Source organism: Brachyistius frenatus, unplaced genomic scaffold (genome assembly GCF_029030835.1).
Source record: "Brachyistius frenatus isolate BFR_SWC_R1_liver_20210118 unplaced genomic scaffold, ASM2903083v1 Contig_225, whole genome shotgun sequence".
Lineage (NCBI taxonomy): Eukaryota > Metazoa > Chordata > Actinopteri > Embiotocidae > Brachyistius > Brachyistius frenatus.
This window is the reverse complement of record NW_027210824.1, coordinates 185,883-257,971: the sequence shown is the minus strand read 5'-3', so window position 1 is coordinate 257,971 and position 72,089 is coordinate 185,883. Positions and strand designations below refer to the sequence as shown.

The 72,089-nt window shown below is 40.9% G+C and overlaps 1 protein-coding gene across 1 annotated transcript; it reads left to right on the top strand.

The window, feature by feature from the left end:
• The first annotated feature begins 18,258 nt into the window (after positions 1–18,258).
• Positions 18,259–66,008, top strand: trpc7b (transient receptor potential cation channel, subfamily C, member 7b). Its single transcript, XM_069719817.1, has 12 exons — positions 18,259–18,869; positions 24,123–24,885; positions 32,028–32,210; positions 36,091–36,255; positions 41,324–41,540; positions 43,525–43,758; positions 45,558–45,822; positions 60,604–60,799; positions 61,565–61,786; positions 64,544–64,624; positions 65,472–65,547; positions 65,862–66,008. The coding sequence occupies exons 1-12, from the start codon at positions 18,382–18,384 to the stop codon at positions 65,999–66,001; spliced, it is 3,030 nt and encodes a 1,009-aa protein (XP_069575918.1). The 5' UTR covers positions 18,259–18,381; the 3' UTR covers positions 66,002–66,008.
• Positions 66,009–72,089: the final 6,081 nt, after the last annotated feature.

Here is a 72,089-nt window from a genome sequence, read left to right as displayed (position 1 = left end):
AGTGTATCGATATAGAAATGGCTGGTGTGTTTTTGTACAAGACGCATTCTGTTGTTCTTGTGAAGAACTGGTTTTCAGAGACAATTTTTCTTAGAGAAAAAAAAGTAGAATGTCACACTCATTGGATTATAGTCGCATCTTGTACTGATTGTTGACCATTTTCATTTGCCCTGTTGATCCGTTTGTTTTCAGTGGCCGTGTTTATTAACGCATGTTGTTACAGGAAACTGAGTGAGTGACAGTTTAATTCAAGAAGTGTCTGAAGTGGAATCATGAGACGAGTTTTTAATGAGAACATGTTAGGGTTCAACAGCGACAGATATGCTGACTGCCGAGCTGAAAGTTGTATAACTCTATAACTGCGCTCATACCGTATATAGTGCCATTAATCACCATGGGAAGCAGTGGTTGGGGTCGGATTCTTTGCTCCTCGTGTGTTTCCAGTCATGCTTGTTTAGATGGTTTCCCAAGTACTTCTCTTCAGAGTGATGATGCTATATATACATTGCAGCCATTTGTCTGTTGTCCATCCTCACCTAATATGTTTCCTGAGTGTTGGGGCTCCCACACAAACTATAAACTGACACGTCTCTTTCTGAAGAGGCTGTTTGTGTTTAGTCTCCCATGAGAGAGACACTTTTCTACTTGTTAATTAAGACAGAGGGAATGTGTGCATGTGTGTGTGTGTGTGTGTGTGTGTGTGTGTGTGTGTGTGTGTGTGTGTGTGTGTGTGTGTGTGTGTGTGTGTGTGTGTGTGTGTGTGTGTGTGTGTGTGTTTTGGGGGGGGATGATGAAACAAAAGAGTGAATTGGAGAGGTAAAGAGGAAAGGACAGGTTGTGAGCAGCTGCGAATCGTAAGTCAGTGATGAGGGCTAATGAAATACAAGCTCAGCCAAAAATAAAATTAGACAGGAGACAAGACACTGCAAGTGCCTGTCTTATCCTCTGCCTCTTTTGCTATTCCTCTCTTGTTCTCTTCTCCTCTCACTTCCTTCCTCCCATTATCATAAATTCTTTCCATTTCTGTCTCTGGTTCTCTCTCATTTTCTCTTTGAAGGCCAGAAGTAGATAATGGGAAAAGTAGAGGCAAGCAAGAACTGAGGGTTTCTTAATACCCCGGAATGTGTTATTATATTTATCAGGCCTGGAGACCAAGCTTGACAAATTTAATTAGCTGCAAGGAAAGACCCTTTCACTACTTAGTATAAATACTTTGAATATTAGTTTTCTCTGTCAGCAGAGAGGAGCTGCACTCCACTACCTCCTCTGATGTGTTTTAAAATCCCCTCATTGTTTCTCAAAGAAACATCTACATTGTAACACAAGATGACACTGATAATTAAGAATGAAAAAAGTACTGCACACTAATGACCACCCCCATTGTAGGTCTGGAGTGGTGAGTGGTAGAACTAAATGAAACACCCTACAGTATACGTCTTGGCAGCCCGGTATCGCGCCAAGTACACCCATCAGTGCACTAGAGGATATTGTGTCATGTTTTGCCTCGCCTAGGCGTGATAAGCACACACATGTACGATTGTCGCAGAAGAAAATAGTCTGGGAGGCTGGGAAAAGAGAAAAGCAAAAGGCAACATGGACTTCTTTTAAGTAACTTATGTACTGTACATAGCGTAACATATCTAACTTCCATCCATCTATACCCGTTGTACCCTGAACAGGGTCACGGGGGGCTGGAGCCTATCGCAGCTGACTTTTGGGCGAAGGCACGGTACACCCTGGACAGGTCGCCAGTCCATCAAAATAAACAGACGGAAACAAAGACCATTCACGCTCTCATTCACACCTAAGGGCAATTTTTTTTTGTAGAATCAGCAGTTAACCTGACATGCATGTCTTTGGAAGGTGGGAGGAAGCCGGAGTACCCGGAGAGAACCCTCGCAGACACAGGGAGAACATGCGAACTCCACACAGAAAGGCCAAAGGCCGAGGATCGAAACCCAGAACCCTCTCGCTGTGGGGGGACAGTGCTAACCACTGCACCACTGTGCCGCCCATATCTAACTTATGTAAGTCATTTACTTGACGAATGTAACGTTACGTAAAATCTTTTATTTCAGCCACAAACCATGATCTTCTCTTAAACCTAATTACAATGTTTTTTTGTGTCTAAACCTAAGATACTTTACTTTTCATGTCTTGGCGAGGCAAAACGTAGCACTGACATGATATCCTCTTGTAGATTGACAGGTGTATTACACACTTTGGCTTGATAGTGTATTGGTCTGGCAGTGCTTGGGTATATTTCCCTAAGCAGTCTTACATTAGACTGACAGCCTTAGTCATATGTCATTTTGATTTAAGCTTCTCACCACTTCAGCCGTATTTGTACTACCTACCATTACTCAACTCGGATGTCTGCAGGAAGCATCGGGCAATTGATCTATCAGAGACATGACTGATTTTGTTGTCAGTACTGACAGCAAGTAAGCACAATGATCAATTGGCTTTATATGCAACATTTTTCTGTCTTTCTTAAACTAATGTTGCAATCCTGTGATAATTGATTGTGCTTTGACTGCATGTCAGAAAGCTTAATTTCTTGTGTGCACTTTATGTCCCTGCAGACTGGAATCTTTTTAAAACACATCTTTATCAGTCATCATCAGCAGATGGAATTTGCTTGGCTTGAATCATTAATCATGCAACTATCGGTGGTCATTTATTCATCGTATCATGATCATGAGGCCTATGAGTGGACCTACTACGAATTTAAGGTCAAGAGTCAAGTTGACTCTCGAATCATTTATTCAACAGATTTCGTTTTTCCCAAGTCGGCTTGTTTGCCTTTTTAAGATAATACAGAATTATCAAAAAAAACATGAAGATGAGTTGTGTGGTGCATTATTACATGTACTCTCAACAATATTAGTGTACATCAGCTCACAGAGCAAACTGCACTCCCTGCACTCAATCCTTGCACAAATAATTAGACACACAATGACGCACGTTGCTGTTCTGGGTATTTATGGAGAAACTAAATTGGGCAGTCAGGTAGATCGCAGAGCACAAATAATTAGATTTAAGAGGCAATTCATTATTCATTATGTACTCTTCTCATTCTGGATTACCTGGCGCACTCGTTTACATCCTGCATCGCAATCAACACAGGGCCAATAAACAAAGTGTAATTTTCACATGTGCTTTCTTGCGCTGACACCATAAAGATAACGGACATCTGTCGGTCCTCCTGACAAAATTCAGGGCTTTTCATTTGCCATAGTGTTCTTTATGTAAATTTGAACTATATTAAATGAATTTCTGTGAGAGTAAGAAACGAGATGTACAGGATAAGCTCCAATACTCTCTTTATCACGTTGAGCTGGAACATTAAGAAATATAATGCATGAGCTTAACTCAGAGAAGACAAACGATGAAGTGGTTAAAAAGTTTAATTTCCCATCTCGGCAGGGGCAAACCAAGTTAATTCAACTTTGTGGCTTGCGCAACACTGTTTAAATAATTTATTATGTCTGTTACAGAAAGAAAGAGAAGGAGAGGGACGAGAGAGAAAAATCATCCCTCAGTCTGTTATCCTGAGAGTCATTTGTTATCTGTTTTACTGCCTCCAATCAAGAGCAAATTCTCCAATTTTAATAATGAACAAGCAGACAATCCTCTGAACTCGCAGCCAAACCAAACAAGGCTTTAAGATGGGGACCTGTCATCTATTTAAGGTTACCTTTTAACTCAATATGAGCTGTTACATTCTGAGTTGCATGTACTTGAATATGTAAATTAAAATTGGTACGTTGATATCATTGTTTCATGGAAGTGTAATTGAAATAAGTTGTTGACCTTTTAATCATGACCTCAAATGTTCAAAGTGTCCACCTAATAATTTGGCGATCTTTTACCAATAAAACTTAATTGTTACTTTAAATTACTGATTACTAAGTTTATGTATTCTCAGAAACTATAAATAGTAAATCTATCTGTAATGTTGCCTGGTTTGTTTTGGATCAGATGTTCTCTAAATGCTCAAAGAGAAAACACCTGCATGCCTGACTGCCTGTGTTTTTGTTCGGACTCTGTGCATCTTGTAACCAGTGTAAGCTTTTCGCTCTTAAAATGTCAGAAGTTTGATGTCCTACGGTGTCAAACTGTAGAGACACTATTGCTTGGCTACTGCCTTCTCTGTCAATCAATACAGCATTTGAAAATATGACATTTTGTGTGTATATATGACCCTCAGTCACGTAGTTTTCTCTCCATCCTGCCTTCTTTCACCTTTTCCTTCTCTTTGAGAGGGTGTCATTTGTGCTGAGAGTCTAACGAGCGATGAAAAATGAGGGGGAGTGTAAGGTCAGTTTGAAGTCAAAATGTGTGATTTGTCACATCTCCAGGGGAATTATAGAGCATATTCATGTCAAATTAAACAATAAGTCTTTGTTTAGGACCAATTAGTTTTCCTTGTGTGTAGTAAAATAATTCCAAGCTTCTAAATGATGTGTTTTGAGCCCTTGCAGATTGTTTATTGTGTGTGTGTGTGTGTGTGTGTGTGTGTGTGTGTGTGTGTGTGTGTGTGTGTGTGTGTGTGTGTGTGTGTGTGTGTGTGTGTGTGTGTGTGTGTGTGTGTGTACATGTTTGTGTGTTTATAACCCGATGACAGCTCCAGGTAGAATGGCAGCCATGTCTCCTGAAAATATACCTTCTCCCTGGTAATGTTGACAATCACTGTGAAAATGATTAGTTTTGGTAACTGTGCAGAACCACGCAAACAATATATTCTCACAAAACACACTTGCCTTTCTCCCCTCTCAGTTGTTCAGTTTACAAATTCGGTGAAGTGTCACTGAAAGACTGTGATAAGAGACGGTTGGACTCATAAAGGATAGGGCAGAGAGAGACAATGTGAGACACAGATAAGTGGCTGCACTGCAGCGTGATAGATAAGCCAGGCAATTCTTGGGCAGGTCCTCATATCTTATGTTTGATTGTGAGAACAGAATAACCTTTCAGGAACAACCCCTCTTTATTTTCAGTCTCCAATTTAGACTTGAATACTGAATCCTTTAACATACTGGAGAGGTATCTGGATTTATTTCCTCATGCCTTGGTCCTGCTCTTTGATGGTGTTCCCAATCAGCTTTTTGTTTTCTTGTATTAAACTGACTATAAAGAAGTTTAAGTGAATCACTAACAGTGTGTAAAGCGATATCATTGTGAGGAACCTTGGGGAGAAGTAATGCGGGAGTTGGATCGAGGTGGTGGGGCTTCAGAGAGAGACAACAGAAAGGAGAAGATGAGTAATCTGCTCCCATCAGTAAATTGGCACAGTTTACTCTTGCCCTGTTGCTGTAGAAGGGAAATAAGATTGAATGGAGAAAGCAGATGAACTGAGAAGTCAAGTGAATGATTTCATTTGGGAGAACACCTCCCTGCTTCAATTACCTTTGAATGAAATGTTTAGATACGATGTTTCAGGAGGTTGGTTATCGATGTAATCTTAGTTTTAGTTCTGTTCATTCTTTTGTCTTTCTCTTCAAAAAGGGGACTTTAGCTCCTCTTAAGGTAGCCGGAGAATCTTTAGCTTCTTTTCCTCGTTTCCTTTCTTTTCCGTCTTCCACTCCTTTCTGTAGCCCTGCTTTCACTGCCCAGCCAGAAGCCTCACGTTGTGTGTTGTCTGTTGCAAGAAGTAAGTCTCACACTCTTAAGTTGTTATTGCTTTCTTTCTCCCCCCTCGCAGCCCCCTCCGTCCCCCCGGTGTTATGTCGGAGCTCAAATAGGCTAAACCTTCCCAGCGCAATCTCATCCATATTTTACAAAAAACCCTGCCTTTGTTCACCACTGTCTCTTCTTTCGGTCCGAGGGCACACTGAGGTGAATGAGGAATATGAGGCGAAACACTGACTGATAGACAGAGAAGACTACAGAGGAAGCGTAGTCGTGGCTGGAGGAAGAGGCAAGAGGGAGGAAGTGTTGAAAGGAATGGAAGCTAAAATGCAAAGCTTGTGTGTTTCTCTTTGCTCAGTGTGAATATATGTGTGGAGAGAAAAGTGCTGCCCCAGTGTATGGATGAACACCTGAGCCAGATTAGTTGCACAAGCCACCATTTCCTGTATGCCTGTGAGGGGTAAAAGACACACACACACACACACACACACACACACACACACACACACACACACACACACACACACACACACACACACACACACACACACACACACACACACACACACACACACACACACACACACACACACACACACACACTTTGAGTCTCTGCAAGCAGGTAAAGATTTGCTAGGAATAACCATAAAATGTTTAAAAAAAAATTTTCACTCTGTTCACAAGCCAATTTACATTTTGTTAAACATGAGCGAACAAGAAAAACTGAATTAGACCCAGTTAGGGATGCACTGATCCAGCTGTTTCTCTCCTAACACTGATTCCTATGCCTTTACTCAAGATATCTGTTGAGAACCAAGCACCAATCCAAGACCAGCTCTCTTTTTTCCCCTCAAAGGAATGACATGAGGCCACAGATTGACGTGACTGAAAACTGAGTCGGCAGGCAGCCGTGTTTGAAATGGATGTGGATCAGTCACGTCATAGGTAATACCTGAACTGTACTGATCCTTACTTTGTCTTCATGTTTTCAAAGTCTGGCTTGATCAGTCTCCCCTCACTTTGCACAAGTCTTTTTTGTTTTGTTTATTAAGTGTCAGGAGATTTGTCATTTTTGCAATACAGGCTTTTCATCTAACAGCAACAATTGGCCAGAGGGAGTCAGCTCATGTCTTTTGCTTCACTTCTACACCCACTCAACCAAGCAGCAAGTCAGCAGGATGAACAATGCCGGTGTTTTATGGGGAGATGTTTACTTTGGTATAACGTAATAGACACCGTGTTTGTGCTGCATCAGTCAAAGGAGTCTTTATCATGAACTCTTACACTGTACTCATATAATAAGACAAGTGCACACAGTACAAGCTGCCATACACCTCTTCAGGTATATAGACTGAATTTCCCCTCTTTCTGCTTTCTGTCTTTGCCTGTCATTCATACTACAGTAGTGCATTGCATTCACCTACAGCCCAATAACCTAAACTCTTTGCAGTCAAAGGAATAGAGTTGCTTCTGAAATATTTATGTCCCCTCCATACACCCTTTTTTCATCTGACTACCATTATATTTTTCATTCATTTTTCTACCTATATGTTTCATCTTCTTTACCAAACATGTATTTATTAGATATTCATTTGTGTAGAAATGTAAAAAGACTGAGTTCTCAAAATATTGTCCAGGATAACATTGTTGTCAAGTAAAAATGTTGCATCCTTAAACTGTCAGCATTTCATGTAAGAACCTACAACTGCAACTATATGTTTCTCTAAAGGGGGACGCATAGTACTCCTCATGTTTTTTTTTGTTTTTTTTTTACAAGGAGGAGGATGTCAACCTTTAATATAAGTTTAAATCATTAAAAACCTAAAAATCTGAGCCTATTAAGTCCTGCTCGCATGAGTGACTTAAGCAGAAATTCTTGCATTCTTGAACAAGGGTGTGCATTTGAATGTGTGCACTGTGCAGATGTTGAGTTATGTTTGACAGTAAGATCTCGACAAATCCTGGGGAAACTCAGAAGAGTCCAATAAGTATGTTCAGAGGGATTCAGGGTGAAAATTTAGATCCATCAAATCATAACACAAGTCCCTAAAGTGCAGAAATGTTTGAAAAAAAATACCAGAAGAAGAATTTTATGATGAGGAAGCTATTGTTTATGGGAGGATTTCAGGAGTTAAGCTTGTTCACACAGATGCTGCTGAAGTGAAAATGTAAAGGCTGCCTTTGACATATGAGTGCAATTGTTTCTCGTCAGCTAATAGCATTTGCTGATGTTGCACATAATCAACTCATGCCTACAAGCTAAAGCAGCACCAATACGACAATGAGGCAGTGAGCTCATGTGTGCAAAACATCAGTGTTGTGTTGTAAGAGGTGTTAGGGGTGGTCATCAAAATGGTGACCTATTGTTTATGAGATGTCCCATTGAAGAATTAATTCTTGATCATGTTAGCCAGGCATGGAGCTAAACCTGTAGCACACAGAAACATGTTCGTAATATAATCAGCCAGTGTGCTCTACGGTATCAGTGTTTGCTTGTATCATTTCATTATTAAGCATAGCCCTTCACTCTCTTTCATTAAATCCCTGGGGCTACGGGTATGATCATTAGCTGCACTGATATTTCATCTCATTTAAATGCCTGGGAAAAAACAGACATCTCATTTGAATTTCAGCAGTCACTACAAGCTAGATTCTCTCTGTGCCAGGTAGTCAGAGGAGCATTGGCTCATGCAGCTAGGCCAGCAGGTCTGAGTAAGTGAAATCATTATTGAGGCCTGACATAATAATGGAGTCTTCTCTTGAGAATCTCAGCCCTGGAGGCTTTTGTCGCAGTATAGATGTATTTAAATGTGTGTGCCTGTGTGCAGTAATGGCTTCAAATGTGGTACATGATGGAATTTGAATCTGTATACATTTAATATTCAAACCTCATTGAGGAAAGAAATTATTTACAATGATTTGATTGTGTATCCATGTATGAACGATTGAAAATTTGGTTCCAGTTCCCAAACCTAATTTAGAAACCGTCTGAGCATTTCTGCCAAAAATGAATACATTCGGAACCGAAAAAAAAAAGTTGCTGTTCGAAACCAGAAAATACCAGGACCTGAAGTCCAAACAGGATGTAATCAATTGGCAAGCCTTAATTTAAAGCAGCCAAAAACATAAATATTGCTTTATCAAAGTGTTATCAAAGTAAATATTAGTTATAGTATGGCAAAAGCATGCAGATAAACAGTACATGTTGCTTCTTCACGGGAAAATGAAAAAAACTGTTTTTATGGTGACGTAACAGTTTGGGTTAGTTTGCCAGGTGGGCCGCTGGGTGCACAGTACCAGAATGGAAGCAGTTCTGGAACTAGAACTGTTCATTTTGAAAAGACACAAGAGAACCTCAATGAATTGGGACGCCAGAGGTCTTGTAGAGTCCGTGCCTCGGTGGCTCGGAGAACAGCCAACCTCGAGTCGGGACAGTTTTTTACTGTTGCCATAAAGATGATGGTTGAATAACGTAGCAATTTTAATACAAAACATGGTTTAAGTCACCATTTTAACCCAAACCTGTCTTTCCTAACAAAGTGCAATTTTTGTGCTTAAATCTAACTCTTTGTACTAATTTAAGAAATACTGCCATTAGTCGTATTTAAAATAAATAAATAAAGGAAATGTGGTTGCATGGGTTGGAGGACTTATTGAATGTTTTGGCTCATCATTGTACATTAAACCATGCAGCATGATGGTCGTGGGGAAAATAAATCTATTCACTGTGCCAATAACAATATTTCACTGACTACTGAAATGAAAAAACTGTCAGAAGATCAACTTTTTTCGTTTCAGAACGATCTTATTTGGTTGAATGATAGATTTTCATAAACTCCCAAGTTTGCTGAAGATGTTATCCATCTCAACAAGTTAGGCAGCTGGAAACCATTACAAGTGATGCTCTGTGGAGTTTTTCTGACAGGTGTAAGTGCGATCTGTTTGCAGTTCAAGCTGAGTCCTTTGCAGGGGTGGTCCAGACTACAGTAAATAGCAGCAAGCAAAGCCTGAAGATTGATTGTTTCTGCTTGCTTGGAACACATACCAGTTTCTTTTTCCTTTACCTTGGGGAAAGTTGAGTATGACCTTTCATTTATTGTGAAAAACATCTACAAAACCTTTCATACAAATCTAGCCCAGTGTCAGGTGTCGTGGTGCCTTGCAGTGGTTAAGATCCAAGTTTTGCAGGAAATGTAATGCCAACTGATCTTGCGAAGACTATATCAGCTCAGTGACTCCAGCATTATTGAACTTTTATGTACATTTTCAGGCAGTGTCAGCAAGTCTGCAGTCATTTTTAATAACATTTGTTGTTTTTATAATATATACTTTTCATGTTCCTTATTTATTAACCAATTTCATTTAGTGGGTCGTTGTCTCTTTTTTTAATCCCACTCGCTGTCATGGAGAAACTCACTCTCATCACAGCCTTGTGTCACTTTCACGTCTTTGTGCAGCAGTGTGAAGAGGGAAATCTAGCTTGCCACTTCATTCTCTGAAGACCTTTTTCAATTTACAGCTTGGATTTCCCATGACTGTCAAACCTGGGTGAGACTGAGGTGAAGGATTTTGGCAAAGAAACCTGATGTGTTTAGCAAACCACAGAAACTTATTCTGGCCCATTAAAGTTATTCTCCACCCAAATCTAGCCTTTGAACGTCAGTAACTCCCCCCCCCCCGGGTGCCTGGATGATGGCTGTAAAAAGTTGGTAGTTTGTTCTTTTAATAAAAGCAGCAACTGGGGTTTAATTATTGTTGATCATAAAGGATTGAAGTTGTTGCAAGTTTTCACAGTGTAGCAATCGAAAGGATTGGGGACTGATGAAGGGGCTGGGTGTTGTTTGTTTTCTGTTGAGTCAGTGGCATTAAAGTGTAGAAAGACTGTGTGCTTTCACGCACGTGTTTATAAGTGAGTTTATATATGTGTAGGCATACATTTGAGTCTTCGGTGGGATTTGAATACTACCCGAGTTGTTTATTCCTGTGCTCTCCACTAGCATTCAGGGGAACAGGCAGGCCCTGGAACTATTTTTCCCAGAAATTACAGCAAACGTCTTTTTATATGTGGTAAGGATATATAGGTGGAAATGTAACGTTTTTCTTTATCAGACTAATGTCCAAATGTTGTGAAAAATCTGTACATGTTTGCTACCAATGCTCTCTATTTGTTTGATTAAAAACAAGAGCATAGTCAATCTCCGTTTTCATGTCCTGTCATCAGTGTACATGGTTTATGAAGAACATGTCTTAGGCTTTTGATGGCGATGTCAGTCAGCCAGTTGGTCTGTAACTCTAGTTTTTACAATATGTTTTAGTTTTTACTTTTTCATATTTTCATTTGACAATGAAGGTTTTCAGTTATTTTATTCTGGAAATGCTGAGTTTAAGTTTTACTTTGTGTTAGTTTTAATTGTCACAAACATTTAGAAATTAAAGAGGAGTTGAGCTATCTTATCGACTATTCAAGTCTTGCACACACACTTTTTACCTGTCTTGCTGTGTAATCAAGAGTGATTTAGAAATTGGATTATCATTCAAGGAGACATCAGCACATATTCATTTACGCTCAGCCCAGGTGGTTTGTCTGCTTAGTAGGAGGCCTCTCACTCAAGAGTACACAGTGGGGACATGCAGTGCTCCAGCTGTTTAGTTGAAGAAGCAGCCTCAGTGCCAGAGACGGTGTTGATCCTCCCAGCATAGGTCACTGGTGGGAATAATTGATGGCAGACTCCGTTGATCTGTTCTGCATGAGGCAATACAACCACATTCCCCACTTTACATGGGCTACTAAGTGGAGTTTGTTGCAACTTCTAACCCCAAAGTGCAGAAATCAGAAACCACTGCACCATTACAATGTTGCAAATGGCCTATTAAGAGATTAGTGTGTAGGATTTAGCTAGATGTATTGGCAGAAATGCATAAGATGTTATCATCAGTCTATACTCATCTGAAACTATTAGAGTCTCTCTGTTTTCATTACCATCAGAATGAGCTCCTCATATCTACATAAAGAGCAGGTCCTCTTCCATGGCTCATGCCCAGGAGAGACAAACCACCGGTTCTAGAGTGGGGCTTTCACATTGTTTTGTGACCACCGTAGATTCTTCTACATGTTGGAAGGGGAGGACGAGAGGTGTTCAGTTGGTTGCAATCTGCAACTTTATTGCTAGATGGCACTAAGTCCTACGCATTACTCCTTTAGTGTATATTTACTGATTGTTGTAGACTAACCACTTCATCACTGACATCCACTTTTGAACCAAGAAAACTTCAGACTCACCCTACTGTAAAGGAGGTGAAGGAAGAAGGATATTCAGCTTCACTTATATGTTCATTGTCTCAGTTCAGATCATTGTTTTGTCTGGAAAGAATGGTTAGGTCTGTATTGTGTCTTCCACTATGTTCTCTTGATTGATTCAGCTGAATTGTCATTTTGTCCTTCCGTGTCCTTTGGTTGTCTCGGTGCAGTGTTGAGGGTGTTGAAGAGATAAAATTCGAATTTACAACCAACAGTTTTCCATGTTCCATTTGTCTCACCGAAGGCCAAATACTCTCTCTCACACACATGCACACAAAATATATTGCTTTACCAACTACTCTTGCAATCACTTTCCATAATGACCTACAGTCATGCGTCAAGGTGGAAATGTATTGAATGCACTGAGGCAAGGAGAAATGAGTGATTTTCTTTTTCCCATACAGAGAAGGGTAATATTAGTAATGCTCATTAGGCTGTAAATAAATGTATATGTCAGCTAGTTGTGTATGGGCTGCATTCTCGTATTGCACTCACTGCAGGGAGTTTGGCTTATGGGCACCCATAAATATGAGTAATTATGGGTAAATAACCTTATAAATGGCAGTGGGTACTCTAGTGCATGGGATTTGAACAATTCATGCGATTCAAAATGTTTTTGGTGAATCTAATGTGGCTGTGAATATCTTTGTGATAAAAGAAGAAACAGACTAATTTTTCTCATAGCATGTATTTGCATAGATTTGCATTTATTTTGTGAGTGTATGTATGTGCATATAATAGCATTTATGTCTGTGGTTCAGACACCTGCACGCAACTACACACACAGGGTCTGATATCTCTAATAAAGGCTAGTTGAAAGAATACCTCATTAAATGCTCTGTCAGAAGTCATTCATCAAACCCTGACTAGCAGACATAATAAAAGTTTTAAACATTTCAATGCCTCTCTTGGTGCTCAGTAGCAATAAAATATGCATAGCATATGTATTGACTCCAATATCTGCCTGGTCTTACAATCTAAACTGTGAGAGAGCTCAGCGATTGGAGGGGAGAAAGAAGTAAATATTCTCTGTAAACAAAGGAACAAATCTACCATCCTCAGGGGAGTGATGCTCCTCTTGATGGAATGGCATGTCATTGATCAACCAACCAATACAATTATCATGAAGTCAATGCAGGGTTTGAATCATTAACTCCAATTGGCCTGTAGAAGTCAGAAGAAAAGGAAGCCAGGTTGCTGTGTAGCCTTGTTTACCTGTGACAGACTTGACTATTGTACTATTTTTAGCCTTATTTAGTTACACAGAAAACCCCTTTTGCCCTTTCTCCCACTTGTTACGTCTCAAGGCCTGTTCCCCGCAAAAAATGGGTCCACTACCCCTACATTTGGCAAAGGCCAAGATGGGGAAGCCACAAATGATGGACTAGTGTAAATGATAAGGTCCAGTTATTTTAAGAAATGATCTTGTTTCTTTTGTTTCTTTTGTATCTTAATCAGCTTTCAAATAATATCCACACCAGTGTTACCCTGAAGCACCTCCACATTAAATAAATAAATAAGTAAATAGATAAAGGAGGCCTATATACAGGCCCTGAAAATAAACTAAATGCAAATCTGAAATGAAACGGCCTATAATCCTATTAAATATTTTAGGTTTTTTTGCAGCGTAGGACCAAAAGTTGTGCCTCCAGGCCTGATGAAATAGTGAAATGAACTGGGACTTAACAACAACAGCTGAGGGTGAGACAATGTTTGACAGCAAGGGAATCAGTAGAGGATAAGGGTGTGAAAAAGAGGGAGACATATAATACGCAGGGATGAAGAAAATTGACAAAATACACTGGCACCAATTGATTGATGTTTGTCATCCTTTGTTCCTCTGTGTCACTTTCATTGTCATAAACTCTGCAACTCTCTTTCCAAGCAAATATGTTCCCATTTGTCTAATTTGCATAAGCAAATATATTTAGCTGGAACCATAATGGTTTTTAACCAGCATAATAAGGAAAGGAATTGTTTTTATTGAATGTACTGTATCTGTTGTTGTGAATATCTGTCTCTGAAAACACTTTGACCTTCAACATATTTTATTTGTGCAACCCTCTTCTGGCATGATTAGTGTTTCACTGTTTAGTTTTTTTCAGGCCTTTGAAAGTGCAGTGTTTAGGCTGGGAAAAGAGTGTTCCTGAATAAATATTGAGGAAGTCCGTGTTGGTTCGAAAAATAAGAGAGGATTGCTTGACTTGTTATAGATTATCAAAACCACAATTTATTTTTAACTTTAACTAAGTGCTTTAATGGCATGACTTTTTTTGCATTTTTTTTTTCTTCTATGCTATTAGGATCTGCTGAAAAGCATTTTGTGTATCTAAAAATATACCTCCAGTAACTCAGATTTAAAGCAGATTGTCAAAATGGAGAGACAGAAAACAAAAAGGCCCATTAGGCCAGGGACACACTGCCTGCATGGCTTTTGTTAATGGTGTCATGATTTACCGGTATTGACAATAAGATCATTTGTTCATAAAAAAAAATGAAATATTTATCATTTAACACATACAATGATATTGTGATTATTCCAAACACCAGCATCTATCTGGTGTTGGAAAAATAGTTACAAGATGGAAGTCTTTCCTGTCCAACTTTCATTGTGATCAATACAACTTTTTTTCATTGTTGTCTTTTGAATGAAATAAGTATGTACTGCATGTATAGGCATTGTGTCCCAGGCCTTTGCGTATAGAAGCCTTTCCGTGGGGTAGAGAATCACTGCTGCCCTCTAAACCCAAAAGGGAAGAGGGTAATAGGGACTTGGTGAACCTGCTGGGACAGCAGGGTGGCAGTTTTAAATACAATACAATACAATACAATACATGCATACAATACCATAAACAGCTGAAGGCTTTTTGGACTATCAGCTCTTTCTGATGGACTTTCTGTCCGGACGCCATAGACTTGTCAAGGCAAACTCCTGCGAAATGCTGAGTGGACTGTGGACCTTAATTCTATAACCTTGTTTTATCCAAGTAAGTGATAGCTGGCATAAACAAAAAAAACTGGCACTTCTGCTGTCCACTTTCACAAGAGGACAGAAACCACCTGCTTTGTCTGACACACTGGGCTGACATAGCTGCTGTGGTTCATCTGCTCGGTTTTCCACCAGATGTTGTCGGAAGCTTGCTGGTGATCGTCACATCACAACTTTGCCTGTGTGACTGCAGATAATGTGTGCAATCTCTGATCAGGTGCTAGGGTTAGGTAAATATTTTAGGTCATCAATTGGCTTTCCCATTGAAAGAAATAGATTTAGAGAACGTCTCTCTATCTCATTAGATGCCTTTTTTTTCTCTTGGACATGATACTGTCTGATTTTTGACTGATTTATGGGAGCTACATATTTTAATATGCTCAATGAAAGGAGAGTGTTTGGGCAGCAGGGAGAAATGAGAGTGGTGTTTAATATGATCATACTTGGCCTTTGTTCTGTTGCAAGACGTTATTCAATCAAACATCTCCATCGCTGTCTGCCTGCTTTTCATCTGTCTGTTTTCTTTGAAGGTACTACAAACACGGTATCTTGACTCCAGATCCCTCCATATTAAGAGTTTTATTTGCTCTGAAATAGTAATTTTACACATGAATCACATTGAACAGAGACATTCTTCTGCACAAGCATGTAGCTTTTCTTAACACCCCAATCAGTGGTTTCACAGCGGGAGTTCTGCCTGTGACAGACAGTGGATAACACCTGCTGCGACACAGGCTGGAGGCCAGAGTTTCAAACCCGTGCAGAGACACAACATTATCCTGAAATGGTTTACTTTTTTGAAGAGCCAAACAAGGTTCCCATTACCATTCCTAGAGGAGTCTGACCTATTTAACATGGTTCTGCAAATCTGCAGTGGATTAATTGTATGAAGCAGGGAGATTAATGGATTGCTATAGAATTACATTGTTGCATAGGTTTTCATACTAAGTCACAGATTCATGAATATTGTAATTCTTAGAATAGCATTTCAAAGCTGGGCCACTTGTTGAAACAAAATGCTCTGGATATACCTTCAGTGTGGCTTTGAAATCATGCGCACCTACAGCTTCCTTTATCTGGTGCTAAAGTTAGCCATTGATTGTTGAGCTGTGGATGGACCATCTGCTCTGTTCTTTGCTCTTAAATGACTGTGCACAGAGTGTGCATGGTCGACTTATGATATGCTTGCTTTACCTGACAGAGTTTGCAATGTACTTTATCAGCTGCGGTAGTCTTGTTCCTGCAATTTGTTTCGTAGCATCTAATCTCACAGCACCACACAGGCTTTACCAGAGTCTGGTAACTAGGGATGGCCATTTCAAGCACAAATACTATTTGAAATTTGCTCTGAGCTAATTAGTTATTAATCAACTATTAGCCAGAGCCTGATAGCAACGTATTCTTCTTCTCCTTGTGTGGTTTACTGGCTGTTGGCAGACAGGTTTTGGCCTTACCGCCACTTTCTGACAAGAGTAATGCATTACAACCAGGTGCCAGTTAAAACAGGGCAAATAAGAAAGAATGGGATTACTACCAAGCGGTGGTAAGAAAAAAATCAGGTAAAGAGGACCATAGTTGCAGAAACTATTTTTTTTTTTTACTATTTGAAAAATCGTTAATCACGACTCATCCATCATACATACACACTCAGCAACCCATACAACAGAAGAGTTCAAGGTTCAGCCCTATACATGCGTGTGCACAAACATGCAGATGGACAGCCATTCAGCACCACTCAGGACTTCAGGAACAGTCTTACACCTTTTCATCCAATTGTCATTCATCTCTACACTTCCTGCCGGGTCAAACTATATATATTGAAGAGGAGCTTTGGCAATAATAATGCTTTGCCATAGATATTCTTCAATTCAAGGTCACCATGTGCATAATATATAGACCTCTTCATATAAAAGCCAAAGTAAGTGTTTTGTTAGCTTTAAAAGAGTGAAGCTGCAACCTTAAAGAGAGGCTTTTACCAGTTCTACAGTATCATTAAAACATTATTTTCATGTGTGTAGGTAATCGTGCACTGCTGCTTCACTGGTTTTTAGTCCTATTTTCTAATATGGGAGAAATGTTCAAATTTGACCCTGGTTTCCTAGTTTTACAGAAAAGAAATTATTCATATCTTTAATTTCTTAAAACATTTTCTGGAAATGACTGTTATTTGTTTGAGCAATTTCAATCTTCTGAAATGAGCAGTGAAACACGAAATGAACAAAATGTACAAAGTGGTGAAAGGATGAACACAAATTTACAAGGTTAGTCTTCCTGTTTTTAATACTGATATAGAATGTATTTAATTTATAAATGGATGTCTACATGAGAAATCGAGCTGTTCAGACATGTTTTATTGTTTGATTTAACAGTTTTGAGATTATTTCCTTCCCACATGTAAACACCAGTGAAAACAGCCTGGTGTGTGGATGTGTTTGGTATAAATACAAGAATGGATCAAAGAGCTGGGTCAGGACTGGTTATTGTCTGTGTGGGGGTGAAGGAAGTCTCCATCCTAACTAATGGGTCTCTGCCTCTAATTAGAAGACAGAACACATACATGCATGAGAACACACACAAATAAAAATGCCCGATATCCTTCCTTTTCATATCAAATGACAGGAACCTTGAATTTTGTTCAGGATTGTCTAAATCTATCAAAAGAGAAAGTAAGGACGTGTTTATGTGGTAAACACAGATCTATGCTAGTGTGAGTATTCACTTGTTTGTTCTTTGACGCAATAACAAGATTATATCAGTACCAGTAATTGGTCAACAACAGGTGGGCATGTGAATTAACCCCTTAACCCCCCAAACAACCTCTATATTAAATACATACACCCCCTCCCCCTCCCTGTCTCTCTCTTGGTCTCTCTCACCTTCTTCTCTTTTGAAACTTGAGTTCAAAGCTAAGGGATCAGTTCATACTACAAATTGTCTTGGAAGGGGGGACATTGTTGAATTGCTACAGATTTGTTTTTTTATATATATAGTAGCCAACCCATCTAGGTTATGTGGAGTGTGTCGGTTTTCTTTCTTTCTTTTGTGAAATAAATATAAGGTAGTTGGCGGTCAATTGGAAGAGTTGAGTTGGCATTGTGTTAGCCTACTAAAATTTCATAGGTATTTTTTCAAACATTAAAACGGCCTAACAGACTGAAAATTAGAGCTTACTCTAAATGTAAGTCTAAAAAGTAATTATTTTTTTTGTGGATTGTGCAATTAATCTATTTTGTGGTGTAGCTACTTGTTTCTTTCCTTCCATTTTGTAAAGGGCTGGCTTCCTGCGCGTGCTCGGTGCTCTCCAATTAGAGAGCGCGCACTTGTGTGAAGGTGGAGGATCAACTCATCGCTGCTGCGCTGCTCAGAGGAAACTTGAGCAATGGAAACTTCGACAAACATCGTCAAATGTCCGACATACAGTTAAATAATTTAAAGTATATGGTTCTCACGAACTGTCACAATGTCTGACGAGGGAGAGGAAAGCGACGGGGGCGAGAGACCGCAAATCTCCGAGTCTCCTTCCCCGCCTCTGTCTGTCAGTCTTCCCCGAGGATCTCTTTCCTCTCCGCGGCCCCTAGACCTCTTCTCCTCCGCCTCTCCGCTGCTGGGGGAAGCGGACTCGCCTTACCTCGCCTCTCCGGAGTGTCTTTACCCGTCTCCAGAGAACCCGGAACTCGGGGACTCCACACACTTCACGCCGCCAAAGTTCCGCCAGCGCACCGGGGACAGCGGCTCTCCGTTTCGTTCGCCGCCGGATGTGCGGATAGATGTGGTGTACGACCACCACGATGACCCGGTTCCCAAGTGGAGAGGACGAGGAGCGGCGAACGCTGAGAGCTTTCAGCACCGCGGACAGCGACTCCAGCGGACTCCGGAGCTCTCGGACCACGAGAACCACTACTCTGCTGAGCACATAGACACAGAATTCAACTCTGAGACTCGGCAAACGTGAGTCTTACCTTTTTATTATTAACCAACGATTTTAATTCACCTATCCAGTGACCAGCGACTTGTGCAGAGTCCATGTGATTATTTATAAACTTGTGTGAAAAGGATACTGGGAACTCACGTGGAAATAGCGTACCTATTTTTGGGTTGAGAGAATTAAATCAAGAGCCCCCTAATCCACCTGGAATGTCAACAAGTAGAGGTCAATTTTGGAGAGAGTAGAGTAAAGCAGACAGGATTTTCACTAAATCAGCTGCACCTATGGGACAACGATTTCCACTCAGCTGTGCATTCTAAGGTCTGTTATGGATTACACCAAGGTGACCGGAACCGATTTGGAGACCTTTGTGGTCAATGTGGAAGATGCATTAACTGATTCATATTGGCTGTTTCTTTGCTTTTGATTGAACATAACTTGTGCTGAAATGATGTGTCATCTTAAATGGGAGTTCTCAAATGAATCTTTCTTTGTTTTCCCATCCTGTCAAGCTGATGTGTGGTTAGGCTGCCGAGTGGTGTGTCCCCTGTGAATACATGCATACACGCTGCTTGTGTAAGGAAGTGAATTGCGTGTGAGTTTAGATGAGTTATGTGTTGTTTTTTTTCCACTGCAGCCCTTATTTCACGCCAGTGCTGAGAGAGCATCTTGATTCGTTCCATTGTGTGAATGTATAAGCACCACCAACAGGGACTGTGTGTGTGTGTGTGGGGGGGGGGGGTAGTCTGAGTGAGAGAGACACACTGGGGCAGAACCACGTGACAAACTACATTGACTTGCACAGTACATTCCCTCATTGTCACACTTATCACACTGTAACACTTACATACAAAAACACACACGCTGTGTGTTTTGTTCCTACAACTGTCCTCGATATTCAGTTGCTTTACTTTGAGATAAAGGCTCACAAAACTATTTGGTGGGTGCAATCCACTGCATCCACGTAGGAAACATCCACAGAGACAAAGTGGGACATACATGATGGCACTTAATGGCTATTCATGTACTGCCAGCACACCTTTGAAGCCTGCAATTCTCAATATCAGATAGTCAGTGTTGGGTCTTTGATCTTCTCTGGTCTGCCTCTTTAATACACCTGTTTCCAGCTTTAAAGCCCTTATGTGGAAACAAAGCATGGCCTGGCTAGGCTAAATGTTGGACACCTGTGTGTGTATGTGTGTTGTGTGAGAGGGTGAACATGCCTGTTTCTCATTACCGCTAAATTATGGTGAGCAACTTACCTTTGATCTTAAGAATTGGCAATTTACTGCTTGAAAGAGTGTGTGTGTGTGTGTGTGTGTGTGTGTGTGTGTGTGTGTGTGTGTGTGTGTGTGTGTGTGTGTGTGTGTGTGTGTGTGTGTGTGTGTGTGTGTGTGTGTGTGTGTGTTTGATAAAGACGGAGAGAGCTGAGAGTGTATCATTAGTCAGTTATGTAAACATTCCTGCTGAGTCTAAACATATTTTTCACTCATTATCCTTAACATTTGGTTTCAAACCTGATTCATCTTTTTTTTCCCCTTTCCTCACAAGTGCACCAGTAAATTCTCTAACCAAATTATAAATGACTTGGTACCTCAAGCTCAGAAAGTTAAAAAAAAAAAAGATGCCATTTTGAACAATTACAAATGGATTATACAGTTTGGCTTGTGACTGAAAAACTCATAGTGACAGCTATTAAATGGTATTTTCAGCAGGCTATATGCTAATGTCTCATTTTGCATTGCCATCACATTTTTCAGTGCTCTTGGAGTAATCGTTCCATCAGCAAAAGGCGTATGAGAACTTTCTATTTGGCCATGTTCATTTAATGGAATGAAATTGTATGCTGACCACAAAAATAACACACTCAGTAGTTTTCCAAATTTACTACTAAAAGTATCATTTACGTCACAGCAGTTCCAAGCAGGCAATAGATCTCTTTGATCAATCATCCACACAGAACGTTGTCTCCCGGGCTTAAAATCCTAAATACATTTTTCATACTGCTGCGTACAGTATGTAACACCGAACTGTAGCCAACTGTGACATTTGACAAATCTTGGATGTCCACATCACTTAATCACCGCAACTGTGACTCAATAAACTAAACTGGAGTCATTTAAGTGTCTTGAGATGTCAAGGAAGTGTTGCTTGAGGACCTTGGCTACAAAGGGGAAGATTTTTGAACATGCTGCAATAATGTGATGGATTCACTCACAGCAATGGTGCAAGATCTTCTTCACCCTTTTTCTGACAGTTTTGTTGTTAGTAGGAGAGGGGGTTGCTTGATTGGACAGGCACCCTGAGTGATCTGCAGCAGACTGACTTGGATGCAGCATCAGAACAAGAACTAAGTAGAGTGACTAATATATGAATTGTTGCAGTATGTAGTTTCAGGATTAAGGAACAGTGTATAAGCGTAAAACATAGTAAGTTTACACATAATCAAATAAAATGTGAAAATGTTGCATTTCTATAACCCTCTGATTCTCTGTTCTGTAATGTTGGATGTATATTGCATTCGCACAAACTGACAATATGCTACTGTACATGTTTGTTGTTAAAAGATGGAGAGTGGAAATAAAAAAGTTTAAAAAAAAGGTTCGCAAAGCCAGTTGTTGCAGGCTACAAACACAGCTGTGACCCAATGTAGATATTAAAGTTGAGTGAGTGAATATTGGTCATATGTTCAACAGATAAGCAGAAGGACAATTTGCGTTGTATAGGATAGATCAGTGGTTTTTAAAAGGCAGTGGGAGCTCTTCCTCCTGTGGCATGACATCATTTTTTGCACCTGTTTTTGCAAACAAAGTTGGAAGAATGGTAATATGGCGAGTCCTTTGGTATTACTTTAGGAACAAGACTGCAATATATGATGTACAAATACATTCACACACACACTAGATATATAAGCAGATATATATATATATATATATGTATATATATATATATATATATACACACAGTCCCTCCTTTGCGCACTAATTTTGCTTCTCCTTCAGTCCCCCACACACAGACAGTTTCTCTGCACCTATCCATCTCCATTGTGTCTGTCTCCTCCTGTCCGTGTGAATTTAATTCCACTCAGAAATGATGTAGGTAAATTCTATTTCAGGTCCAAATCACAAACAGTCAAAGATGGATGGTGGGGGAGATAGAGAGGGATGGAAAATGGCGATTCATTACCTGCCTATGAGGTTATCTAAATGGGCTAGCAGCCAGACGGCCCCTCATTTATGAGGAATCCTCCCTGTGCTTACGAATATGTCTGTGAGAGTGTTTGTGCGAAGGTGGGGGTTGAGGGAGATATTCGGTACATCTTAAAGCGCAATACTTTGTTGTATATCAATAACACAAACTGTGGCCTTAAGAAACAAATCCTTTTGTGATGGAGTCAACAATAAATGAACATTATAAGCTCCGCAGAGGTAGTTCTTGCTGTAGGGATATTGTATTGGTACATTTTACAGATAGAGTAGGTTGTGTCCACATTCCGTGTGTGTGTGTGTGTGTGTGTGTGTGTGTGTGTGTGTGTGTGTGTGTGTGTGTGTGTGTGTGTGTGTGTGTGTGTGTGTGTGTGTGTAAGAGAGAGAGACTGAGAGAGAGAGAGGAAAATGTTGCCCTTTTCCATTGATTGGCAGCCTGAGGCATACACAGCTGATTGTGTAAATCGAAAATCAAAAGCCACGCACCTTTCATACACTATAATTGCACACTGACAAACACACACACACACACACCCTCTCTCTCTCTCACACACACACACACACACACACACACACACACACACACACACACACACACACACACACACACACACACACACACACACACACACACACACACACACACACACACACACATATATGAGATTTGTCTTGGTGATCTCACATCTTCTCAGTTCCACATCCTTTGACACTCCAGGGAATATTTCTACCTTGAACGTGTTTCCATTTTCACCTTTTCCTTCGATGTCCTGCTTTCTGTGCATAGACGCACATACACACACGCCCGCTATCTCACGTATACACAAAGTAAAGGGAAAATTACAAATAGCTGAAATTACAAATAACTTTACCTGATTTTTTTTTTTAAACAATTTTGTGTCGGGTCTCATTGTAAAACTGGACCTCATGTCATTTGTAAGGTCACTGCACAGAATTATGTTGAAAATCTTTTGTCAGTATTCTATGTGGACAATACTAACCAATTATAGTTTTATTTATTAGTTGTTCAAGTTAGCAAGTTGGTGTGATCCCTCTTAGTCCACTCACTGAGAACTGTTCCGATTGTGCTCTGAGTGACATACTGTCATATTAGCATTTTCTAAATTAAATCTCCAGTCTGAATTGGTTATTTCATAGTGGAAAATCAATCTGCACTGGTCAATAACTTTTCGCCAAGGCCACTCCTTATTTCCCATTCCTATTTTTAATTTTGTGGCGTACAGGGTGGCATGAAGGCTTTTCTTACAGTGTGGGTCAGAGTGTCCTGCTGTACAGCAGACACACACAATGTGGCACAACGTTGTGTTTTTGAATAACATTAGGTAGAGTACAATAGCCCTGATGAAAACTGTTTTGCAGTAATTGGGGTGACTACCAGGGGTCCTGTGCAAACTGCTGACAGGGTTGTTACCTGGGATAGTGCTCCAATTAGGGTGAAAGACAAATGAAGACAGTGTGTAGAGCAGGAGGACCTTGTTTATGTCTGTATCCACGCATGTGACAATAGATAAAGACAGTCCCACCACTGGCCAAAGAGTCACAGTGGATGACAACTGGTGCAGAGTGCAAGCATGTCATGCCAGAACCAATTGAACTGACAGCTTCATCTCTCGCTTGCCATTCAGAACTGTTGACCTGAGATTGCCCTGCAATGAGCTTTGACCCTGGTAGCAGTTCATTGATTTTGCCAAGGACAGATTTATCACAGATGTCTCGGTGATGCTTTGTTTGAGGTCAGTGGAGAAGTCTGTCTTGAGCACTGCTGATTATGTTTGACCACTTCCTGTCCATGGAGGATGTCCACATGGGGAGTAATGACTTTGTACACTGTATAGTCAGCTGGATGTAACTAATGATATTGTCTTTTCCTCTTGCCTCCATTATTTATTCTCCCGGTCTCCACTCTCTTGTCCCTCACCCTTCGTCACTTCATCTCTCCTTCCTTTGAGCCATAAATGCCTGCTCCTGGTCTACGTCCATCTTCGTCATTTTAATTATTCTTTTGCCTCGTTTCACTGTTTCCGACCCCTCTTTAATGTGTCCCTCCAGGGTGGAGGCCATGCATCGCCGGCACACCACGCTGAGGGAGAAGGGGCGTCGCCAGGCAGTGCGAGGTCCAGCCTACATGTTCAATGAGCGTGGCTCACCCCTCACTGCAGAGGAGGAGCGTTTTCTGGATGCTGCTGAGTACGGCAACATTCCCGTGGTTCGCAAAATGCTGGAAGAGTCCAAAACCCTAAACTTCAATTGTGTGGACTACATGGGCCAGAATGCTTTGCAGCTAGGAGTGGGTAACGAGCACCTCGAAGTGACGGAGCTGCTGCTGAAGAAGGATGGTTTGGCCAGGATCGGGGATGGCCTGCTTCTGGCTATATCCAAAGGTTATGTTCGAATCGTTGAAGCCATTCTCGGCCACCCTGCCTTCGGTGGAGGTCTCCGACTGGCCTTGAGTCCCCTGGAGCAGGAGATGCGTGATGATGACTTTTACGCATATGACGAAGATGGAACACGTTTTTCGCATGACGTCACCCCCATCATCCTGGCTGCTCACTGCCAGGAGTATGAGATCGTCCACATCCTTTTGACGAAGGGGGCTCGCATAGAAAGGCCTCACGACTACTTCTGTAAATGTTTAGAATGTGTGGAGAGGCAGAAGAAAGACTCATTCAGTCACTCACGCTCCAGGATGAATGCATATAAGGGCCTGGCCAGCGCGGCGTACCTGGCACTCAGCAGTGAGGACCCCGTGCTCACCGCCCTCGAGCTCAGCAACGAACTGGCAAGACTGGCCAACATCGAGACGGAGTTTAAGGTAAGGTGGTCTCTATTTTTCTTTTCTTCTTTACTTGTGTTTTACCAGCGTGAAAAAAAGAAATTCTTCTCTTCAATTTTGGAACGATAACTGCCGTACTGCAAATGTAAATTAGTGTAATGATTGATTTGGGGAGCGTGATGGGGTTCAATAGCTTTTCCATGATTCCAGGTATGAACCCACTTAAAATCTTTTTAAAAATGTACTGTTTTTATTCAACTCGGAGAATAAACAAATTTGAAAAGTTTCACGTGACAAAAGATACAACTTAACCGAAACAACGGACACTTTATTGACCTGAAGGTAAGGTCAAGTGGGCCCACATTTTATTGTTGCTCCATCACATTCATTAATCCTGCCTGACTCATTTTCATTTTTGCTGTGAAAGAAAACTCCTGCATCTACTGCTGCACCGCAAACTAAAGTAGAAACAACATAATAAAATAGTATTAGTTCTACTTTATTCATTTAGTGAATATCAATGAAATAAAACACTGATGATCTACATACACAGTGTATTTAACGTTATGGAGGTCAACTCAGTGTTGCACTGCTAAAGGTCACAAATCTGTCTGGTCGCAATATATTGTGAAACACAGGATTGGCTCAGGCCAAAATGCTCACCAAAATTGGCACAAGTTCTGACTTAAACATGTTGGCTGCTGAATTTTAAACAAAATACTTGTAGTTCCCCCCCTTTTTTGTGAGTACCTTATCTCAATAACTGCTTTTTGCGGTTGTTTCAATGACTTCCATTGTGTTTGATAACAACAGCATTTGAGTTATCACACATTTATTGACATCATCATGTTTGCTGTTGCCGATAGTGTAAGAGAGAGAGACTGAAGAGACCCACTAGACAGAGAATATGAATGAAAGATTCAGTAAGTGATTCGTTGGCTGCTGATTTTTTTAAACTCCAGTTATCGAACTTGTAAGTGGATCCAACATGGAACCAGCTATCTGATCCTATCGCTGTGCTTGACACGCTCATCTGCTGTAGTTTTTTTTTTTTTAAAGCTTTTATTTTCAGAGTTTGGGTAGATTAGAAATAAAATGTGTAGATCTGTCTCTGCCAGTGTTTCACGCCATTCCTGCCAATGATTCAACTTTGTCACTAGACTCTCATCTTGAATGGATTTCCCGTGCACTCGTTTTTTTTTTTTTTTATTACTGTTGTGAAGTACATGTTATCAATGCAATATCGCCTCAGCTGGTGGTGAAACCAGAATCTTAAAGTGACGGATTTTTGTGCAGTTTAACTGAGAGAAGATTACATTCTGTATAATGGAGTCACTGAAACGCATCTTGCCTCCAGGAAAATGCTGATGGCGCAAAAACACTAACGTACAAGATTAAGTTTGTGTGTGTACTTGTATGTGTTGGTGAGGTGGGGATTGCGTTGTAAAACTTGAATGTAAGGTCATTTTGGGAAAGTGTTGTGCCTTCAAAGGTCTGTTTGTCGGTTAACATTTGGTTTAAAGGTTAAGTTTAGAAATAGGGCGAAGTGAAGTAGGGTAAGGAGTGGGGTTTAGTTGGGATGGTTAAGGGGCCTGTAAAAGTTTGCAGTACTTGATAACGTTGTTAAAATGACTTTTTAAACTTTTTTTTTTTTTCCCCAACCAATCAAACCTAACTCTGTGTACCGCTGTGTCTCCTTTAGCAGGGTGCTATGTTTGGGCTGCGGGCACAACATGCTACCTCACTTACACTGTGTGGCAGGTGTGGTCATGCTTTTGGTTGAGGTTGAGATGGATAAGAAGATGATTGCCTCCCTACTCTGCCAGCAAGCATACCTGTCCCAAATCGGTTGACTCGGGATATTAAGGCCACCACTCACACTGGCAAATGAAAGAGACTCATGGATAAATGCTAGGTACACCTACTTGTAAAAAATAAGGGCTCTTAATAATTATATATAATTATTATCACGGTTGCAATTAGGTTATTTTCAGTTATCAATATACAGTGTTATACAACACTGTATGTCTGAAAAAAAAAATCTAATTTTAGTGATTTTTTTGTTTGTTCTTTTTACATTTTAAATAAAGCGTGCACAAAATGTATTAAACAGACATTTTAGAAAGTCTGACCATGCCAGAGGTTGAACGGGAATAAAAGATGGCTGAGGGCTTTTGATCAATTCACACTGGCCCACCAAAACCCATCTGGAGACACACCATCACATATACCCTCTGTCATACTTTACAAGAATCATGTATCAAACACAGATTCATTTAACTATGATTAATAATAAAATAGAATTAACAAAAATGTTTGCCTTTGCTTTAAATTAGATTATACCTTTCTTTTCCTTCAAGCCAAATAACATGTAGCTTTATCTTATTTAGCATCAGTGCAAATGTGTAATACACTGGCAATATGAGGTAGTAGATGTCTCTGCATACCCTGTTATTTGAAAGGGCTACCTCACCACCAGCCATACATGAAGGGCTACCATCAGTGCGTGGCTAAATGGCTTGTGCTTTTGCCAGCCCAGAAGATTGCATTGTAGTCATTTTGTTTTAGGCAATGAGACCCACTTATTGCTGCCACATGATTGCTTAGGTATCTGAGATCGAAAAATATATCTTACATGAATTGAGAATCATTTTTTTTGATGATCGCTGCAGTGCTTATCCTGCCGATACCTGACTGTTAATCACTGTCGGGTATCGGCTTTATCTGACTGGCTCATATACAGAGAAATTACTGTTATATAGGGAATTATAGTTACAGTTTGAGATCATTCATATTGAAAGCATAGCCATCTAATTGGACCAATCAGATAACAATAATCTGATAATGTTGTGATTTTTGTGGCTCTGTTTATTTGTCTTTGTCCTCGTGTGTGTTCATGGGTAGACAAAAATCCTTTTTCTCGTAACAATCTTTTAATTTCTGTGTCCTTATTTGTCTGTTCTTTCTACTTTCTGCTCACCTCTGTGTTTGATATTAAGCCTTTCTGCTTGTCACTCCGTTCCCTGTCTCCAGACAAACTAATGAGTAGGGCTCACCTGAGGGACCAGAGTTGTGTTGGAGCTCATCTGTCTCATTAACATCTCATTATCGCCCCTCTTTATTTGTCTCCCTGTCCCTCTTCACATCATCTTCTCATTACTTTAAAACATCAAATAATTTTAAGAGAGTGTACCAATAACCCAAGTTAATCATGTTTTGCATGGGGAAATCAGACTCGGGGAGTCGAGGTGTTGCACGATGTAGTGCAGTCCCATGTTGACTGCATCATCCACCGACCTGCTTGCCTGGTAGGCAAATTGCAAGGGGTCCAGCTGGGGGCCTGTAGTGTCCTTCAGGTGGGACAACACTAGTCTTTCAAAGGACTTCGTGACTACAGATGACAGGGCGACGGGTCTGTAGTCACTTAGTCCTGTGATGGAGGTTGTTTTGGGAACCGCGATGGTTGTGGAGCGTTTGAAGCAGGAGGGAACTTCACACAGCTGCAGGGATTTGTTGAAGATCTGTGTGTAGATGGGAACTAGCTGGTCAGCGCAGGCTTTCAGACTGATCTTCTGTCTTTGAAAGAGCTGACACCGATCTAGAGTGCAGGTGAAGAGACAGTGGGTACAGAGGGGAGGGTCGGCAGTGGGAGTAGGAGGTTGTTTGATGTCCGGGTGGGTGAGGGTTGTGAAAGTGAGTGAGGGGTGTGAAAGTGGCTTATCAAACCTATAGTAAAATACGTTCAGGTCGTCAGTCAGTTGGAGATTTTCCACAGTGTGTGTGTGTGTGTGTGTGTGTGTGTGTGTGTGTGTGTGTGTGTGTGTGTGTGTGTGTGTGTGTGTGTGTGTGTGTGTGGGGGGGGGGGATCTTTTAGTCCGTCAGGGTTTTCAGGTTTTCCACACTGACGCTGGCTGAAAAGCTGTTTTTAAGTCTTTCAGCGTAGCTCTTCTTTGCTGCCTTTATCTCCTTCGTCAGTGTGTTCCCAGCCTTGTTGTACAAGAGTCTGTCCCCACTCCTGTAAGCCTCCCCCCTGGCCTGACGGAGCTGCCTGAGTTTTACTGTAAACCAGGGTTGTTAGATATCTTAATATTGTACTCTAAATGTTAGTGTCTTAGCATGCTAACAGTATGAATAAAGTCAGAATGAACTGTAGCTTACAAAAAATAGCAGAATTTATACATATATCCACACAGTCAAGTGAAAACACTATTTTCACACCCACTGGGCCAAATTTCTGGACACACAGCCTTCGAATACCCTTGAGAGAGAGAGAGAGAGAGAACGAGATAAAGTTCTGTCAGGCGGAGGAGAGTCATTTAAGTTTTTATTTACATTGTTTTGTATGCTTTTGTCGTGCCTTTTTGTTTGTTTGTTTAGTTAGTTCATTTTTGTGTTTTGGAAGACAGACAAAAGATAGCAAGGTAAAAAGTGAAAAAGAGGTAAACTGATGGTGGTGAATGTCCACTGAAGTGCAGGAATAATCTTTCTCTTCTCATTCTTCCATCTTATATCTCCTCCACTCCTTAACTCCCCCTCTCCAAGTTTGTCTCATGACCCCCTCAGCTCACTCATCTGTAACCATTCTCACTCTGTTTCACACTGCTCCGTCTTCAATTTCAATCTCACAACCCTTTCCTTTATCTCAGCTCCTGAGGCAAAAAACACATATTTGTGATTGGATTTTCATGTGTGTAGTGTGTGTCTGTATGTTCTTGATGCACAACTCGCAATGTATATACCATTGATTAAGAAAATAGTACTACCCTGAAGTCTTGTCTTTCCTAGAATGCAAACAGACAAGAGATTATAATTGATTTTTTTTTTTTTTTCTCCCAGCAGCCGGAAGGTAAAATACATCAGATGCGGACATTTACTTCTTCTACCTAAAGGGCCAATAGATGTCAATGATTGATGCCCAAAATTTACGGTTTAATTTGCAGGTAGTGACCAGCCTTATCTAAGCTGCTGCTCTGTTTTTTTATTTATTTATTTTTTTAATGATGAATCCAAGCATCGTGGAACAGATTTTAAAATGTATAGCAAAATATACTTTATAGTGCTTGAGAGGATGGCACAAAATTAATTTCACCATTTTATATTCAAGTTCACTGTCCATGTCATGGTGGAGAGAAACATCCTTCCTAAAAGGGTCAAACGCTGGAGGGATGTAAATTATGTTCACGATCAATAAATGAACCAAAATACTGACCGGACAAAGATATTTACTCATACCTGCTTACAAAAATTGTGCCCTAAAAGAAAATGAGAGAACAAATAATTTAGCATCGTGATAAATGTTAATCATTTTACTGAGGATGCCTGTGTCAAAGTTTTGGCTTCATCACACTGTAACGGTTTGCTTGAACACAGCACAAACATGGTGGTGAATACATAATGTGAACCGTTCCTTTGAGACTCTAAACCTGCCAGAAGCCCGAGCCTGCTGACTGCGTCCCTGGTCGACCAACGGTTGTCGAACATAATGAAGCAGGAGGGCGAGGGAGAAGGATGAGAAGTGAACCACAAGAAAGACAAGGCAAAGGGTTGGAACTCAAAGGACTCCTGAAGGAACCGATTCACTGTTTATACTTGGTTTCAGTTGGTAATGAACTGCTACTAATACATAATACAACAGGAGTAGCTTTCATCTGGTGTGACTACAAGGTTAGAGCCACCTTGAAATAATGTATGTTTTTTCCTGTTCTTTGTCTGACCACATGTTGTTTGCCTTCACTTGTAACCTGTCCTTCTTACTATACCATTAATGCAATGGAGGTTAATGCTTTCCTTTCAATTATTACACACATTTCAAGTTTAACTTAAAACTGTCGAATTGAATTGCAGGTCTAATATTGAAGTTTTCGAGCACGGCGGCGTTGGGCACCAGTAGAAAGAGTCCGTATTCAGCCAAGGTCAAATGGCAAATAAAGAAGAGAGAGAAGAAGTAGGGTCTAGAATGCTAATGCTAGCTCGCTACAGGAAGAAGATAAAGTTGTTTGACTGGTTAACAGTTGATTTTAAAGCTATTCAAGACGGAGGCATCGTGTTTCTGTATTTTGTTGTTCATAAAAAGGTTATGGAGGACCAGAATTTTATGTGTTTGGTGATTCATTTCCGGGGATTGTATTTTCTGCTGTCTTCGCTTAAACTGAATTTAGCTCATGTTCTATTTATGACAATCGGAGAGACACACAGGGTCTAATTGCAACCCAGCACTCTGGAAATTACTAAGAGATTTTAAAGTGAAGTTTTATTGCTTCAGAATATTTTGTTTTTTTACTTTACCACTGGTGTCAACTATTTAATTGGCTTCTAACGTAATTGCTTGTAATTTCAATGTTTTTCTGACACCTCATTTATTCTTTACTTTTTGGTCTTTCTGGTGAAGCTGGAATCTTAAAATATTGTGGATTTTCCAATATTAAAGAATTTATGGAAAGTAAAGTGTGTATAAAATTAGCAGGATTATGATGTACTGAATGAGCAGCTGAGATATCACAAAAAAAGCAGGCAGGATCCCTTCTTTCAGTTGTTTGGGGTTTAAGTGCTCCGTCTTGTACCTGTGGCTTTTGTTTCTGCTGTGATGTATTTACTGTGCCATGGAGTATATATTTTCTTATTTTTTTCAAAGACAAGCTGAAGATGTTTCAAAATGAAAAGGTCAAAAACCAAATTCTCCAAGCACCTTTTCCATTTTAACACTCAAGTCAATTATAATTGCAGAAAAGAGTAAATGTCTATGATAATGGCATTTCTCATGTCGAATGGCAGAAGCACTTTCAAGCCCGAAGGGGAAATGGTCAAGAGATTTTAATAAATACATAAAAGACTCTGCACTAAAGACTCTGGCAAGACTCTACACTGTTAAAGAAAGCTGTCAGGTGAGTTGACAACCAATCACCACTGCTTGTAAAATGATTTGATTGAGATGAGGGCACCAAAAGTCATGACGTGAGAGCAACTAAAGTGCAGATGTGTTAAACAAGACACAAGGGATAAGCTCTGACAAAAAACAAAGGGGCAGTTGATGGAAAAGTCTGTCTTTAATTTTAGACATACACATCCATACATAAGTTAGTGACACTGATGACGGAAAGTTGGCATTTTACAGTAAATTCTTTCCCCATCTTTTCTTTTCTCTTTCCCACTCATCGATTCCCCCCTCCTCCACTCTCATGCAGAATGAATACCGCAAGCTGTCCATGCAGTGTAAGGACTTTGTGGTGGGCGTGTTGGATCTTTGTCGGAACACAGAGGAAGTTGAGGCCATATTGAACGGCGATGTAGATCAGTGCCCACCGAGCGCTTACAACCGACCCTGCCTCAGCCGTATCAAACTGGCCATCAAGTATGAAGTCAAGAAGGTAAGAGAGCGTAGCAAGTAAGTCAACCACATCTGAAAAAGTTGAGCATTCCTTTTAGTTTTATGGATCTGCTTGATTTTTAAAACAATAATGCATGTTAATAACCACTCTGTGTTTTCCATATGCCTCAAAGGACTGAGAAAAGCAACCGTGGTTGTTTGTTCAAACAGGAGGAAGCTGGAAGTGGTGTCACATTGTTAAAGTTCAGCAAATTATAAAAGAATGTGATGGATAGTCAGACACACTGTTTGACTTCAATATCTGAGATCAGGGTTCCTGTCGTATCTTTAACGTAATTTCTTTTACCTTTTGAAGGTGATCTTTCCTGAACTTAACCATCACTGCAGACATGAAGCTACTGAAACTAATGTATCCATGAAGGAGGATTAACATGAAGACATCATAAGCGGATCTATAAAGTGTCATAAAAGTCTCATTGTCAGACATTTTTGTTGAGGGTGTTCATAACAATAAGCTGCAACATGAACAGGTTTTCACTCTAAATAGAATAGAAAGTTTTATTTTCATCGTACAGGATCAAATGAGATTAAGAGCGCTTCTCATGATCAGTGCATATAAAAAACAACAGCACCACAATACATATTCAGAATACATAAAAGTCCCAGGTAGAGGTCGGAACACTTGAGTATGTGCTTATTGCACTTAAATAAATAAATAGTCGAGTAAAAAAATAAAAAAATAAATTGTGAACAGAATATTGCACTGGTGTAAAAATTGTAACGTGAGGTAGAGAACAGGATTAAGGTACACTGATTACTTTTTGCTGTTTAGTGTTCTTATGGCCCAGGGAAAGAAACTGTTCTTTAGTCTGGTGGTGCGAGGCTTGATGGACCTGTAGCATCTGCCAGAGGGAAACAGGTCAAACAGGTGGTGTGCTGGGTGGGAGGAAAACATACTTTCATCACTACTGATCTGAGTGCAATTGGCCTGTAGTCATTAATACTGTTGATGGCTATGTTTTTTGGGACCGGGATCATGGTGGGGGAAAGTTTGAAGATCTTGGTGAAGACCCCTGTGAGTTGGTGGGCACATACTTTGAGTTCGTTTCTGGGTACTCCCGTCAGGAGGCTGGCGAGGGCAGTGTGACTGTGTTTGGTGTTTTAACCTCAAAACGAGTGAAGAGGCTGTTTAGTTCTTCTGCCAGTGAGGCGTCAGCGTTAAGAGTAGTGGTGTTGCTGCCCTTGTATTTTGTGTTGTGCTGTATTCCCTGCCACACCCGCCATGGGTCCTTGTCTTTGAAATGGTTCTCTATTTTCCTCTTGTAAGCCTCCTTGGCTGCTCCTCAGGTCCACTCTGGCTGTGCTGTACTGTGTCTATCACCAGACCTGAAAGCAGTATTGCGGTCTCTGATGAGTGACTGGACTTCACTCGTCATCCAGGGTTTCTGGTTTAGGAAAAACCCGGATGCGTTTGTTTACGGTGACATTATCAGCACAGCTTGTGATATGGTTGTGCGTATTCCTCCAAATCCTGATGTTTAAACAGACTCCATTCAGTGCGTTCAAAGCAGCCTTGTGGCTGAGACAGCATTGTCTCTGGCCAGGTTTTAATCATCTTTGTGGTGGGCGTTTGTTTTCCTCCTGATAAGAGTGTATGCTGGGATGGGAAGCAGTGAGAAGTGGTCCGACTGGCCAAGATGTGGTAGAGGCACAGCTCTGTATGCATGCTTGATGCTTGATGTTTGAATGATGGTTATGAATATTTCTATACAGAAGTTAAAAGTAAATCTGTGTGTGAATATGTATCACCATTTAATAATACATCTTGAGAGTTATCATAGAAAAATACAATAGATGATTTATTGCAGTGTTTAACATTTAAATTACTAGTGTGTAAGTAAGCTTGTGTCTGTGAGTCATTTGTGCACATAAATATACAGTATGTTTGTGTAGCTTTGTGCTTTCGGCCTCAGAGGGCCCCGCGTAAACAACTCACTGGCATCTGTGTTGGAGCTAATCCCTTCTAAGCAGAGGTGCTCTCACTAAATGTCAAACCCCTGCCATACTCTCTCGCTCACATAAGTTCCTATTTGACCCTGATGTGCTGCATGTTTTCTTAATCAGGTACACGTGTGTGTGTGTGTGTGTGTGTGTGTGTGTGTGTGTGTGTGTGTGTGTGTGTGTGTGTGTGTGTGTGTGTGTGTGTGTGTGTGTGTGTGTGTGTGTGTGTGTGTGTGTGTGTGTGTGTGTGTGTGTGTGTGTGTGTGAACGAACACCCTGTTTGAATGATGTTGTTTTTGTTTTTTATCCTGTACAAGAGAGCGTGACCAATACCAGGCAGCTAATTAAAACAAGAGTCAAGGAGACAGTCAGGGATAGATTACCATGGAAACCAGGTGGAGCATGACTATGTGTAGTGCATTTTGTTGGACACAGGCAGGTTTAAAGTCATGGGTCAGTGGCTTGATACACTGGTCACTGGACGCCAGTGGGAAGCTATGTTGTCTACAATATTGCGTGGGGTATGCACAGCTGTGTGTGTGGTTTCCTTGTTTTGGTGGAGACGATTCAATGCAGATATACACACTGTTTATGTGCGCGTTTCGATTGGTGGATGAGAGCGCAGGATGCCAATTGTCAGCTCTGATAAATGCTCCCAGAGTGTGATGAGTGAGGTTGATTGGGAAAGGAGTGGAGAGGATTGATGAGGGCAAAAACAAAGAGGTGTACCAAAAGTGAGGGAGAGTAGGTTTGACCAAAGGTAACTAAAAAACAATACACAAACACAGCCTGATTGTGACAGTACTTGACCGCTGACTGAGCATTGATTGCTCTATTGGCCACATCCTTCCTCCTTCTGGAAGAAAAACATCCATCCTCTCCTTCAGCATCAGACCTTTGGTTTATCACTTCCTTTCTTGGAATAAAGTCAGTAACTCATGGGAACACTCAGTGCTTCTTATTTACTGACTGCTTTATTGTGCACATTGTATATTACGTTTATTTTTCAACCTGCTTGTTGGCATTTTTTTTCTAAATGAAGCCAAGTGGCAGCAATAAATACAAATGTGTTGTGAATAATATGTTTAGGTTTTAATGAATACACAATACATGTGCTGTAAATAAAAATGCAGTGTGCACACCCAGTATGGCAGCAGTAAAAGCCCCTTTCATTTCATCATCTTTCATTTTCACAGAGTGGTACAACATTTGTGCAGTCTCAAATATTCTGCTTTCCCAATGTGTCGTACACCAGTTTCATTGATGTGGTGCTTTCCTTTATTCCATTAACCATTAACAAGGATCAATATCGGCTCTTTGGGGCTTAATATGCAGCCTGACGTGCGTGCCTTTAACCAAATCTAAAGCAGATTAAGAGCCAGCCCTAGGCCTCTCCCTTTCTGCTATTTGGGATGGCAATCTCAAGACGGTGTTCCTGTCTTCTATGTGTGCTCATCACTCATTGGTTTAATTTGAAAATGTCTTCAAAACCCACACTTAACTTCATAGAATATAAAATACATCCTTAAATGCACCCAGACACTTTATCAATGATGTTTCCTTGAATGTTTTCAGGTCTTTGAGCTTTATTTGGAGTTTCTGCTGTGGAGGCACATTTTAATGCAACTAAATGTAAAGCTCTGGCTTGTAGCTTGAGAAAAACTTTTGAGGTTTGTTCCTGTCTTAAGATAAACACAACCTGCCATTGTGTTAACATTGTTAGGTCATTGAGCTCCGCCTCTCGGTTCGAAATCAATCAAACAACTTTTGAAATGTACCTATAAAACTTAAAATGAAACAAAATGTACGTAAGTATGAAAAATAAACGTATTGTGTGCAATGCCCTGTGCTGCTGTTCCTTTATTCTCAATCATGTTTTAAATATATGGAGAATAATTGAGTCTGTTGTCTCTTTTCAGTTCGTTGCCCATCCCAACTGCCAGCAGCAGCTGCTGACTATCTGGTATGAGAACCTGCCCGGCCTGAGGCAGCAGTCCATTGGTGTGAAGTGCTGGACAGTGCTGGGAGTAGCCGTCGGTCTGCCCTTCCTGGCTATCGCCTACTGGATAATGCCATGTAGCAAGGTGTGAACACACAACAAGCGTGACTCGAACCCAAGTTAAACTCACACACATACCAACACACAATTTAGGGAACTTGTTACTGTTGTTTCCATATGTACTATAACCACTGAGAGAAATGCTCTCCTTTTTTCTCTTGAATGTTGTTGCACCCATTGTTAACACAAATAATATTTGGCTGTTGCTCCTGTACTCAAAGCCTTATAGCCTATTACCAGCAGTATTGCAGCCCATAGACACATTACACACAAGAAAACACAATTGTGAGATGAAAGAAAAATTATCTCAATTATTAATAATTCCATAACACAATTTGGGGGGGGGGAATTGAAATTTTCCCTGTCACATAAGGAGAAGCCATGTTATTAACTAGATCAGGATTTATCCCCCTATCAGGGCCATTTTTACTGCATGTCAGCTTGTCAGGCTGAGCTCTACCTTTAGGTTTAACGTCCATAATTTTATGCTAAGTATTTCATCATCATTATCTTTGTCATCATCGACTTAGACTGAACTGTGCTTTGAGCTTGAATGCTGACATGTCCCTTTACAGTCCTGTTACAGCCCTATCAATGTACTAACATGACAACAACTGCATGCTGTAGTGAATTCCCATCCAAAATGTACTGTATCTATGGGTTAAAGAATGTAGATGTGAAAAATGGTCTGTAGTTTGTAGCCTGGAGCTCAAGTCAGCTTGTTTTATGGTGAAATAATATCAAAACTCCAACCACTGTTGCTGCACACTGTAATGCTCTTCTTCACTGTGAATGTGGGTTTATATTTGCCGCACAAAAAGTGTACCTGTACATAACACAAACCTTTCAAGCAAGTTAGAGTAATTACGATTAATTCTCAAGAGACCATGAGGCAGAAACCTAATGGCAATCGCTTCTCTACTTAAATATTTAACTCTGCACCAAAAAAATGCTGGTGGCTAAAAAAACAAACAAACAAAAACCTAAAAATATAACAGATTTTCTATTTAAAGAGCACAGTATAATCACCATTTGAGTACAGTGCCTGAGGCACTTTATCACATTTTCTTAATACTCCCATCAAGCAAATTATCATTTGTAAAGTAACACAATATGAGAGAGACCACACTGGAGCTGAGTGGGGATGCAAATCTGCTCATCAACCTGCATAATCCTGCACATCATCATCAAGGTCTGTGTGTGCGCTCTAAGATTCACTGATTCAGAAAACAGTGTTGAGGACGCTTCAATGGTTCATGTTAGGTGTGACTGATGAATCAGTCATTTTGTAGACTAAGAGTGAGAGCAGCTGATGTCAAGTGTGGATAAGAGGATGGAGAGCAGTAACGCTGGGAGAGCATCTCCACCAGGGCGTCCTAGATTTACTCATAAGGCACAGGCTGCGTCTGATCTCACTGTGTCACGAAAACGCCTGTGCATGTTGATGTGTGTGTGTGTGTGTGTGTGTGTGTGTGTGTGTGTGTGTGTGTGTGTGTGTGTGTGTGTGTGTGTGTGTGTGTGTGTGTGTGTGTGTGTGTGTGTGTGTGTGTGTGTGTGTGTTTGCACGCACATGCGCGTACGATGGCATTGGATTATGAAACAACGAACCGATGAGCCTGCATGTGACAGTCAGCAATTTTTTGATGCCGCTGAAGGAGAGTGTCAGCGTGGAGAGATAACAAATTAATATAGGATGCGGAGCTTTTGGTTGTGGATTGTTATTGTTGTTGATTTTGTTGTGTACATTTTTTTTTTTTTTTTTCCACATTTGAAATGTGTACCAGACAGAATTACCAAAGGTGGGATAATAAAAGTGGTTTAATCAAACAAATAACAAAATAAAGATTTTCTATACGCTTAAAAAAAAAAAAAGTGATATAGCCCACCAGAGGCCAAAAAAGTACATTAATGGATTTGATAATGAAATTGATAGTAACAGAGCAAATCAGAAAAATACATCAAGACAGACAGAGACAAGGGTTCCAGGGAGAAAACTCTGATGTGTTTTGGTTGATTGCGTGTAGTGCTGTGCTGCACCTGGAGCTAATCATGCAATTAACTTCTGTTCATCTCATCAATTGCTCATCTCTTACTGCTCATAATCTCTCCTATTTTTTTTATTTTTTTTTATAACACCACAACACACCATTATCAAAACCCCAAACCATATTACATTTCATATCAGCCAGGAGAGATGAAGAAGATACTGATATTTCTGTTCCTCAAACGTAAGCAGTAAGTCACAGAAGGCAGACAGAGAAAAACGTGGATGTAATTGCTTTGGAGAGCTCCTTTAAGAGAAAAAGAGGAGATATGCTTTGGAAGTGATGAAAAACAGATGTCTGTTTCGATAAAGACTGCGTCTGGTTGATTGAAAAGGTAAAAAGAACAGAGCGAAAAACAACTGATTTGAAATGCATTGGTTAGTGCATATGAGAATTCCTGTTAGCCTTCTCTAAGTGACAGAAAGTAGATGAAATGTAAAAAGAGAGAAATAAGTGGTAGGAAAAATAATTACCGGGGAGACCTCCTGACACAAGCATTGGTCAAAGATTAACTAGCAGTTTATTCCTCAGCACAGATTAACCAAGACTTTGTTAATATATCTGAGGAAAGTCAACTAAATACAAATAATTGATTCTGAAAAAACAACAGTACTAGTGGCATGATGGAGCCTTTCTTTATTTGTGGTAATTAAAGCAGCTATCACAATCAATTGGCAATGATACGCTGACATCTGCAAATGTTACATTTGATGTGCATTTGCAAATGTGAATTTTTTTTTCTTTAATTACTTTTCTGCAGCCTTTCATCCATTCAATTTACTTTCTCTCTCTTCACATAAGAGTTGTGGCCCTGCTGTTTGGTGTTTTTGATGATTTTATAAATGTCTCCAGGTTTCCTGTGGATCCTCATCTCTGTCCTTTTCTTGGTCTGTTTTTGTCATTTTCCCCTCTTGTCCCTTGGGAGGTTCAATTCAAAGTGACTACAAGAAAACAAATGCCCAATCAATACACACAGCACAGGGTCACAATTTGTTTCAATTCAATTTTATTTATATAGCGCCAAATCACAACAGAGGTTATTTCATGGCACTTAACACATCAAAGTCCTTACAGCAAGACTTTCCAATATTATACAGAGAAACCCAACAATTCAACAATTCCTACTTAAGGGAGAAAAACCTCCAACAGAGGAAGGAAAAACTCCCTCTTAACAGGAAGAAACCTCCGACAGAACCAGGCTCAGGGGTGGGCGGCCATCTGCCTCGACCGGTCGGGATGAGGGGAGAGCAGAGAGAGAAAAGGACAGCATAGAGATACAAGAGAAGAACTGTTGGTGGAGATGACAATCGCACAGCAGAGACATGCAGCTCCATGGCGGGACATCTGCAAAAGAAAGAACAGAAACTACGCTAACGAGGGAACTGAATGGAGAGACAACAGACAATACATTTCTCACCAACCAAATATTAGACATAGTTCAGTTGGTTGCAATCTGCAACCTCGCTGCTAAATGCCACTAAATCCTACACAATACTACTTCAAATAAGACACGCTTACTGATAATGTCATCATGGTTTGTGCTTCAGGTCCTGTTATTTTGTGGTTCCAATGGACACCAACATTTTGGGTTCTGAACCTCATTTTTCTGTGAAAACATCTGGAACAGTTCAAAAAGACTCACAAACCAGAACAGACTCGTTTCTGCATGGGTGTAATTATCCCTTGAACGTGAGTGACAGAGAGAGATGTGGAGAGAAGGAGTGAGAACTAAGAATAATGTACACATTTGTGGAAGACTCCTATTGCCATTAAAATATATACAATATTCTGCAGTGGACGGTAAGATGTTTGCTCACACCTAGATAATAAGTTATTCATAGTGGAGGCTAGTCTGCATGCTGTTTACATCAGGGTTGATTCTCCCAGGTGAATGGATGTTAGGGAATAAGAGGACAAAGCCATTCGATTCTGGCCTTGTGAGATTTCCATTTCACACCAGACTTCTTTCATTTAATCTGCATGTACCTGCTGCCAGCAGCCACCATTTTGTTGGAGGAGAGGAGATCAGTTCTTGTATCCATCACACTGATAAAAAAAAAAAAAAAAAAAAAACATGGGGTCTGCAGTCATCACATAGCTGAGGGCCTGATCTAGGATGGCCATCTCATCTAAGATGAGGGGTGAAATGGATCAGCCTTATCAGCGCAGCAGCTGGGAGAAATGAAGGAGTCAGGAGGAGATTTAGAGGAGGTTTTGCAGGGTTAAGAATTACCAGACAACCTCTTCCCACATGGTTTAGTAGCGTGTGTGGTATTGGAAGAGCGACGGGATCTGATGTGTTTGTGTGCACGCAGAGGGTAGAGATATCCTGTGGGTAGTTAATATTGAACACAGCAGGTTCAGAGAGTGGCAAATGTTGGGATCGCAAATGTCTGTATGGGGTTGGAAGTGTGTGTTTGTATGTGTGCATTTTGTATGTCTTGGCACACAGTGGTACAGTTATAAAAACGCCCCTCTGTGTGGCGGCATGTTTAACGCTTTTTTTGTGCAGTACCATCTTGCACTATGTTCCTGCCATATGGTGCATTTCTACAAACTCTTGATTGTTTGGCATCCAGTTACTCTGGCTGTGAAAGTGTTCAGTGGATAATCACATCTATGAATTACAACAGCTGCTGTTTGCCTGCTAAGATGGTTGTGTAGTGATGCTTTTCAACTTTTGATCTCAGAGGACCAAAATCTCAGGAGCTATCTCAGTAAATAAAAACAGATGTTTTGTTTGGCTGCAATTTTGAGGGTTTAAAAAGTACTCAAACATGTTTCTTAATCTTCACCCTAAAACACCAAAACAGATTTTTGTTACTGTTGTATTTGCAAATTGTGGAAGTGCTGCTCTGTGTCTGCTGAATGTTCAAATAGGCAACTGTTTTACATCACTCTCATCAAATGTTTACAGCATTGTGTAAACAAGGAATCAGTAAATGCAGGTTTATTACTAATCTATGTATATATTCACTCATTAATATTTGTACACCACAGATGCATAATAGAGCGTACATCTTATTTCCTCAATCTTTTCACTTCCAGATTGGTCAGATCCTGCGAAGCCCCTTCATGAAGTTTGTGGCTCACGCTGTCTCCTTCACCATCTTCCTGGGTCTTCTGGTTGTTAATGCTTCTGACCGCTTTGAGGGCGTGAAGAATCTGCCCAATGAGACCATCACGGACCATCCGCGGCAGGTGTTCAGGGTCAAAACCACCCAGTTCTCCTGGACGGAGATGTTGATTATGAAGTGGGTGTTGGGTGAGTCAGCTTTCTCACACAAATCCTGAACACACACACACACACACACACACACTGTGCCTCTGCAGTTACAGCCAATTAAAGTGTACACTGATAGATACTCACTGGAAAGGCACACATTCCATCACGACGAGAAGTAACCTTGATGTGCCAAGCAAAGTGTTTCCAAATACATTTTCTTTTTTAAATTTTGTTTTTAAACAATGGTTGCACTTTATCAAGATGCAAGTCTGGTAAAGGGGAAAACGGAGAAAAATGGGAGATTTGGACCGACAACTCCACCTGGAGAATTGCACCCCAGGAAATACTGTTTACACAAATCTTGAATATGGTATTGGTTGGTTACTAATTCGGCACACAGGCTCGTTACTGAAAGAAGACAGAGACGTGTTTCCAAATTAATCCAAAATATGTTGTTGAAGTGACAAAATAATAAAGTGGCAGGGACAAATTCAGTTTTACTAGGCCCACCCTACTGCCAACTAAAATACTTCAGTGTTCAAACTCACCATCTCCGGTATGCGGCTGGCCAAACAGGAAAATCAAGATGGCCGAACACCATGGGGTTTCCCCCAACACCAAAGGTGAGGTCAAAACTGTCACAGATAGAGACTGGCATTTTAGACTTTGGTATTTTGGAAGAAGAGTGATTCCACTACATACCTCCCGCACCTCCCGCATGAATCACTTAGAGAAGAGTCACAAAACTTTTTTGCCCACCTTTGATATAAGGCATAATTCTAGTTTAATATGGCACCATTCCAGCCAAGTGGATGAAAGCCAAGGTTATGGCACTACAACTAATCATGTTATTTTATCTTCCTAAGATCAAAATATCCTGGTTAGAAGAAGCACAAGTCAGACTTTTTGAAGCAGCCACGCTGAGTCCTAACGATAAGCTGGACGGAAATTTGGAGGTTGACCTGAAAGGTGTTGCTGAGGACATTGTAGAGGGACAGATAGAGAGATAGAGAAATGGGGGATAAAGATGGGAGTTGCTGAGGAAGACAGATAAAAGCACATTAAGGTGTGGAAAGGACGGCATACAAGAAGACAGACACGAAGAAACAAGGGATAGACTGGGGTGACAGACAAAGACAAACTCAGTGGATGATTAGCCCATGGCAATTTCTGTCAGACCGCAGCTGCTTCCCATCTGCGGATGTTTTCCTCTCATGCACACACATATAACAATGTGATGTGTGTGTTTTGTGTAAGTTGGTGCACATATGGGTCTGTTTTGATTTCTTTACTTGTAATGACATCATTTCTTCCCCAATCTCCGGTCATTTTGGCAGCAGGTGCTTTTGTGACTGTGTGTCTTTGTGAATATGTGTGAGTGTGCAGTGAGTGGTAGCTTTGCACGGCAGGATAATTATAATTCCACTAGCACGCTTTGAAGGCCCAGTAATTGTTATAGAGATGCTACTGATCAGGACGCCTTTTCACTTCGCAATTTTCTCCTCGTTTTGGCTGCAAATAGAGAGCGATAGAGTTGTTGCGTAGGAGGAATTTGGTTTTCCATTGAGTGTGTGTGTGTGTGTGTGTGTGTGTGTGTGTGTGTGTGTGTGTGTGTGTGTGTGTGTGTGTGTGTGTGTGTGTGTGTGTGTGTGTGTGTGTGTGTGTGTGCGTGCGTGCGTGCATGCGTGCGTGCATGCGTGCGTGTGCGTGTGCGTGCATGTGCGCGTGTATGCACCTGAGATATAAGTGGCACCTTACTCGAGTTGTTCGGTGTAAATTGTAAGCTTTATTGTCAACATCTGTGCACATACAGTAATCGTGTTTATATTTGTATTAATGCCTCTGAGAACCTCACATGTTTGAGACACTGGAAGTAAGGACAGTAAAATTGAGAGAACAAAATTGTTCAGGTCCACTACAGGGTGTCCAGACACCTATGCGTAACTGTTCTTTTGTAATTCTCTTCTTTCCACAGTGTATCCTTGGCATTTTATTTGTATGTATTTTTGTCTTCCTTCTTCAGGCATGATTTGGTCAGAATGCAAGGAGATCTGGAGCGACGGGCCCAGGGAGTACATCATGCACCTTTGGAACGTTCTGGACTTCGGCATGTTGTCCATCTTTGTGGCGTCCTTCACGGCACGCTTCATGGCTTTCCTCAAGGCGTCCAAAGCCCAGCAGTATGTGGACATGCATGTGCTGGACGAAGACCTCAGCAACGCCTCGCTGCCTGACGAAGTGGCTTACTTCACCTATGGTAAGCGCTTGCTCCCAAAAATAATCAAAACTAGCAATAGTAGCTAATGCCAGTAATGTTGGCAATATTATATTTAATAAAGGGCAAGGAAGAGATCCATATCTGTTTTGCTTACCACATTTCTTGGAGACAACTTAGTCAGAGTCTGAGCTCCTGTTCGTGGTGCCTTTTTCTTTGTTTGCCAAGTCCTTGTGTTGATCGGTGTTCATGATAACTGTCCAATTCTTCTCATGTTTAATACGAAAAAGGTTTATTTCTACAGCGCTGCTTCACTTCTTATCTATCAAACTACTTTTTCCCAGAAAAAGGACACCATATGATAAAAAGCGAGGCGCTTTAATCATTGCATACATCCGATAAGGAGTAACAAATCAGATCAGTATTTGTGTTAAGATGCCATGAATAACTAAAAAGCACAGCTTCCACTGGACCTGAAAGTAGAAGATGAGAATGTATTTGTCATGTAGATATGAATGTCATCGTCGCATACTTACCCGAAGATTTGTGCACACGATCTGCTGTTTGATCATCAGTTTGTGGGCAACACACAGTGGCGATGCTTGCAATTGTCCCAAACGCACACATGCACGTTGGAGTGTTTGCACTCCGCATAGATAAACACATGGCTGAGAATAACAGATGCAGACACACGAGGACACATTAGCAAACAAAGATTGCTAAATGTGAAAATGTACAATATATTAAAGCTCCTAATAATAAGCATGTAACTAGCTAACTAACAGAACTTAAACCTCCATACCCATCAAAACCTTCTGCAGGCTACTGGACTGTACATGTCTTAGCGGCCTATAGGGAACCTACATCAGTGCTGTCATCTGGTGGTCTAACTTTGTCATGACACATGCATAAATAGATAAACGTGGACTGTGTATAACTGCAGTGTCAGGTATGAACTCTTCTACATATGTCTCCAAATAGTGAAATGGGGTCTTTACTCAACTCATCTCTTTTGTATGTTTTATTTCCATCGAGCTCAAGCATCCTTTTCTTCTATGTGTGCCTCTTTGGTTACCCCTTTTTCTCATCTCTCTCTCTGTCCTCACTTCTCCTTGAACACAACATCCCTTTATCACTTCTCTTTGCTATCCACCCAGCTCGTCCTCATTGCCCTCCCTCCTCCTGCTCCCTCTTCTCTCCAACTCTCTCTAAGTCTTGACTTTCCCTTTTCCATCTTCACTAAAGCCATCCTCTTACTGTACCATCTCCTCCATCAAAGCTCATGTTTTTTTAGATTTAGATTTTATATTTTTAGATTTATGTTCCTCATCTCTTCCAAACATTTAGATCCCACTGTAACCAGTTTGCTCTGTATATAGTGTAACCAGAAAGGATTTAAGAAGCAAGCGATGTGCCGTTGAGCTTCAAACTGAATGTGCACAGTGGAAAGTAATACTTAAATACGTAGAAACTATATATTTAACGTTTAATTAGTGGTTTATTACACACTGTTATGTATTTGTAAGCAGTGACAGGGGACTAAAGTGTTAATAAAAATACAATCGAACCAGCTTTGGACCAGTTGTTTGATATCAGAAAGATATGTTTACATCTTTAATCCATCTAAACAAGTTGTGTATGATTATGGATGTTTCTTGATCTATCACATTGTATTCAGTGTAATAATGTTAACTGGATAAAAATCTGTACAGAAGTCTCTTTCTTTTTTATTGTCTTAATTTGTTAATAAAAAAAAAAAAAACGTCCTGAACTCAAACACACAGCAATTCTTCTGCAGCTAATTCAGATAATACATGACGAACTTTCTCTCCTTCGTCCAGCCAGGAACAAGTGGCGTCCGTCTGACCCCCAGATCATCTCAGAAGGCCTGTACGCCATCGCCGTGGTTCTGAGTTTCTCACGCATCGCCTACATCCTGCCAGCCAACGAGAGCTTCGGCCCGCTGCAGATCTCGCTGGGGCGCACGGTCAAAGACATCTTCAAGTTCATGGTCATCTTCATCATGGTGTTTGTGGCCTTCATGATTGGCATGTTCAACCTGTACTCATACTACCTGGGAGCCAAATACAATCCTGCCTTCACCACGTGAGTAACGAGGGGCTGAGAGAGTGGTGTGGTGTGTACAGGGAGAATGTGTGTGACAGTGGTTTATATTCTTTTATTCTTAATCTTTCTCACTCATTTTTACGTACATACACAATCGCTTTCACGTTGGCAAAGCATCATTATATGGGAAGCACCATTATATCCTCTTCTACGCTCATCATTTTACTCTGAAATTGACTGTAGAAGAGGAAAAATAATTAATGTCAAAAGTCTTTGATTTGGAGCCCATGTTTGTATTCCTGTTAGATAAGGCCATGGAACACGGAAATCCCCAGGAACATATTACATCCTGGTTGATATTGTTTTCTGGGTTCATTAAATCCTTGGTGCTTTATCAGAGGCAGAGATCGAATTTAAATCTCTCCGCAGGCCGAATACTGTCAATTACGCTATTTGGATAAATTTGAAAAGGAGAATGGTGAATGAGACGTTTCACTCACTAAAATCTCTTACAAACTCTGGTGAATTGTGGGTTTATCGCAAAGCTCTAAAAGAATTGTGGGTTGGAAACTCTTCAGTCTGTGTTTACTGAACTGTAGAAGAGCGATCCTCTCTGATGTAAGTGCAAGTATTTTTGATCAAAATTAAAATGGCAGCGAAAGTGAGATGACGGTGAGAGATGTCAGTGGAAGATTCAGTCTGAGCTCTGCGAAATGCATCGATATGGTGTAACTTTAAGACCTATAGTGTTTGTTAAAAAAAAAAAAAACAACTTTATAACAGATGCTTAATGATTAGGCAAAACATCTCGCCCGACTGTTTTACTTTAATCCACTTAAACCAATATGGAAATTAAAGTATCAAAGCAGCAAAGGGAGCTTTGGGGATGTTTTGACACTGTTTTAAAAGTGAGTGATATCTTTCCAAACTATTTGGTGGAATTCGGTTTAGTTTAAAACCTCTGTGGCCAAAGACCTTGCTCCTCCTTTAGTAAAGTACCAGACTAGACACAGTGAGTTTACTGACCAAAAAGTCAAGTGATGTTTGTCTTCATCCAATATTCACTCACTAGTTCATCACTTTGTTTGGTTCCAGCAGTCTGAGGGACAAATCGAGTGGGACAGACTACTGTTGTATTTGATAATTGAAAATCATGCAACTGAAATTACAGAAGGAGTGCGAACAACACTCAGAATACGCTCCGAATACACTTCATCCGCTAAAGTGCTGCATTGATGTAATTATCAGGGTCATTTGTTTCACATGAAGTGCACATTTTAATTTAAAATTCTCTTTTGCACTTAAAGGCTGCAGAGCAGAAAACCAACCATTCACATAAGTTATCACTTGTTTTTTGAAATGTTAACTGCATCAGCAACAAGCGGTTCGTCCTTCCTTCAATCGACTTTGAATTACTTTGAGGTGCTTCAAAGTCTATGAATTTTACTTTGACATTCATACTGACAAGTTGTTTTGTAATACACTGTATAAATCAGCCTATTAAGCAATCAACTACTCCCAACACAATGATCCCAACCTCAGGGATTCTTTCTCCTTCCTTTATTTTAGTTTATCCATGTTTCTGCCTGTCTGTCCTTTCTTATCAGCTGCAGTCAGCGACAGTGGATGTTTCATTGTTATTGTCAGACATTTGTATTAAAGTTCTCCATCTTAGGCTGCTGACAATATCTTTCTATTTATCATCATTCATCTGAGAAAGAAAACACTCTGAGGTATCTCTCTGTCACATATCATTACTCACTTTCTCAGAGGAAGACATCTACAGATTTCAACAGATGTCATTACAATATCTCTGCTCAGTCCAATAGAGTAAAACATGCTTTACAAGTTCGTTTGTAATTACGCTGTCACGTCTGGGAAGTCTGTTATTGCAGTTTTTCTTTTGGTACGTTTAGGTTCACACTTCCTCGTTGCAAGACAGAATAGACTTTTTGCAGATGTTTTGGTAACCAGTCCAAATCCAACCTGTAGGTACATTTTGGAGCAGCATGATGTGTAATTTACCTTCCAAGTTATTTTTATGTCCATTAAAAAATACATACAGGAAAGAAAAGCTGATTTTGGTTTCCCAACCATGACAAACTGCTGCCAGATGTCCACATCTGTCTCCTCATAAACATAAACCTCATGCCGTGGGCTTGTTTGCTGTTTTGGTAGCACCAATATCTATCACCCCTCAAGTCATTGCACTTCACCAAAGTTTCATCTTCACAATACAACCAAAGCTGAAGGATCACACATGATACAGTGAATGACCTCAGAGCATTGCTATCACTTTGTTGTCTCTGGTTGTTTTTATCAGGCTTTACAGTGATTATGATTCGGTTTTACTGGTAGACTTTACAAGTCAGTCTGCTTGCCTACCTTCTAATCTGCTCATTCACCTGCCTGCACATTGATATATATGTCCACTTGACATAGGAGTCATAGTGTGGTATAGAGCACGTAAAGCTAAAAAGAAACCTTCGAAGTAAGTAGAATCAAATACCTGATGCAATGATTGCAAATGCCTGTCGTTTGCGGCCCCAGATGTCTGAATGCCGTTATTCTCACATACTCCTATCGGTTGTTACATATCTGCACCCTGGAGCTAATTTCTAAGTTTATGACCAGCTGGACATTTATGTTAGATAGAATCACTGAGGACAAAAGGTTTTGTGATCGGACTTCCAGTGGGAGGACTCTACGTTCCCATACCGACTTGTACTCTACAGCTCTGCGCTGTGCATATACAGTAGCTCCTCCGCTGAGCATCGGCACAAGTGTCTTAGAGGCTGTGAGTTCTGCTTGGCTGCCCACACGGAGACAAACATCCAGGCAATGTGACGAGCAGACAGACAGAGCCGTGAGTTAACTGACAGAAAAGCAGATCGACGGGTACAGACAGGATCTAATGGAGTTGAAATGGATTGTCAGGAAGATCATGGTCACAGCCTGACTGTCCAACACAATGAAGACTTCTCGGAAAGCCAAGAACAAGTTCAGGAAAGACCTTGGGCCCTGTAGATGGAAGGGCCTTTTCATCCCCATTACACAGTCATTTCGATCGCGAGTGTATGAGCCAGCTGTTCCCTTATCACTTCTCCTCTCTGCTTTGGGGATCACCATCAAGGCTGATTTCAAAAATCAGAAGTAACCCCTTCTGCTAATTTTAACAACCTCTGACAGCATTTCCTCTCAGCGTAGGGGGTGAAAATGTCCCTGAGTTTCTGCTGACACTTTTTCAATTGAATACACAGGCTATGGGAGCTGTAAAGAGATCTTGTTCTAACATGACAGAGACCTTAAATTCTGCTGTTGTCATTCTCACCACCAGGGGTCAGTCTGGCATTTAGTCTCAGGTCGTCTGAGAAGTGCGCATGAGAGCTAATGCCTGGACTGAACTGTGCAGAGTAACGGTAAAATAATTATTCTACTGTGCATTATTATGTAAATCTAATTAACCTTTTTACTTAATATCTAGTTTATAAATGCCTCACAGAAGTTGTAGTCTGTGCACTGTGATGCATTTTGTGTTTCTCTTTTGTGTCAGTCAACAGATGTAACTGCAATATGTTTGCTGTGACTATTAAAAACAGTCTTGGTTGTGCTGTGCACAAAAGCACAACGTCTATCGAGCTTGTCCCTTGTCACCCAGCAGAGAACATATGCCTATAATGGTATGGGTGTATGTTTTTATGCTTAGTTCTGTGTGTGTGTGTGTGTGTGTGTGTGTGTGTGTGTGTGTGTGTGTGTGTGTGTGTGTGTGTGTGTGTGTGTGTGTGTGTGTGTGTGTGTGTGTGTGTGTGTGTGTGTGTGTGTGTGTGTGTGTGTGTGTGTGTGTGTGTGTGTGTGCGGGCTGTGTGTATGTGTATCTGACAGGGCATGCTTGATGGAGGGCAGACGAGGAGGCTGGTGTGGTTGCTCTGATTCAGGAAAATGAGGAGGGAGCCAGGTGGAAGTGGTAATGATACTCCGAGAGGGAGCACTCAGGCTGGGTGACAGAGAGTGGGGTGTTAAGAAGGGCAGTGTATGACGGAGGACGGAGGCTGAGGATATCACGCACTCACACAAGCAAGAAGACTCACACACACACACACACACACACACACACACACACACACACACACACACACACACACACACACACACACACACACACACACACCACATTGTCTTTGTTGAGTGCCCACGCAGTTATGTTCTCACTTGCAAATCCACTGACACACATACACACCCATCCTTACTGCCTCTAACAATCTGCGTTTGCATATGCTATAACATGTGCTTCCATGGACAAACAAGCATTTTGTGTCCAGATCAATTCTCGCACATTCACACGCTTATCAGTATTTTGATTTGGACAGTGCTGGTGGTGGAGCACTGGACCTGTCTCTATGTTCTAGTCAGCCATGCGTGACAACACTGCACACAGAGACAGACAGAGAGGAGGGGGACATGTAGAAAAAGTAGAGAAGGATACAAAATAAAATAGTCAGAGGTTGAAGCTGTGCATATTTTGGGGCAAAGCAGAAGACAGAGTGGTGTTTGAAAAAAAAAAAAAAAACAAAGTGACAAAATATTAACTAGACTGATAGCGAAGTGCAACATTGGAAGAATAGATGCAGCAGAATCATAGGGACGGCTAACAGCAGTGCAACAAAGGAAGGCGATGAAGTCCTTCGGGAAGAGGAGGAGGAAGACGGAGGGAGACGGAAGGGATGAGGGATGAGACGAGAACTGCGGGGAGCGATGCAGAGGAGGGTGTTTTTGGCGCTTGCTCTTTGTTCAGGCAAAATGCGGGAGACCAGCCAGAATACATAGACAAAGGAGGGAAAAGAAGGGAGAGAGGATGAGGGAAGGTCATGCTGACTGAGCAACCGACAGAAGCACAGGCTCAGCTCAGCCTTAACCACAGCCATTTGAAAAGGTGGCAGGAAATCAGAATATACTGTATGTACTGTGCACACATCCTTTCTTCTCAGCATTTCATAATTGTTACTTGTTTACTTCTACATATACCACAACTTGCCATACCATACAAGCATGAGGCGTTCGAGACTACAGCCACGTTATAATGCGATGTAAATGGAGAAGACAACGGGGCCAGAGAGCGATACCGGGCCAAGGAGAAGACTAAAAGATGGCACAGAGATGGAGATGCAGGCAGGAAAAGGAAAAAGTAAGGGCTGAGACAAGGTGTTGGAAGCAAAAAGACCAAACAAAAAGTAGCATTAAAAGGATAGTGAGTGGTGACAGGAGTGGGCCGTGGAGGGGAGACAGGGATCCCGGTGAAAGAGACTGGAGTGAAAGGAGAATCAGAGATGGGTGAGGTGGGTGAAGCGTTGCGCACTGATCTCTTCAGGCCACCTCCGAAAGTGGCCTGAACAGATCAGAGCTCAATGCTTCCGGAGTGTGTTTCCACCTGTACTTTTGCTGGCCAATTGTGGTCACATCACGGCCAGGTCGCAAGTGTCCGGATTGAAATAGCCAAATGGAAACAGGGTCTTACAAAGCTTGCCTCTTGTGTTTGGATCTTGCCGGGCGGCATGTTGATGCAATGTGGAAACGCTACGTGATATTATGTTTGAACAATTCAGGTCCTGCTCCGTCACAGTGGAGGTGTTAGGTGTTAATGTGGCTTTGCTTTACATTACCTCTAACCCTCCCTCAATGTTCCAGGTGGCAGATTCCATTCTCTATAAGAAGATAATATAGAAGGTGGTTAAAAGGACATACATTAGAGCAGACTAACACATTCTTTCATCCATTCCTTACCCTTTCTGTTTTGGAAGAGATTAAAAAACACTGTGAGCCAATTGAGTATCCGTTTTACTGCAGCCCTACGCACACCTCTCTGACATGAGGAGAAAGCTCGACTTGTTTGCTCAGCTGTGACTAGATAATTGTTGTTCTGGGAAAGGTTTAACAAATGGTCAATTACCAGTTTAACTGGTGAATGAAAAGTGCAAACAAAGAAAGCAGTACCACTGATATTATATTACACATTTTTAGCCAAACAGTCCCAACATTTATTCAAATATAAAATACATCTCGTAAGTATTTGTAAATTTGTTCATATTGTGTGCACTTTTTTTTTTTGTCTTCTCTATGCTGCTGTGAGGAGTAAATTTCCCCACTGTGCGATTAATAAAGTCAAATCTAATCTAATCTAATCTACAAATGGACTACTATAGAAAAGGGATATACAGGCAGGGAAATTTTAAAAAGGAAATGTGGTGCTTGATTCTTAATTGCTCATCTTGTCGGGTTGTATTCTCCGCTTACAGTAATGTTTCTCTCAGCTTGCCTGAAAACACACAACACAACAACCTCTGTTTGTGTTGCTCTCTCCCTGCCTCAGTTTATATCCCACTGTCTGGCACACAACTTGTACACGCGCTCTCTATCAAACACACACACACACACACACACACACACACACACACACACACACACACACACACACACACACACACACACACACACACACACACACACACACACACACACACACACACATGCAGACATTTCTCAGGAGCTGTATTCACTCATTCATTGATATCTGAGGTGGGCAAGGCCCCACCCCTGCTGTTGCCATGGTGACAGCTCCTTTTGTGTGACAGATGGAAAGTTAAACTAATTGTAATATTTTAATGATTTTTCATATACATATTTGTCTGTCTGACTAATTGTCTGTGGAGAGGAGAGGAGAGGAGAGGAGAGGAGAGGAGAGGAGAGGAGAGGAGAGGAGAGGAGAGGAGAGGAGAGGAGAGGAGAGGAGAGGAGAGGAGAGGAGAGGAGAGGAGAGGAGAGGAGAGGATCAATGGTTGCAGAGATCACAAAGGGGAATTTAATATCTTGCTAATGACCAAAAGACAGAGGGAGAGAGAGCAGAAGGCCGGGTGCAGCAGTGCACAAAGGCTACATTTACATTTGCGTTCGGCCAATGTGAAAGTATTGCTGCAGATTAAACAAGGAGAAGAAATATATGAGGGAGAAAAATCATGACAAAAGAAAAGAATAAATCAAAAGAATAGATTGAGTGGCAGAAGTAGCTAAAAGTTGTTGAGATGAAACATGGAAAGAGCGGGAGCGAGCGAGGGAGGGCGATGTGGAGAGAGTTATATCGTAAAAGCTATGGGAATGTAATGAGAAAATAGTTGAGAGATAAAGCAGGCAAACAAGAGGCGGATATGATAGCAGAAGAGAGAGGAGCTAAGACAACGAGAGCACGTCTCTGGGGCGGAGAGGTTGATTTGGGCCTGGTGGTGATTCGGTTTGGACTTCTGCTGAGCCGAGGTGACTCATCAGTCTCCCACACACACAGACGCACAGCATGCTTATATGGCATGAGTGTGGCAGACGGGGAGAGTAACAGAGTCAGTTCTGTCCTGTCAGTATCCTGCAGGGGCGTGTGTGTGTGTGTGTGTGTGTGTGTGTGTGTGTGTGTGTGTGTGTGTGTGTGTGTGTGTGTGTGTGTGTGTGTGTGTGTGTGTGTGTGTGTGTGTGTGTGTGTGTGTGTGTGTGTGAGAGAGAGTAATAAATAAATCTGACAACACAGTCATACTGTGCAGACCCCACTTCTTTTTGGAGACAAAAACTAACTCACCAAAACTTAACCAATTGAAGTTTTAGAGTAAAAGCTTTAAGATTAGGGCTGGTCTGCAGGAAATAAATGTACAACCCCACTGAAAAAGTTTGAATGCTGTGTAAAATGTAAATATTTTTTTTTTAAATGCAATGATTTGCAAATCTCATCAGCCCATATTTAATTGCAATTAGACCAAAGACAACATATCAAGTGTTGAAACTGAATTTATTTTTTTCATTGCTTTATATATGCTTTATAGCACCCCCTAAACTGCAGCCCCGGCACCTAGTTTCACCTACATGCCAGAAATTAGTTGGACATGTGTATCACACCGAGATGTACAAAAAAGTCTTATGACATCATGACATCAACTCAACAGGAAGTCTGCCATTTTGAATTTCGTTGCCATCTTGGGCAAATCGCACCTGTTGTATTTTAACGAACTCCTCCTACAGACTTTGACATACCGACCTGAAGTTTTGTCTGTCCTATCTTAACACTTGGGAGATGAAAATTTATCAAAGGAATTTGTTTTTGTCGATCGGTGTGCCCATGGCGTGGTCGTCCAAAAAGTTATAAAAAAGACATCGCATGTTGTCCAAAAAGTGACCAAAAAGTCATTTTTGTATATAGTATATGGTATATAGTATATAGTATATAGTATATAGTATATAGTATATAGTATATAGTATATAGTAGCCAGGGCGATGCGGCTAAGTTTGATGTTTCGCTGTGACAGAGGAAGTTGATGTTTAAGGTCAAACGATGCTCTGAACCTCACGAAACTTTGCACATGTGTCAGGCACCAACTTTCATGAGTTTCAGAAGATGTTAAAGCCGCCAAAAAAAAAGGCAGTTTTTTTTTTAAAGAAGAATAAGGAACAAGATTGAGAAAAAAATGTAAACTGCAAGCGGGAATATGCGGACCCTCGCGTGCTGCACGTCGGGGAGCCAGCGGCCCCGACCCACTGGATCCCCAACGTGCAGCGTGCGAGGGTCCGCATATCACTGCTTGCAGTTTTAAATCATTTTAATAATGCACCAAATTCTTTAAATTGGACACAGGTCTGGACGGCCGGCAGGCCAATTTAACACCCCTACTCTTTCTACGTGCAGAATGCGGTTCGGCATTGTTTTGCAGAAATAAACAAGGCCTTTCCTGAAAAAGATGTTGTCTGGGTGGCAGCATATGTTGCTCCAAAACCTGTAAATATCTTTTAGCATTAATGGTTCCTTCCCAGATGTGTCAGCTACCAATGCCATATGCACTAATGCATCCCTGTACCATCACAGATGCTGACTTTCAACTGAGTGCTGATAACAAGCTGGACCTCTTGCTCCCTTGAGGATGCAGCGTCCATGATTTCCAAAAAGAATCTCAAATTTTGATTTGTCAGACCACAGGACAGTTTTCCACTTCGCCTCAGTCCATTTTAAATGAGCTGAAATAAACCCAGAGAAGGCGGCGGTGTTTCTGGATCATGTTTATATCTGGTTTCTTCTATGCATGGTGGAGTTTTAACCTGCATTTGTGGATGCAGCAATAAACTGTGTTCACAGACGATAGTTTTTAGAAGTGTTTCTTAGCGCAGACAATGATTTCCTCAACAGATTAGTGTCCGTTTTTAATGCAGTGCTGCCTGAGGTCCGGAAGATCACGGCCATCCAATATCGGTTTCGTCCTTGTCCCTTATTTACAGAGATTTCTCCAGATTCTCTGAATCTTTTAATGATATTATGAACCGTAGATGATGAAATCCAAAATTCTTTGTAATTTTACGTTGAGGAAGATTATTATAACATTTTTGCACAATTTTCCCACTGTCTTTTACAGAGTGATGAACCTCTCACCATCTTCACTGCTGAGAGACTGTGCCAATCTTAAATGCTCTTTTTTATACATAAAATGTCTTGATATGTTGTCTTTAGTCTATTTGCAATTAAATATGGGTTTATGAGATTTGCAAATCATTACATTGTGTTTCTATTTACATTTTACATAGCGTTCCAACTTTTTTGGAAACGGGGTTGTAAATTAATATAAGGTCCTCTGAAGTGATGTAAACACGACTGTGTGTGTGTGTGTGTGTGTGTAGCCGTCATGCTGCATTTTGCCTATTGGGAACTGCCACTCTTCATAACACATAATAACACATTGTCCATTGCTGTCTCCAAATGCCAACTGTCCCTGCTGATCCACTGCCTGTTGTACAATGCTGTTATAAAACATACACACACACACACACACACACACACACACACACACACACACACACACACACACACACACACACACACACACACACACACACACACACACACACACACACACACAGAAATAATCTGATTTCTAGGTTGATAAAAGATCCTCCATTATCCAGAGCATCGAGCATCCCATCCATCTTACAGTATTGTATAATACACACGTGACCAGCACCCTTGCTGACATTAGCAAAAGACAAACTCGAACTTATCAGTGCTGTTGATCTCCAAGGCTACATTTCAGAATCTCCATAATTGCTCTTCCTCCCTGAGAGGCATCTCACACAGATTTCACTGAATTCAATAAGCTGAAAACAAGGCAAGCAAAACAAGTAATGATGCACAGCAAAACTGGCTGCCCATGCATCAACATTCCCAGAATGATCTTGACTCACATATACACGCCTTTCCATCTTAGATAAAAGTGAGCCATGTATATTCTTATTTGGTTGGCAGTAAGAAGGGGTTCACTTCCAGTAACTCTGCCAACACTTTAATGTCACACATTTGTGGAAGTTTCTTTATATTAAATTCACAATCTTTCCAGGAGAACAGATAAACAGTGAATACAAACAGTTTATGTGGTAAGCGCGTGTGCACTTTTGTTCCTCTGAATGTCTAGTTTAATTGGACATTAATGTTAGCTGGAACAAAGCCTTTCATCATTAGCTACACTCACAATTTTAGAACATGAAGACCTAAATCGAGTGAGCATTTCACACGGGTGGGAAGGAGAGCTGGAAGACTAATTTGACAAATAATTTGATTTAAAAGATAATTCGGATCTAACATAATCGAGAGCAGGTAATTGTCTTGCTTTTTATCTTGTTTCATATTCAAAGCGGGAAAGTGTTTTTATCTTGTAAGGGAGGCTCCAAATAAGAAAAAATAATAGTTTTTCAAGGGAAGTCCACCAAAATCACCTTCCTCAGCTAGCCTGATTACACAATAGGCTTTTGGATGTGTGTGATGTCAATAGTGAGTGAGGAGGTGGTACTGTTAAAAACAGCCTTCTCCCCAGTCACTGCTAGACTCACAGCAGTGGCCTGCTTGGTGCTGAGGCCCTTTATCACAGTTCCACAAAAAGGCAGACCTCCTTAGAGCTGCTATCACTGTGTTTCTGTTTACATGTGTCTGATATTACTGTAATATTTTGGCGCTGTTTATTTCTCCAAGTAGTTATTATGTAAAGGGGAAGTGGAAAGGTGTTCAAACTTCCAAACATATTTCTATGTTTACATGTTGTGTCTGTATGGTTTTTTTTCCATTCAGAAGTAGATAGATGTGACTGTTAGTCTCTGTGTACACCCACGTTGGGAAAGTTGAGTTAGTTCCTTGTTGCATATGGTGGTATTCTTGCTGTGCCTGTTTCAACTTTCTTTTGCTTTATACGAATGGTAGAACTTGGTAGAACCACCACGACACCTTGCAGCAAGAACTACTTGATTTTTGGAGAGCTGGAGAGTTCTCCCTTCAAATCACTTAAAGCCCCTGAAAATTGTGTCTGTAAGTAACAATGATATGTATAAAAAAAAAATCTTTGGATAATATCTAAAAAACTTAAAAACAGCTTATCTTCCTCATCAGGACAGTTTGGTTAGAATTGATTGACAATGGCCATCAACTATCATCAGATTCTTATTCGAATGCTTCTTAAACCTGGAGATGCAGAGAAGTATGCAACATCAGCTTCAGGAGTCCCACTCACATCAAGCTAATAATGAAAGCACAGAGAAAAAAAAGGAGGAACTGACATATCAAATGTGGAAAAAACCAAAGCTGTTGGAACTCTGGAAGAAAATGTGTTTGTGTAGGACCTATCACTCATAGTAAGTCGAGGGGTAAATAAGTTTCAGGTTCTTGAAGGTTTTGAGTATGGAGCCCCCGAAGGGTCAAATAAGGGTCAATTAAGTTATGAGTTTCTTTGCATCATTTTTTTACTCCCCGGATAAACAAAGGAAAGAAGATGTGACACGTTGCATTCTCATTCGTCCTTTCAAAAGGCCGAGCTTCAACAAGTCACTTTAATGTATATTTATCGCTCAAACTTTGGCTACATTTGCAGTTGAATCTATGGTGAGTAGTATACAGGTTTTGGTTGCCTCTGACGACCAAAAACGATACCTGATGTAAATTTAAATTTGGCTGCCATCCCTTTCAAAGCAGTCACCTTGTGCAGTGATACATCACTCCCAGCACTCCTGCCATGCTTTTAGCACTCCCTTCTTTAAGCATGTCAAGCTCCATCTGCAATTCACGCTGGACCTCCACAGTGTCAAAGTGGCAACTCTTCAGTTTAGGAAAGAGGAAGAAGTCACAGGGCGCCAAATCTGGCCATGAAATGTCTTTCACTCTCCCAAGTTTTGTTTATTGCTTGTTGTCTCACTCGTGTAGGTTTGTGCTTCTTTTCTGCAGGTATCCATGGCCCTAGAGCGGCATGTTTCTGATCTGCGCTTACTGGCCCTGCCAACTGTTTACTATCTCCCGTATCTCTACGTTGCTCTATCACACCTGCCCCGGTCAAGGCAGATGACCTCTGAGCCTTGTTCTGTTGGCAGATTCTTCCTGTCGAAAGGGTTTTTTTTCCTTCCCAAAATTGGAAGTTTTGTTTCTCTTAAAATATAATTGAATTGCATCGAGTAGGGGAGATGGGGAGAAACAATTGTGTTGCTGCGGGCAAGAAACTCATTTTCAATGCTCTGTGAGTAGGATAATTGAGATGTTGGAGAACCCAAAATTGCCATTGTGCCACAGTTAAGGTCATTTGCCCAAATATTTTGTTGTCCTTCAGAAGCGTCTTAATGTCACAGTACAGCTTGGCGTTAAATGTCTGACCCTTGGGGACAAATTCCTGCTGCACAACCCCACGACCGTCAATACAAAAAACATCAACATGCTCTTGGTTGCGGTCCTGACCTGATACACCTTCTTAGTTCTTGGACAATGATGTTCTGCACCTCTCAAAATGGTTCATTGCTGTAAAGGAATTTCGACGGTCTCAGTTACCAATATCCAGAGTTAAGACACAAAATTCGATGTGCACTCTGCTCGATTTTGAGGTCGATGCTGAAATCGCAAATGTGCACGCACCGGTGTTCACATGAACGCTTGTCACATAAACTTTCTAACATTGATCAAACGCCAATATTTTGAATACTTATTCATGAAGGTTATTGATTTCCCCTGCTCCATGTGCATTACTGTGCTGCACTTCATTTGTGTGCAACAGGAGCAGTCTCTGAACTTTTTGATTGTACGTTGTCTATCCATAGTACCTGTACTGAAATGACTCTTCACTGTTCTTATTTAGATTAGCCAAGAAAACATTGTTAAATGTGACTTTAAACTACCATTCTTCTAACAGATAAATCACATGAAAACATACACCACGGGAGGTCAGGAATAGCCTAGATTACCTTTAATAAGAAGCTCAGTCAGCCAACCCATGTGCTCTGCCAATTAAAAACCTAATGTGTCTTAATGTGTTTCATAACACAATAGTCACGTCAACCAAAGCAAAGCTATGGCCACAATGACAGCTGTGGAATCTCATGGATATGAGTCACAATTACAGTTACAGTAGGTGAAAGCAATTTTTGGAAGGAAATATAGAAGTAGTTCCAAACAAACTACATTAAATGTTGTGCATAATCTTATATATGCAAATTATCAACATGGAGTTTACATGTTAACTGGAGAAATGTAGTGAAAAATAATCTGAGGTGTTGCGACTGTATGAGACAAACCCACAGATCTGGTGTAGAAGGATAAAAACTGTGTTTTTCTTTCTTTTTAAAAGATTAAAACTGAACTACCCAGAGGAGTCTCTGTTTTCATGTGTGTGATAGAGAAGCGGGAAATGTCTGTGTGTGTCTGTCTGCTTCTGTCTTTTTGTGCATGTGAGAGTGTGTTTTTTATCTCTGCGTGCCACCACCTAGCTTTGGGTGTGCACATGAAACCACCTCTCTTTGAAAAAAAATAATTTGGAAGATGTCCATAGCTCCAGACGAGGAGTCTACAAATCTTCTCTCCCCACAGCCTCATCTTACCTCCAGCCCTTCCAGCAATCCAACCAGGCACCTTCTTCCTCCCCATCAACACCCCCCCCCTTCCCCTCTGTCATCTCAAGCCCATGCCTTGCCACTCATGGAATATTTAACAACAGACATGTACCTGAATGTCAATGTTCTTGCAGCTTTCTGCTTTTTCACCTCGTCTCCGTTTCTTGTCTCTCAACCCACTGGCACACAAACACACACTGGGTTGGTGTCAGAGAAGGATCCCTCAGGCAGAACTGAGATATGACTGTTGACCTGTAGTTTAATTTAAACTACATGTTTAAATTAAAGATTTGCTATGCTTGACTTATCGTACATAAATGTCAGGGGCAAGTGGAGTTTAAGAACTGTACATATTTCTACCACAAGAGTCTCTGAGATTTTATTCAAATGACAAAAGTCATTTGACAACCATTCATTTTTGAAAATGTGAATTGGATTTGACTTTAATGAAGCTTTCTTCAAAATGTGTTTTTTTTTTCAACATCTTTTTAAATGCAGCCTTCACAACCCCCAAAAAGATGGAGTTAATTGACAGAGCTCCATAGACCCAATTATTTCTCGAGTTGAGTCACATCCTGCTTTTTTGTTTTGTTTTGTTTTATGCACGTGTGTGCAGTACTACAGGTGTGTAACTGCAGGAGAATGTGTTTGTTTGTGAAAAAGAAATTAATTTTTTTTTTTTAAATGCAATAATGTATCCAAATTGGACACGACTCATCAAGTGTTTCATCAGTGCCACCTCATATATCCAACAGCATTTAATTGCGTTTTGTGTGTTCGTATGTGTGTGACTGGAGGAACGATTAGGAACGATTAGCTGCTAATGCAGGGGGCTTTACTGTGTGGAGTCACTGTCATTTAGTCTGTCCTTACTACCTTATCTTCCCTTCTCTTTCCCATCAGGGTGGAGGAGAGTTTTAAGACTCTGTTCTGGTCGATCTTCGGGCTCTCTGAGGTGATCTCGGTGGTGCTGAAGTACGACCACAAGTTCATAGAGAACATCGGCTACGTGCTGTACGGAGTCTACAATGTCACCATGGTGGTGGTTCTCCTCAACATGCTTATTGCCATGATCAACAGCTCGTACCAGGAGATAGAGGTACATAAATGAGATGGTCAGTCAATAGAAAGAAAGAGGACAGTATTGTCAACAAGTCAATAAGGATCATTGTGTGATCTCTGCGCCTTCGGGTGAATTAGTGCGCGACTTAAGAAAATACCGGGAGCTGTAAGAGATCAATACAAACAAACAAAAACACACAATACATACTAAAAGAGGAGTTGCATTGAAAAAAACCTGAAATAAAAACTATACTGGTATCAATTTCAACACCACCTAATTTTTTCAAACTTGCTGAGAAAACTTTTTTCCCTGAGAAATCTGAGCTGTTTAAATAATCTGACAAAATGAGATTTGGTTTTTCTTTCTCTGCTGAGAATCTTTAGACATGGAGATATTTAGTTGTTTATCTTCTAGTAACACAGTAAAAAGCCATCTCAACACATGACTTATAATGTCGTTTAGTTCTCCTAGAGAGAACAGTATTATTCTTTGGTGTTAAAAGGTTGGCTCTTGTTGTTCACCATCATTTGATTGCAATTATACGTAATTGCTATTATGGCAATTAGTTAGTGAACACCGTGTACTGTATGTGGCTAAATCACAAGCGGTAATTTGTGTTTAATAGCTTTCAGGGTGGGGACTTTAGTGTCCTTATTGACTGTTGCGTTGAATTAAAAATATAATTTGTCTTGTGTTCAAAGTGCTCGAGTCAGTCACAGCTAGTTATTTATTTTCTCTTATTTTTAAGTCTTTACCCATCAGTAGATATGGTACATCCTCTGTCTCTGTTTGTCTGTTCAGGAGGATGCCGACGTGGAGTGGAAGTTTGCCCGAGCCAAGTTGTGGCTCTCCTACTTTGATGAGGGCCGCACCCTCCCTGCCCCCTATAACATGGTGCCCAGCCCCAAGTCCTTCTACTACCTGGTCCTCCGCATCAAATCCTGCCTGATACACCTCTGCAAGGCCAATGGCCATCGCCATAACAACGAGGTGGAGATGGGGATGCTCAACTCACAGGCCAAGGTCAGTGTCAGTAACTTTTTGATTCCTACTCTTAATCAAAGAAACAAACTAAACAACATTTTGTCATGTCATCCTGCAACTAACTAATAGGCAGATTTTTTTTTCCCAATGTAAACAATGGTTTATTCATGAATTTCCAAGCCAAGTTGTTGTAGCCACTAAATAACTGTATTTCTTTTCTTTCTTTCTTTCTTTCTTTCTTTCTTTCTTTCTTTCTTTCTTTCTTTCTTTCTTTCTTTCTTTCTTTCTTTCTTTCTATCTATCTATCTATCTATCTATCTATCTATCTATCTATCTATTCTATCTATCTATCTATCTATCTATCTATCTATCTATCTATCTATCTATCTATCTATCTATCTATCTATCTATCTATCTATCTATCTATCTATCTATCTATCTATCTGTCTGTCTGTCTGTCTGGTACTATAAAGTGACAGTCTGCACAAAAAACAGGAAATATTTTCTGCAGTGACTGACGTACTAATTACCTGAAGTACACTTTCCATCCATATATCTCTGTTTTGTATGCTTCTTCCCGGCTAAATGATGCTTTTTTTTTTCTCTCCCATGTGGCTCCAGTTAAACTGTAAGGGGGCAAAGGAAATGAATTGCACCCTGAATAATCCACAGTGGAGCTGCCTTGATGTATAAGCCTGTGTCAACTGTTTGTGTTATGATTATCAATTACCGAGTCCTCAGCACATGTAACATGTAGAGTGTGCTCAGGTGGCCTTGTCGTTAGATCTCAGGAAATGCAGAGTATTTCCACCGCAAGCAACTGAAGCTTTGTTTCTTTTCTCACACTACCCCTCTCGCAGATTAGTCCGTCTAAATAAAACCCCCACAATGAAAAGAAAGTATTGCGTGAAGAAAATAGAAAAGAGCATTTATTATAGAATCAATCTTGGCGCTGGCCCTGTCTGCAGGTATTTCCTCCGCCTGATCCCTCAGATCAAATGGCTCACGTCAGCACCTCAGCTAAGCTATTATTCAGGCCATCGGCTGTGCCTGGGTCTACTCAAATGCCTGGGCAGGTTTCGGATGGGGGGGAAGACGGGTTACACCCTGCTGCCTCCCTGAGCACCCAAAGTTCTCTGCAGCTCTGACAGTTTTAACTGCAGAGCCAAGCAGGTGCAGCAGGTGATCGATACATAAGCTCATACCGGACGTGCGTACAGTGTTGAGAATGTCAAGTGAGATTTTTTTTTAAAAGATGGCGCAGTCTTTCTGAGTCAGTAATATTTTCCCTGCCATTCTTTTGCTGCAAGTTTCTCCACCGTTTGAGAAAAGTGCAGCTAAAATATGTTACTTTCAAAGCTGCATATGTTCACGAAGATAACAAAGTCAGTGAGTGGAGAAATACAACATTCAATGACTGGAATGTGTATGTTTAGGAAAAACTGAAAGGCCTCTGGTAATATATGTTTAATGAATATTCATGTGTGGAGTTGATGTGAAAAAGTTAGAAGTCCACACGTTCATCCAGTTCGTGTTTGTGCTGCGCTTTTAATTGTGTGTATTTGTGTCTCTGCTCAGCAGTAGTTCATGCTGGGGCCCTTTGGCGAATTTGCCTTTCATATATTCACAGCAGTTAGGGCAATACATTTCTTGCCAAGAAAAGACATTGAATATCACTTAAATGAGGCAGCAGAGGCCAACAAAGCAGGTTATTGATAGGGACTCTCACAGCCAACAAAAAAGAGATTTCAGCTTTGTCAGTTGGCCTTCAGAGAACTTGCATGTAAGATGCATTTATCACACTCACATCAAGCTTAAATAGTCGTGACCATCTGTGTATGGAGTTCAGTAAAGCAGATAATTTGCTCTTGTAGTAGGCATTGTCTGTTAAAAAAAAAAAAAGTCCTGAAATAAATACTGCACATATTCTTTCACAAAACACTAGAGAGAGTTTCCCTGCAAAATTGAAATGCAATTATTCGAGAGTTTGATTTAAAAAAAAATCACTGAGAGTGCAAATTAATGTACCCTGGATTGTCCCTGCAGTGGGTAACTTTAACCGCTAAAATTGCATCTATTCAACATAATAAATTCTGTCTTATGATGAATGTCAGGTCATGTCTTTCTGTTATGAGTATTTTAGAGTGAGCCTATTCATTTATAAGATAAAAAAAAATCGAGACATTCAGTGTTTTATTTGATGCAGAGTACATTGTATATTTATAATTTAAAAGATTTAGATGCTCTTGGAGATAAATCAATGGAGACCAGTGTGATTTGGCTTAGTCAGAGTTCACAGCTTAAAGTGTTTTAGTCTTTGAAAGATTTCTGAGTAGGTGATAAGAATATTATTCAGGATTCATGTTTTTACGACTAAACTTTCTGTTAATTGATTATTGTTTGATATCTTCCCAGAGCTCTGCATCTTTAGTGCTTCTACTGTGGAGGAGCAGCTAGTTGCATGTGTCCACACTTAAGTTAAAGCTCTTTTTTTTTTCTTTTTTTTTTTACACTGCAGTGAGGAAATAACACACATGCTACAAAGCAAGGTCATGGGCGTGGAAGGCATCTCGAAGTCAGTTGATAAATATTCACTCCGGTCAAGTAATGCTGTCGATTCTCTCTGAAGATTTCAGAATTTAGAGCTCTAAATGCAAACACCAAGCGCTGCCTTCTGTTCTTGTTTTGTTTTGGCAGCATGTTGCTTCATTTAACACCCTTTTCATGGTTCCATTTTACGAGATCAATCAACCCTGAAAGGCGACGTCAACAATAGGCTGTTTCTCTTTGTTGCAGGACGAACGCTTCAGGTCTTATGCACGACCGGGGGAAGAGTTTATCCACAAGAAATCTAGAAAACACCCAACCAGATATCAGGTAAGACGGAGACAGGCAGAGAACGAAGGACAACGAATGAAGAATCGGAAATTTGATGGAGGCAAGGGGGAGAATCAAAAAAAAAAAAAGAGACAAAGAGATTCACACGGGCTGAGGAATATATAACAGAACAAAAGTAGAGAGGTGTGGAGGCAGAGTGAAGATGGCCAGAGGGCGATGACAGGATGACAGGACGGGAGAAAAGGAAAGCGCTGGCAGAGGCATGGACAGACAGATATAAAAGACAGAGTGGGAGGGAGACAGGAAGAGAAGGTAAAGACAACAGAGTGGAGGAAATTTAACAAGTTTGGATGGAAGGGCATCGACTGTGAGGGAGGGGAAAAAAGAGGACTCGAGAAAAAGAGTAAAATTCCTCTAATGAGCTGTTTGAGGGCAGGCGCTCAGTAAATGAGCTCAAAGTATGACACCGAGGAAGGGAAAGATGCTCTCCTCCTTAGTCTGCTCTTCACTTTTCCCCTCAGGGAAATCTAACTTCCTTCATCGCCTGCCTGCACTTTTGTCTCGAGCCTTCCCCTTTTTTTTTCTTTTTTTTCCAGACATTCAGCACACACAGTGAGATGTCATTTTATTAGACATTTGTATGTGCGGTGACAGGTGTCGACCAATACAGAGGGCCCACATGCACGGACTCCTTGGATGCAGCTGAAGGACGTCCCTATTGGCCAGAGATCAATACTCAGTGTTTCACCGACCGCCTCGGAGACAAAGTGTTATTACGGGCCGCATAGTTTCTGTACAATGCGCACACACTCAAATGCATGTGGTTCGACATAATGTAATGAGGGAAATTTGTTTACTGTCCTCTCTATTTCATCTTTTCTTGTAGAACATCATGAAACGTCTGATTAAACGGTATGTGCTCAAAGCTCAAGTGGACAGAGAGAGCGATGAAGTCAATGAAGGTAAAGACTCATTCTTCATTATGGGCCAGTTTCATTGTCATTTGGACATATGTGTGCATAAGTGAGTGGATTGTATGTGGGGGACAAGAGGTGGGAGTTAATGTGTGTCCGTGTGTCTGAAATCAAGTGTAAAATGTGATGTGCTGGGATATATTCTGAGTGAATGTACCGCATATGCTAACATGTGTCAACTCCAGCACTGTTGTTTGACCGTGTAGATCAAGTTCTTACCCCGCATACATTCCTCTACTTGCTCACGTGTTATGAATGCTTTTACGTACACTCACTTGTGTCCGTGTGTGACTGTGTTGTAGGCGAGCTGAAGGAGATCAAGCAAGACATTTCCAGCCTCCGCTATGAGCTCCTGGAGGAGAAGTCCCAGGCCGCCGGAGAGCTGGCTCTGCTCATCCAGCAACTCAGCGACAAGTTTGGCAAGAACACCATGAGACACTGACAGGACTTGCAAGAGAGGGGAGGGTGGGAAGGAGGATGGAAGATGTGAAAGAGGGTGAAACCAGGAGGAGGTGGGGGCAGAAAGCAGGGTCAGGGCAGGTATTTTTACGACCTCGATAGTGCAAGAGTGTGAGAAAAGAGAGGCGGGAAGCAGGATGTTTATGAGATAGACAGGATGAATGGAGGATAGTGGAAGAGGAGCTTCAGATAAACAAACCGGTCAGAGTGAACATTTGCTAACCTCACCTAAAAGTCAAGGGATTTGTATATGCAATGACCAATTATGGGGGAATGTGAAAAGAAGATTGCAACTGAAAATGAGCATGCGGTCAAAGGGTCATAAGTAAAGTAAACTCAGTCAGAGGGGCTTAGTTTTGACAGTTCAATTCTAATTAAAGACGATGTCTTCGGGGAGTGAGAAGGGAGAGGAAGAAAAAAGGCTCGCAGGCTGGCTGGTAGGCAGAGGGAGACGAATGAGGAGGGGAAGGCGAGCACCACGAGATACGAAGAGGCACCACAGGGCACAAGACTGAAGCAGCGCAGTGACGAGGGCCCCCACATCCACTGCCAAGAGATAGCACTGCATCACCAACTCGAGAGGGAAGCCCAGAGAAGGGATGACAAAGAGAGAAGACTGGAGGGGGGGCAAGTAAGAAAGATATCTTAAAAAAAAAAAAAACTGCCACTGTTTTTCGCTCTGCTTCCTGCGCCTTCTCTTTGCCGGGACGAGCAGCTATGCCTGCCGAGATACTGCACACACCTTTACACACCGGGCTACCTAATTAATGTATTTCCATCCATAATGCACAACTTGGGATCAAGAACTCAGAGGATTCAAGAAAAAGCAGAACATTTTATTAGTCTTTAAATAATCTACTCAAACATGAAACATTATCCTCTCATTTTAGTATCACTCAGAGACCTATGTCCACATCACGCGGAGTGTTATGTGCTGCAGCTCTGTGTGAACACTCACCGAGAGATCTGTCAGTAGAAAATAACTTGGTGGAGTTCCTAGAAAAGGGGGCAATAAAATCCCTCCAGACAGCATTTGTTTTACCTCATTCATACTGCCAAAAATGTTGCAAGTAAATCTTTAAAAGAAAATACTTTAAACCAACATGTTAGAACATGACCTAGATAAGCGACTCTGTGCAACAAGTTTTTGGAAAATAGTAACCAAACAGAGACATCACCATGAGGAGTCGTGCTTAGAGGAGTCGAATCCAGGAGGTCAGTGCTTCGGTGAAGCACATGAAGGTAGCAGAGCTGTTCTGTTTGGTTGCTGTGGGCCAAGCAGCCATTTGTGAGAAGCGGAGATATATTTATGGATGCAGTCATTTTGCTATAAAATTATTATTGTGCTGCAGAAGCTGAGTGGAGTCATGTTTATGGTCTTGTTTTCTTTTGGAGACATATTTTACATAATGCTGCACAAACTAAAGTATTGTGTTTGACTTAAATCGCTGAACCACAGCCTTAGCTGAAAAGAAATTATTGTGGGATCCCAAATAATGCAAACTCCTATTTTGCAAATGGGAAAACTAGACACCAAACAAAGATACAGATTTAAATACAAATAGGGTGCAAAATATTATGTTGACCTGTGGGATTAACCACATTATCCATCCTTCATGTGATTGCAGCCTAGTTTCGGATTTGAAAGCAAAAACTACCCATAAATCTGTCATTTAGATTCATTTCAATCCCCGATTGTAAACACAATCAGGATTTTTCAAATTAAATGACATTTTAATGTATCGAGTTAGATTGCTTTGGTTCTTGATTCCCTCAAAACTTGATTCCAAAAAATCAAGTTTCTTACTTGAACATCCCATGCTGACCCGACCCTGGTCTGCGTGTGTTCCCATGTTGACGTTTAAATGTTTCATGAGGACAGTTCGCACATTAATCAACGGACTGAACTGGTTACTCCAAGATTTCTTCAGTGGATTCAGAAAAATAGTTTCCATCATCCACACCCTCCCATCCCTTTCAAAACTAAGTAGATAACGTCAAAAATCTTAATATTACCAAGCTAAAAGATCACAATATTAGTTTTCTATTATTGCTTTCAAATGTCTTCAGCTCTAAAGAAAGGTCAGGAGGGGCCTACTGCACCTATTAAGAGGGCTGTTACTTGTTTTGATGTTATAAAGAAATTAGCTCTTGTTAACATCTTCATCCTTCACAGTAAAACTTCAACATGCAACACTGTGAGATGAGATACTGCCATAACAAAAGTATCTATATTTGATTCTTACAGGTAGTTAGGAGAAGTGAAAACTTCTCAGGTTACACTGAATGGTAGGTATAGTAGGCCCAAGCATATGTAGCAGCATTTTTCTAACCTATAGTGACCAAACTTGTTTCAGATACACACACGTTATTTAGAGTTCAAGTAGCTGGACTTCTATTTGTGTCTTTATTTATTTGTATTATATGTGAGAACTGGTAATCATTTTCTGTGTGCAGAACCAGGCTAATAATGAAGAATGTTTCATCGTTCTCACAACCTGAAAGACAAAATGACCTGAAATACTGTATTTTTAACTTGTACGCAAGAAATATTGATTAAATCGAAATCTTGTACTGTATATTGTCATATTTTTGATCCTTAAATTAAACAAAGTAAGCTCTACAACTGGTTGCTTTATTATTGATGCACTGTGTATGTTTGCGCTAAAGGCTTGTTGAAATTGAATTAGTCTGAATATTCAGTGTTTGTTCTCACCTGTACCCACACACACATTCAGAACAACCATTTCTGCAGCCAACAATATCCAACCAGCGGCAAATGTACACTCTCCCACAATTTCAAAATAATCAAATAGACAGAAGGTCGTATTAAAAATCTTACATGTGCAGTAATATATATCCATATAGTGCATAGAAGTCTATTTTTATATGTACATACATACTGCACCAGGAGGACCTTTACCACCAATGAAAAAATTTTAAAAAAAAATACAGCAAGTAGAATTACAAGATCTCATTATGTATTATCATCTTTTACATAAAATAAAATCCAGCTCTAAGGATTTGGGGCTCTATAGTAGATTCCAAACTGAAGCCGTTGCAACCCCACCCCCACCACAACAAGCTCCCACCACCCACAAAGCACCATAAAATCCCCCACGTTTGCAGTAAGGTTTTTCATGTGATAATGAGCGGTGCCTCAGGAGCAGTTTCTTGAAACCACGCTAAATTCACACGACTGTTGAAGCATGATATAAAGCTAATACACACTTAATATACCACATGTTTTCCGCGTGACATGGAAGAGGCTTTAAAAGCCAAGGAGCGCCTGTCGACTGGGATATTAAGCTCTCTTGTAGGTGCGTGCAGAGGGGCCACTCACCTGCGTGCTGACCTAGCCAACACACTTGCCGTGACAGTGAAATATCCTGAAAGCTGCCCTCCGAAGCAGCACTGTAAACACTGCGTTCCAACATACGTCCAGATGTTTATTAGTTCCTCCATACCGTTCACTTCCCCGCTCTCTCTGCATTGTCTCAGGCCGTCGCTGAAAGACTTACTTTTCTGACAAACATCAACGGACGCTGTGGAGTTGTCGCGAAAACTTGCCGTACATGGTCATCAGTTAGACGGCACTGTGACAAACATCAACCTTTTTGTTGTTGCTGTTGTTTTCATTGCGATTTATTTCCCGGACTATTTTGTTCAGTCGCCGCTGATTCGTGCGGAAAAATGTCTTTTCAAGAGCAGAAATATTTTTTGATTAAAAATGTGTTCCATTAGTTTTGCCTCCTTCAGACATGTCCTCTCCTTTTGTGAGCGATAATGATGTAGGTAGTGAAGCTGCGTGCTCACGCTGGACGTGCTACAGTTCAAATGAAAGTCTGGGTTTTATAGCCACAACACCCGCCACCTGAATTTCACCTCACATAATGATTCAGATCTTGTAAGATGTATTAAGATATATTTTTAGGTGACAAAATGTTGCCAGTGACCGCCTCAAAAATGCAGAAGACAAAGGTTTAGGTTTAGGAGCACGCTTTACTCACCACGTTCTGCTTTGTAAACCTTTGTGACGTTCTCTCTTTCTGTTTCCTGCACTCCTCCTCTCTCCTCCCCATCACTCACTGCTGCACTGTATATGCAGACCAATAAAACAGACACGCCAAAACAATGTCTCAAAGAAAAAGAAAAAAAAAAAGACTTCATTCAACCCTGTACAAAAAAAAAAATCCTATACAGCACACAAACGCAACACAGTCAACTGCCGAGATCCCTTACTGGGCTATCTCCATAGCAACAAAGTCAGTCAAAGGCAGATGTGCTTTTGGAAGTTCGCAGGAAATTCTATTATCTGATTTCCTTCAGTGCTCCCGCTCCGACTTTTGATTTGATTTTTGGCCTGTAGGGCGTCACGTGACAAAATACCCTCTGTGGGTGCGTGTTTGCGCACCCCTGTGTGATGTGCACGTGTCTTGTCCATTTTAATCACAAGATAACATTTGATGGAAGTGTGTCTGTCTGTGCTGGGTTGTGTACGACCTGTGAGCTGTGAGTTCGCTTGCATTGAAAACCCTAAAGACTGGTGGCGTGTGTACATGAGCGCGTCTCTCGGAGCAACACGGCGTAACTGGTATCCCTTCTGTGGCATAATTTGTCCCAGAGGCCCGAGGCGAGGAAGTGTTTCTAGTTCCCCTTCCCTCTCTCCTCCTCTTCATCCCTCCCTCTCGCCTCCTGCATCTGTCTTTCTGTGCTTCTCACTCTCCTGGCAGAGAAGGGAGCGACGTGACCTCCTGCCTCTAAAAGACAGGGATTCCAGGGAATTGGAGGAGGCATAAGACTCTTTTTGATGTGCCCCTGCCTACTGCCTGGAAGCCTTCTCGGGAAACAAACATAGCAGCGTGCACATATTTACCAAAAAAACAAAAATCTGCTTGCGTAAACACAAACTTACATAGCAACTTACACTTTTGCATATATTAATAGAAGCCTGAAAACACGCGTAGGTGCGTAGGCCCTAACACCATCTTTACTTTAAAGCTGCAAAACATTACACACCCACAGACGCGTGAATACTCATACATCCGTGCACGCTCATACATCTGTGCACGCTCGCACGCCGCACTGTCTGTCTGACGCATTTAAACAGCAAACGCTAACTTACCTTTACACAAACAAACGAAGCTCGCACTAGTATATTAACGGATGCATTAAAACAGAAGTAGCCTTCACATCAAAAGTCTCTAAGACTAAGCTAGACAAGTCTGTGTCACTCATCATTCACACAAATTCAGCTCTTATCCAAGGCGTCAATCACACCCTGTAGACAGTTGTACAGCATAAAGCGCTCACCGTCTTACAATCACACTCATTCATCACATGAACTTCATTAAGAGACAGAAAAATATATTTTTTTAATTTCCATAAATTTTTGCTTCACTGACATGATAGCCTGTAAAAAAATTAATAAATAAAAAAAACCACAAATCCATAGCTGAGATTTTTTTTATTTTTTTTATTTTTTATGAATCCCCATCATTGATGAAAAGCCAATACCTCATTTCCAGAGCAGTGTGTGTGTGTGTGTGTGTGTGTGTGTGTGTGTGTGTGTGTGTGTGTGTGTGTGTGTGTGTGTGTGTGTGTGTGTGTGTGTGTGTGTGTGTGTGTGTGTGTGTGTGTGTGTGTGTGGAGGGGGGGCTATCAGGGGTGCAATCAAAAGGAAAGATTTGCCGAGTGTTTACCAATTCTTCAAAGCTGTGTCGCACAGGTTTTAAGATGGATGGAGCGAGGGGTATGACAACTCAGACAAGCTCTCCGGGTGGCTCGCTGGGCCCTGAGGCACCTGAGCTGGCGTGCTGAGGAATGAGAGCGTATACAGCCACGGGTGCACCCATGATTGCAGGGTGAATTGCATGAAACCGCACCACACAAGATGGTGGATAGATCCATGGTCTAATGTGCGAAGCCCATGTACTGTATATTCCCATGTGAAAAGTTTTCCACACATCCCCCCCTCCATGTCATCATATGTTGCAACATGTGGTAAACATGCATCATACATGTGACCGCATGTGTTCCATCTATAAAACATGGGAAACTCGTGTTTTATC

Excerpts from the sequence above, each read along its gene's own strand:
- trpc7b (XM_069719817.1), top strand. The coding sequence starts at position 18,382 with ATGTCTGACGAGGGAGAGGAAAGCGACGGGGGCGAGAGACCGCAAATC. Across the intron at positions 45,823-60,603 it reads TACAATCCTGCCTTCACCAC|GGTGGAGGAGAGTTTTAAGA; the intron begins GTGAGTAACGAG and ends CTTTCCCATCAG. Across the intron at positions 65,548-65,861 it reads GAGCGATGAAGTCAATGAAG|GCGAGCTGAAGGAGATCAAG; the intron begins GTAAAGACTCAT and ends ACTGTGTTGTAG.